Here is a 72,089-nt window from a genome sequence, read left to right as displayed (position 1 = left end):
GGGACACCTGGCTGGCAGAAGGGAAGTGCATCGGGAATTCCGTGTAGTCGCCAATCGATTGAGTTGGCGTTCTCCGATCTCTAGTGTGTGTAAACCGGCGGTCACTAGAGTTGCGCCATAGTTGCCATACATGAGTACTAGGAGATCAGGTGGTTAGAGACCGCCGAAAGGGGCCCATCGCCGAAAGATCAGGAAGGCTTGCTTAAAGCTTTCAAGAGGTAGAAGTACGAAGGACGAGGTTATCAGATGATCATTCTCTAGCCAGAGGTCGGAGCAAGGGAACAGTTTCCCCGAACATGCATGATGTGCAAGTGAAGCAGATCGTGATAGCCGCAGGCGAGACCACAGAGAAGGTGTGCATGGTGACACCCCGTACTCGTCACATAAAGGATCGCGCTCCATGGAAAGCTGTGCACCAAGTTACTCCTTTTATGGGTAACTTAGTCGAATAGCTTGAAGAGTAGAAGTGACGCTCAAGTGGAGGGAGCTCCAGATGGCGACACGTGTACAGTTGGATGCGAGCCACGTGTCCAGAGGTATAACCGTCAGGAGAGAGAAAGTGCTCAGGTATATAAGGAACTCTTAACAGACTTTGAGGTACGCTTTTCAGAACACTTCAGTACGCTTTGAGAATACTCTCTAGGACACTGAGATTCACTGCGCACGGTTCCTTGAGTTTAGATATTCTCTCTGAGTTTTTGGTGATTCTGTCACTGACTTGAGCGTCGGAGCGCGATCGGCCGCAGCGGCGCCACTCTGTTTTCTTCAGGTTCTTGCGAGGAATTGAGGCGTGAAGGACAGAGGCTAACGTGGTGCGAAGCCAATCCAGAAGGAGAAACCTTTGACGTGGCAAGACTCTTGCACTCAGGTCAACCGGCAGAATCATCAGGCGTCCACCGTGGGGCTGTGTAAAATGTGTTTCCCATCCACAGCGTGAGTTTCTTGAAGTTTCTGCGGTTCTTGTGTGGTTGTGTGCTGGTGCAACCATTTTCGGCGTTTTTCACCGTTTGTTTGAGTTTTCGATTGGTGAATTGAAGTTTCTTACCGTTTGTGCGAGTTTCAATCGGTAAATCGAAGTTTTTATCATTCGTTCGAGTTTTCGATCGGTGAATCGGGAGTTTTGGTGGAGAAGCGGTAGGTTCGTGTTGAGATCGGTGAATCCCGTGCTGTTGTGGTTGCGTTCTTGGAAGTTCTTTGGAGTTTAAGAGGTTTTGACCGATGGATTGCTGGATCGATCGTTCCACTGGTGAAGGTTTTGGTCGCTGAAGCTTGATGTGTTGATATTTCATGAGAAAGATGAGAAGTACGCGTTCAAGTCCCGTTGTGCCAACTGCTGGAGAAGGCGCTATGACCATGGCGCAAATGATGGAGATCATGCGTGCGTTGCAAGCAAATGTGGAGGCATCGCGCGTAGAGCAAGCGAAGATGCACGAAGACCTAGTCGCCTCTCAGGCCAGAAATGAGGAGCTCAGCAAGGTCACTGAGGAATTGCGTCAACTCTTCACGAGCAGAGAGGATGCGCAGCTGTTGAGGAAGTTGCACCGTCGTCGCCACCACGCGTCTTTCGGATGCCGTTTGCTCAGGCGATCACGGACAGGCGATCCCTGCGAGCGTAGTGGTCGTAAAAGCTTCTTTCACCGGCGTGGAGGATCCTGAAGCACATCTCACTGCGTTCCACACGCAGATGATGCTGTTAGGAGGCTCGGATGCAGGTTATTGCAAGATGTTTATGAGCACGCTCCAAGGGACGGCGCTGGAATGGTTTGTTAGCCTGCCTACAGGTCACATAACCAATTTCCAGCAGTTCTCAAAGCTTTTCGTCGACCAGTACATTGTGAACAAGGCGCCACCTAGGGTGTCTTACGACTTGTTCGACGTGAGGCAGTATCAGGGAGAGTCCCTCAAGGACTATCTGAATCGTTTTGGAGCACAGATGGTCCGCTCGCCTGCCAAAGGCGAGGAGATGTTGGTATACGCCTTCAAAAAGGGTGTACTGCCTGGACCTTTCTGCGAGGCGCTAATTAGGGACCACCCCGCCACGTTTGCTGAAGTTCGGCGACTTGTTGTGGCCCACATCGCCGACGAGAGTGAGGTCGCAGAAAAGAGAGGGAGCGTGGCTCCTGCTAAGCCACGGGCCCAGACTAGAATTCAGCCGCAGAGGGTGTTGGAGACGGCGGCGGCTAAGAAGGATCAAAGGACTCGCCATCCTTACGACCCAAAGAAAAACAAGGGAAGGGGCCTAGGGCGCCCTAGGGAGTTCAATCGCCCACCCAGGTACAAGTTCGTCATGGGGTTGGCGGACCTGATTGCCATTCCCAACATAGCTGTCAGGCTTAAGGCGCCTGAGAAGGTCTCAGACAAGGTGTTAGGACCAAAACCGAATGCATGGTGTGAATTCCACCAAAGTTTTGGTCACTCCCTTGATTCGTGTTTGGCCCTGGGTTACCAGCTCGACGATTTGGTCAAGAGCGGCTTCTTGAATGACTACCTGCTGGACAAGAGGACGGGGCAAGCGTCGAGCTCTCAGCCGACGAGCAGTGAAGACCAGCAGCACGAGATGCCCACTCACGGCGAGATCCACACCATCGTTCGAGGTTTCTCAGGTGGTGGATGTACTGCATCACAGAGGAAGAAATATGCAAGGTCCGTGATGGCAGTAGATGTGTTCGAAGATCACTCGCCAGATGTGGACATTACGTTCACAAAGGAGGATGTCAAGGACGATGTACCTCATGACAACGATCCCATAGTTGTCTCGCTAGTCACGGCGGGAAGGAAGGTCCACCGAGTACTGGTGGATCAAGGAAGCTCGACAGATGTCATGTTCTGGCCGACTTTCACCAAGCTGCAATTACCCCTTGACCAGTTAAGGCCCTACGGAGGATGCTTGTATGGGTTCGCTGGCGACCAGGTGGAGGTCAGGGGGTACATTGAGTTGAGAACTACGTTCATAGACGAGGCGGCCTCGAGGACAGAGAAGATCAGGTACCTCATCGTTAATTCCCCCTCGGCGTATAACATTCTGTTGGGAAGGCCGACCCTCAACAGAATAGGAGCTGTGCCCTCAACTAGGCACACGAAGGTTAAGTTGCCATCAATGGAGGGGGTGGTGATCACCATAAGATCTGACCAAAAGGAGACAAAGAAGTGCTACGAAAATAGCCTCAAGAATAAGAGGTCGGTGAGCTACATCACCACGACGCCGCCTCCCGGTGTGGAGCCCAGGCCAACAGAAGGGCGAGTTGTTGATGCGGCGATGGAGGTGACCGCCGGAGGCGATGTCGTCATGGTGGACGCCGAAGCAAGGGGAGAAAATGCCGGTCGGGAGGAAGAAGCAAGAAACCGCCCAGAAGAGGGTAGGGAGTCGGGAATCGCCAGGGCGGTGATCGCCAGTGAAACAAGGCCCAAACCCGTCGAGGAGTGGCTTGAAAGGGAGATCGGGGGCAAGGTCTTCAAGTTGGGAAGATCTTTGAAAGGTCAGCTACAAGACCAGATCGCCAAGGTGATAGAAAGGCATCTGGATGCTTTTGCATGGTCTGCGTCAGACATGCCGGGAATCGACTCCGATTTCTTGTGTCACCACCTGACAATTGACACACAGGTCAGACCAGTGCGACAGAGGAGAAGAAAGTTCAATGAGGAGAGGAGACAGACAATTAGGGATGAAACGTAAAAGCTCCTCGCCGCAGGCCATATCAGGGAGGTCCAGTACCCTGAGTGGTTAGCTAATGTCGTGCTGGTAAAGAAGAGCAACGGGAAGTGGCGCATGTGCGTCGACTTCACGGACCTAAACAAGGCTTGTCCAAAGGATTCATACCCTTTGCCAAGTATAGATGCCCTGGTCGACAGTGCAGCAGGGTGCAAGTTGCTGAGCTTTCTGGACGCCTTCTCAGGGTACAATCAGATAAAGATGCATCCCATGGATGAAGAGAAGACCGCCTTCATGACTGAGAGATCGTGCTACTGCTACAAGGTGATGCCCTTCGGGCTGAAGAATGCGGGGGCCACGTACCAAAGGTTGATGGATAAGGTACTTGCACCGATGCTGGGAAGGAATGTGCAAGCGTACGTAGATGATATGGTCGTGACTTCATTAGAAAAAAGCAAGCACATCTCAGATCTGGAGGAGCTGTTTACCACGATCGCCAGGTTCAAATTAAAGCTAAACCCCGAGAAGTGCATTTTTGGCGTAGAGGCCGGGAAGTTCTTGGGTTTCCTCTTGACTGAAAGGAGAATTGAAGCAAATCCTGATAAGTGTGCTGCCATCTTAGCGATGAGGAGCCCGGCTACCGTGAAGGAAGTGCAGCAGCTTACAGGTCGGATGGCCGCCCTATCTCGTTTCGTGTCAGCTAGTGGAGAGAAAGGTCATCCGTATTTCCAATGCTTAAGGCGAAACAATAAGTTTGTCTGGTCGAAGGAATGCGAAGAAGCTTTCGTGAAGCTTAAAGAGTACATGGCGAGCCCGCCGGTTTTGTGCAAACCTTTGGTAGGAACCCCTCTCAGTTTTGTGCAAACCTTTGCCTCGTTTGAGGTGGTGCATGTACCCAGAGAGGAAAATGCCCGAGCTGACTTGCTAGCCAAGCTCTCCAGTTCAAGCAAGGGGGGTAGCCAATAAGTTTGTCTGGTCGAAGGAATGCGAAGAAGCTTTCGTGAAGCTTAAAGAGTACATGGCGAGCCCGCCGGTTTTGTGCAAACCTTTGGTAGGAACCCCTCTCAGTTTTGTGCAAACCTTTGCCTCGTTTGAGGTGGTGCATGTACCCAGAGAGCAAAATGCCCGAGCTGACTTGCTAGCCAAGCTCGCCAGTTCAAGCAAGGGGGATAGGCAGAGGACAGTTATTCAAGAAACTCTGAAGACGCCCAGGGCGTTTGTGGCAGACCACCAGGTTCTTCAGATAAGTAAGTCGACGGAGAAGGCGGCGAGGAGTCACAAGTCCTTGACCCAGGAGACCTTGAGATCGCCGAGAATAAGAGCATGCCGAGGGGAGAGGGTGAACATGGCGCAGGTCTGCGCTACATATAAGCCAGACACATGGATAACGCAATACCAGCGCTGCCTGGCAGATGGCGTTCTCCCGCTGGATCCGACGAAGGCTAGGAAGATAAAGAAGAACTCTAGCAAGTTCACCTTGATCGACGGCGAGCTGTACAGGTTTGGGTTTACACACCCACTCCTAGAATGTGTGCACGGAGAAAAATGTACAAGAATTACGGCCGAGCTCCATGAAGGTATATGTGGGAGTCACATCGGGGGTCGAGCTCTGGCTGCAAGAGCTCTCCATGCAGGTTATTACTGGCCAACGATGAGGGAGGACTGCAAGAAGTATGCTCAATGTTGCAAGCAATGTCAGCAGCACGCCGATTGGCACAAGGCACCCCCAGAAGAGTTGAAGTCAATTTACAGCCCTTGGCCGTTTCACACTTGGGGAATTGACATTCTGGGACCCTTCCCATTGGCGGTCAGGCAGATGAAGTACTTGGTGGTGGCGATTGAATATTTCACCAAGTGGATCGAAGCGGAGCCAGTAGCCCAGATCACCGCAAATAAGATCGAAGGCTTTGTATGGAAGAATCTCGTGTGCCGGTTTGGTGTGCCTAAACGCCTGGTGTCGGACAATGGGACTCAGTTTGCAAGTCACCTGTTGAAGAAGCTGTGCGAAGAGGTGGGAATACAACAGGTGTTTGCATCCATCGAGCACCCATAGACAAATGGCCAAGTAGAGTCTGCCAATCGAGTATTGCTGAGAGGTTTAAAGAGAAGGCTCGAGAAAGCTAAGGGATCGTGGGCTGAAGAGGTACCCTGCATAGTTTGGGCGTACCATACCATTGAACATTCAGGAACCCACGAGACCCCATTTAGCTTGGTTTATGGATGTGATGCGATGATTCCAGTTGAAATCCAGGAAAGCTCGCCGAGATTCCAGAACTTTGTGGCGGAAGACTCGAACAAAGAAAGAAGATTGAATCTGGATTTACTGGATGAGGTCAGGGAGGAGGCAAGAGTAAAGGCCGAGGCAGTAAAAAGGAGGATTGAGCGAAGGTATAACTCTAAGGTAATGCCAAGGCAGTTTAGAGGGGGCGACCTGGTGATGAGGAAGGCCCATCAGTACGAGATGGAGAACAAGTTATCGCCTAAGTGGACAGAACCGTTCAGAATAACTGAGGTGCTCGGGAACGTCGCCTACTGCTTAAAGACGTTAGAAGGAGGGGCGATTCCTCGCACCTGGAACGCCACACATCTCAAATTATATTACAGTTAAAGCTTTGTAAGTAAAAACGAACATGAAGAAATTTACATGCTTTCTGTTAAAACAGTTTCAAGGGGCACTCTTTTTTCCTTGAGGAGGGTTTTTAATGAGGTCACCCAATAAAGAAGAGTTTTCAAGCTTAAGTTTATGAGATTGCATGCTTGTTGTTTTGAAAGTTTTTAGAAAAAAGACCTTATCACTCGTACGTGATCTAAGGCAACGACAAAATTACATTGCATGCTTTCAGTTAAAAGTTTTAAAAGTCCCCATCGTTTTTCGGCGATTGGCGGCATCAGTTGAAAGTTTTAAAGTCCCCATCGCTTTTCGGCGATTGGCGGCAGTAGTTAAGGTTTTAAAGTCCTCATCGTCTTTCGGCGATCGGAGGCACCGGTGATGACTAAAGACCTCAACGCTCTCGTGCGTCTTGAGGCAAGAAGAGAAAAAGTCCTCCTCGCCTTTAAGCGAGTGCAGGCGAGAAAGAGAAAAGTCCTCCTCGCCTTTGAGCGAGTGCAGGCAAAAAGAGAAAAAGTCCTCCTTGCCTTTGAGCGAGTGCAGGCGAGAACAGAAGAAGTCCTCCTCGCCTTTGAGCGAGTGCAGGCAAGAAGAGAAAAATCCTCCTCGCCTTTGAGCGAGTGCAGGCGAGAACAGAAGAAGTCCTCCTCGCCTTTGAGCGAGTGCAGGCAAGAGAAGATCGAAAGACCTCTCTGCACAAGCAGATAGAGGCAAGATTGAAAGTCCTCAGCGCGTCCAGGGGGGAGGAGATGTACACCCTGGGCAAGCAGAGGCACCAGAAAAAGTCCTTCTCACCTCAGAGTGAGTTCAGGCAAGATGAATTGAAAGGTCAGGGGTGTTCGTGACCTTAAACGGTGGGAAGGGAAGGAAAACGCCTTTCCCCCTTTAAGTGAAACATCAATATTGACCCAGTAAGACCAGATAAAACTTCCACTCTTGCAGGCGGTGTGAAGATAGATAAAATCCTTCTCGTCTTGAATGAGTTCAGGTATGGCGTGAAGGGTGAAAGAAGTTAAAAAGATAACTAAAGTAGGTTCAAAGAGAACACCTCACTATCCAGCTCATTGTTCTGAAACTCAGGGAGGTAGAGAAGGATCCAAAAGGCGCCTCTACCCCCAGATGAGGGAACAATGGTCAAGTTATGAAGGTAAGAAAGGTCACATCGCCAGAACCCTACGGCAATCAGAAGAGTTCCAGGTGATGACAGGAATAAGGGCTCACTTTGCTGGGCAGATCGGGTAAACTGTATTTTGATACTAGTTTGAGTTAAAACCTGTTGCCTAATAAGTAACTTATGTTAAGGTTTGTTGCCTTGAGTTCACAAGTTGTATTAAATGTCATCGCTAAAGAGTTAATAGTTGCTCAAGTTTACTTTGAGTTAACAGTTTGATAAGTTGTTATAAGATTAACAGTTTATTCAAGATCGAAGCAGTGTGTGAAAGGTGAGGCTCGAATATTGCTGAGTTAATTCGTTTGAGTAAGTTTCACCAGTTATGTTGGTAAACCACACAACAAATAAAGGTAAAAGCGTGCAAAGTAAATAGAAAGACGATATAGGGAAATGAAAATCATATAAGTAGCGACTGTTCGAGTTTGCATACAGATGTATACAGTTACATAAGCAGTAAGATTACAGATAAAGTTTTTACAAAGAAAAGGTGATGCAGGAAGGCAGCTAGTCTTCAGAGGGTACAATCTTCCCATCCACCACCTCGTTGCTGATCGACACCATGGAAAGGTCGAGCTCAGGGTATTGACATGCTACTTGCTCCAGAGCGGCGTCAAACCCGGCGGTGAGGACTTGGGCAGCGCTCTGCTCGAGCTCGTGTGTTTGCTTCTTCACCTCTTCCGTTTCCTCACGAGCTCGAGCGAGTTCTTCAGCAGCTTTTTTGCCTTCGTCCCGAGCATGGGCCAGCTCTGCAGCAATCTTTTTGGCCTCCTCGCGAGCTTCGACGAGCTCAGCGAGAGCATTGTCCCTTTCCTTCTCGACCTTCCCAAGGAGAATCTCCCGATCTGCCGATCTCTTCTCGAGGTTCTCCACCCTGGACGCTTCCGCCTTTTTTGCAGCCTCCAGATCTGCCACCTTGAGCCTATATAGGACCAGCTTGCTCTCCAAGTCAATCTTCTCTTGGAGTTGGAGGTGCAGTTTCTGGCACAGATCGGAGGCTTCCTTGCGCGTGCTTCTTAGCTCCGCGTCCATTGCATCCTCAAGCCTTGAGTGTTCCAGCTCAGTCATCAGCAAGTTGTACGTGAGCTTTTCAGCCTCAGCCCTTATCATCAGGTTTGACTCCTTGAGCGCGGAGTTTTCCTCTTGAAGCTTCTTGAGTGAGCCCTTCACAGCTCTTGATACGAGCAAAGGGAGATCTTCCGCCATAGTCTTTAGTTGGGCTGTGAAGGGTCCCAAGGTCTCTTCGAAGGAAGTTGGGAGGCTTGAGTTTGCTGCGGGAGGTGGTGGAGGAGTTTGGTGCTGACTTTCACCACCACCATCTTGAGTTTGTAGGGCGAGGGGGGCTTCTAGGCGTGGTGGTGAGGTCGGGGATTCTGTTATCAATATTGGCGAGACTTGAGCGCCCTCATCGTCTCCTAACGCGGCCCCAGCAATGGATGTGGTGGAAGGAGGACCCTCTCCAACAGATACGAACGGTGTTGAGGCGCTTGGAGGGTCCTCTGCATAGTTAGGGCCGCTGCTTTCAACCACTGGGGGTGCGGCGGCCAGGGGCGTTGCTTGGACTGGTTGTAGTGGAGCTGGAGGTGAGGGCGGTGTTGGTGTTGGGAGTGTAGGTGGTGTAGAGGTGGCCACCCTTGTCCTCTTGGTGATGAGGCCATCCTCAGTCTCTTCATCATCCTCTTTTTCCTCTTGCACCACTTGAGGAGCCTTCCTCTTAGGTTTCCTCAAAACTAGCTTCTTCCTTTCTGGGGCGGGCAGTACCCCAGAAGAAGTCGGACCTCGGGGAGGGGTCTTGCCTTGGGCAGCGGCGATCTCCACCACCGGGTTGGGCGCAGCTTGGGAGCCCGCCGCGAGCTTGTGGGATCGGGCGATCACCCTCAATTCTGCCAGTTTCCCTTGTCCCCACATGTTATCTGCACAAGGTAAAGGATAGGTGAGCAACCAAAACATAAGCAGAAAATACAAGTATATTTATGCAGGGATAACACAAGCAGCACGTGGAGTAGTGATCAAGGCCTATACAGAAGGATAAAGATGCTAAGTCAGTTTTAACACGAAGCAAGAATCTTGGTACTGGAGTAGGGACTAACCTATGTGTATTTCGAGTTTGCTCTCGAAGAACTCATAGGGAATAATTGAGGCAGTGGGGAAGGTGATGTTGACGGCAGCCACGCTCTTCCAGAAGAGACAAAGATCTTTGTCTAACTCCCCCATGTTGTCAGGACTTCTTGGTCTCCTGAAGTTGTCCTTGGAGTCCTTGGTCCCCTTGTTTACCCAATACAAGGGGAAGCCGTCAAGCAGTGAGGGGTCTTGCTCATTCTGGCACACCTTCACGAACTTCCCTTTCCAGTCTTTATAAGATTGCTGGAAGATTGAGAAGATTGATCTCCAAGCAATCCCGTTCAAGCTGACCCAGAGGCGATCTCCGAGATTCTTTGCCTCAAACAGGAAGAGGAAGACGTCGACTGAGGCCGGCAGCAACAAGTGCACACAAAGAATTTGGAACGCCCTTACAAACGCCCAGCTGTTGGGATGAAGCTGGGCAGGGGCGATGTTGAGCTCGGTCAGCAACTCTCTCTCAAAACGAGTAAAAGGAAGCCTAAGCTTCACTTTCTTGAACAAGGTAGTGTAGATGAAGCAGAACAACTCGTCGTTGTTCCCCTTATCGTCTGCACAGATCGGTTCACCCGGGAGGCAGGGCAGCACGGCTACTTTGCTATCATGCTCCTTGTGGAAGGAAAGGTCGGGTTGATCTCCTTTCCTCAATCGGTGCACACCCAACTCAGTGTTTATCGAGGAGGTCTCTTTTAGCAGAGTTGGGGTGGCCCAAGGATAGAGCTCCTTATAGTCTTACAGAGGAAGGGAGGCTCCTCCGGCGAGTGGTGGAGTTGCCTGGGTAGGGTTGGCGTGAAAAGAGGTAGGCCTCTCAGCCTGAGTAGAGGGAGCACCAGAGGCTTGTGATGGGTTGCGTGTCGATGGAGGATTTGCCCTAGGGGCAACCCTACGAGTTTTGGGTGGAGGGTTTCGCGATGAAGAAGAAGGGTTAGCGGTGGACTTCGTGTGAGCCATCGCAGAAACTGCAAAGGAAAGAGAAAAGGATGAAATGAAGCTAGCAGAGAATGACTCGATTGGGGACGAAGAAGATAGAACGAACGACTGAGGGTTCGCTGGGATGGACGTTATCAGGGACGAAACCTTAGGTTACGAGAAAAAAGAGATACAGCCCACAACGTATGCTTCAGACAGTTAATGGATGATGCAAATCGATTAAAATGCAGTAAATATCAATAGGAGGAGTAAAAGGGTTACCTTTCTATGATCAGATGAGCGCTGAAGAAAGTTGAAGATTGAGAGAGACGAGGAGTTTCGAGGTTCGCAGAGAAAGCGTTTGGAATGCTTGAGAATGAAGAAAGATGATGGAACAGTGAATAGCGCGAAGGGTTTAAGGATTTCGAACGTTGTAGGAAGCGCAAACGGCAATTGAAAATGACCGTTGATGAAGCCACGTGTCGTTTGATTAAAGAGGGGGTTGGTGGAGCGCCAGAAAGGCAAAGGGTACGAACGTACGAAGATCCGTACAAGCGCCACGTAGATCGATGATGATTTGACTTCTTAGTCTTTTCGCTGGTCAAGTCTCAGCTTAAGACTGGAGGGCTTGTGTACCGATCAGGTAATCGGAAGTGATGATGTGGCAGCAAGCGATAATATAGGCGTGTCGAACGGGACACCTGGCTGGCAGAAGGGAAGTGCATCGGGAATTCCGTGTAGTCGCCAATCGATTGAGTTGGCGTTCTCCGATCTCTAGTGTGTGTAAACCGGCGGTCACTAGAGTTGCGCCATAGTTGCCATACATGAGTACTAGGAGATCAGGTGGTTAGAGACCGCCGAAAGGGGCACATCGCCGAAAGATCAGGAAGGCTTGCTTAAAGCTTTCAAGAGGTAGAAGTACGGAGGACGAGGTTATCAGATGATCATTCTCTAGCCAGAGGTCGGAGCAAGGGAACAGTTTCCCCGAACATGCATGATGTGCAAGTGAAGCAGATCGTGATAGCGGCAGGCGAGACCACAGAGAAGGTGTGCATGGTGACACCCCGTACTCGTCACTTAAAGGATCGCGCTCCATGGAAAGCTGTGGACCAAGTTACTCCTTTTATGGGTAACTTAGTCGAATAGCTTGAAGAGTAGAAGTGACGCTCAAGTGGAGGGAGCTCCAGATGGCGACACGTGTACAGCTGGATGCGAGCCACGTGTCCAGAGGTATAACCGTCAGGAGATAGAAAGTGCTCAGGTATATAAGGAACTCTTAACAGACTTTGAGGTACGCTTTTCAGAACACTTCAGTACGCTTTGAGAATACTCTCTAGGACACTTAGATTCACTGCGCACGGTTCCTTGAGTTTAGATTTTCTCTCTGAGTTTTTGGTGATTCCGTCACTAACTTGAGCGTCGGAGCGCGATCGGCCGCAGCGGCGCCACTCTATTTTCTTCAGGTTCTTGCGAGGAATTGAGGCGTGAAGGACAGAGGCTAACGTGGTGCGAAGCCGATCCAGAAGGAGAAACCTTTGACGTGGCAAGACTCTTGCACTCAGGTCAACCGGCAGGATCAGCTGTGTTTTTGGAAAGGCTGGTTTAGGTTTCAATCCACAGAACCAACAAGATAAGTTTTAAAAAAAAAATTCAAGAAAGCTTTTATATGCTGTGTTTGATTTCAGTTTTTATGTTTTTCTGCAAAACAGTTTGCTATATGTTGAATGTTGTTTATCTTGATATTATGCTCTGAATTTCTGTATTTGTTTATGTTCTAACCAAATATCAGAAGTTTTATGCTTTTCTTAAAACTATATCTTGCAGGAACTGCTTCAGATTCAATCAGGTACAACACAAGCATTAGGGATTTGTCTTCATCAAATAGGGGGAGATTGTTGAACCAAGTGGTGTTCAAACTTTGAAGAATCCAAACCCTTTGAAGGATGTTGAAGCCTTGGCTATGCTTGTTGTTGCTGTGCTGTTTTAGTTAGGATCTGGGGTATATTGTGTATGTAATCCACTCCTTGATTGAATCCAAAGCATAGGCATTCTCAATCTTTTTGAAAGAAAAATGTTTTTCAAACTAAGTTAAAAACAACCGATTGTTTTGTCGAAACACCCGATTGTTTATACTTAGATGTTTTTAGAAAAGATTGAAAACTGTTTTTCAAATGGTTGAGCTGTTAAAACCAAAACAACCGATTGATTCGAGGAAACAACCGATTGTTTGTTTTGGTACCATAACAGAAAAACTGTTTTATCTTTGACTGACCATTAAATGTTTTTAACTGCTTACGCTCCAGTCTTTAAATGTTTTAACCAATCTTTAAATGCAATTAAAGAGTTTGTTAAGATTTGATAACAAACAACATCTTTGAATAAATTCCGAAAAACATATTTGAGTAACAAGTTTTTGAATACAGATTTTGAGTTTTTTAAAGAGTTGAGATTGCTTAGAGTTTGTGATTGATCAAAGTGTGTGGAATAGGATTATGCTTGTATTGATTTCAGATTATCTTCTGTAACAAGTGTAATCCTTGTACTCTGTTGAACAAGTTTTGTTTATGTGTTTGCTGAGATTTGCTGTGTGTTCTTGAGGGGATCAAGATCAACAATCTTAGTGTTGGTGTGTTGGCCAAGAGAAGTGTGTGTCTTGAGGGGATTAAGGTCACTTTCTTGGTTGTGGTGTAAGTGATCAAGGTGTGATTGCTTAGTGGATTTCTTCAGTGGTTTCTGAGAAGACTGGATGCAGCTCTGGGTTTAGAGTGAACCAGTATAAACATCTGTGTGTAATCTCTCTATCCTTAATCTCTTTAAATTCAGTTTTGATATTTGTTTGCTGGTATAAACAACCGATTGTTTCGGCGAAACAACCGATTGTTTTTCTGGTACTGCTGTTTTTGCTTGCTGTTTTGACAAACTGGATTGCTTATCAATTGTTTCTTGAGATAATTTCATTATTGGTTTAAAAGTTTGCGAAAACCCTCTTTAAACAATTCACCTCCCCTGTAGTTTAAAGTCATCCATTCTAACAAAAGTTGTAAAGTGTCTAATAACCAAAATAGACTAATATGTATCATTATAGAATGTTAAAAAATTGCATACTCAGAGTTCAATGAGAAAAAAAATAGAAACATAAACGAAATCAAATCTTTACAAAGTCCGATGCCACAATAAAAGGTGAAACCAAAATCCAAATCGTAAAATATCAAGATATATTAAGACTAACGATTAAATTTTAATATATCACAACATTTTGCAATTTGAATGTCAGATTCCACTTTAAGTTGTAGCACCAGAGTCTAAAGATTTTGAGATTTTTTCAAATCACAAATTTAGATAAATAATTTGAAACAACACACAATATCCAATATAAAAAATATTAACAAAAATCGATAAATTTATTCCAAAAAACCACATTCTAATTGAATACTTTTTTTTTTCATCCACTTTAATTTGTAAAGTGGCGCAACCTAATATTTGATTGTTAATATATCACTATCCAAAGAAAAGTACCCGTGTAGTGTTATGTGATGTTGAAATTCGTGGTCTATTTTTCTTTCAGCAAGAATTATTGGCAGATCTCTTGGGAAAGGTAAAGGTGTGGATGCAAGAATGGTGCAAAAACACAAGATGAACATGACAAACTTTAATTCCTTTTTCAGATTTGTGTCTTTCGAAGTTGCACACAAGTAGAAAAGCAAAATCATATAACATCTCACAAATAGCTTATCTCCTCTATATCCGCAACTTGCATAAAAATCTCTCTTATTCTCTGTTCAATCTCTCTTCTTTCTTTGTCTTGAGTTTAAAAAGAAAACAGTAGAAAGAAAGTAAATCATCCACCTCAACTCTAACGAGCCCCACCTCTGCCGACTCCAACACAGCAAGACGTTCAAGCGTTGTTGTCGTCAACTGTCTCAGGCTATCGCTCCGGTCTTTTCCATGGTCCCGAGTCACAGGAACCTGCTCTCCTCGCCTTGCTCAATCTCGTCGTAAATGACGAAAGGTCCGCGCTAATCTTTGTATAGAGCGGTTTCCTCACATATAATATAAATAATTTTATATGGTTTAAAAAAAATTGGTTCAAATTTTAAAATTTCAGCAAATTTTCATTTCAAATTTTAAATTCCAAATTTTCATTTCAAATTTTAATTTCAAGTTTAGCGGTAGCGATGAAAGTGAAATAATTTATGCTCCTTCCAACTACCATTCCATACCTCACTGTGATTTTGACAGAAAACAAAAATCCAAAACTCTATTTACAAAATCACTAAACTCTCTACTATTTATACATCATTAGATTTTAAAAATTATTTAATATGAGAACATTATGTAATATGAGAAAATAAATATATAAAAACTAAGTTAGTTATTTTTTTGTACATATTTAAATTTATAATAAGAGGTTACCTTTATCTTATCTGCCAACTTATTAATATTTTATCATTAATTAGTAAAACAAAAACTACTTTAATGTTCAAACAATCGGTTGTTTCACAGAAACAATCGGTTGTTTCACAGAAACAATCGGTTGTTTCACAGAAACAATCGGTTGTTTCACAGAAACAATCGGTTGTTTATACTAGTTGAAAAATATACAAACTGAAATTAAAGAGTTTAAGGGAGAGAGAGATTGAACAAACAGTTTATACTGGTTCACTCTTAAACCAAGAGCTACATCCAGTTTCCCAAAATACACTGGGGAATCCACTAAGTAACCAAACCTAGATTACTTACACACACCACCAAAGAAGTGACCTTGATCCCCTTAAGACACACACTTCCTTTGGCTCAGCACATACACCACGAAGAATGTTGATCTTGACAACCTCAAGAGTACACAACACTTCTTGGCCTACCACACCAAAGTTTACACAAAGTACAGAAGGATTACACTTGTTACCTTATGAACTGAAATCAATACAAATGAAATCATATTCCACTCTCTCTTGATCAAAGCAAGCTCAAAGCAATCTTTAACTCTTGAAAAGCAAAATCAGTGAAAAAATCAAATCTGTTTTTCTATGATTAAATCTCAGTTGTTGTTTGTTACAAAAGATAAACAAAATTTTTATTTCTTTCAAAGAATGGTCAAAGCATTTAAAATAGGAGCGCATTCAGTTACAAAATCATTTAAAGCTCAGTCAAACACATAAAACAATTTTCTGTTATGATTTGAGAACAAACAACCGGTTGAATGTGCGAATCAATCGGTTGTTTTGGTTTGACAGCAAGTCAACCACCAAAAACAATTTTCAACCTTTTTTCAAAACACCTAAGAGTAAAACAATCGGTTGTTTCGAGAAAACAACAGGTTGTTTTTCACTTAGTTTGAAAAACACTTTCAATCCAAAAGGTTTGAAAATACTTTAGCTTTAAGATTCAATCAAGAGTGGATTTACACAATATAATCTACCTAGATCCTATTCTAAAGCACCTCAGCAACAACAAGCACATTCAGCCTTCCATCAAACTCAAAGGATTTGGATTCTTCAAAGCTTGAATACACTTGATTCAACAATCTCCCCCTATTTGATGAAGACAAATCTTTGGTTGCTTGTGTTGGACTTGTTTGAATCTGAAGCAGAACTTGCATACAAAACATAAACAATGTACTGTATCTTACAGCAGCAGGTTAGTGTAATTTGAATTTTTCTGCATAAGCACTAAAGCATAAAAACAACCAAAACAGTATATACAAGTATCAGATAAACAATCGATTGTTTTCACGAATCAATCGGTTGTTTCTGTCAGCAAAAACACAGAGTTTCAGCAGTTTAAACTGATTTCCAGAATTTCCAGAAAAAGACACACAAGAACCAATCAATTCTCCCCCTATTTATCTTCACAAATAGTCTGAAACAGTTAGTAAACAATTTAGGAAAGATTTTGAGAGTCAAGGATGCCTAACTCATTTCTCAAGAAGAAAAACCTTTCTTTTGGTAAAGGTTTTGTGAATATGTCTACCAGTTGCAGTTTTGTCTAAATGAACTTCACTTCACAGTCACCATTGCTCACATGATCCCTTATGAAATGATGGCGAATCTCAATGTGTTTAGTTCTTGAGTGCGGAATCTGATTTTTGGTATGATTGATGGCACTTGTGTCTGCACACATCAAGGGAACTTTGCTCATCTTCAATCCAAAATCTGCAAGTTGTTGTTTAAGCTAGAGGATTTGTGCACAACAGCTTCCAGCAGCAATGTACTCAGCCTCTACTGTAGAGAGAGCCACACAAGCTTGCTTCTTACTATGCCATGAGATGAGACTTGAGCCAAGAAGATGGCAAGTGCCACTTGTGCTTTTCCTGTCCAGCTTGCATCCTGTAAAATCTGAATCTGAATAGCCAATTAAATGTATGGGAGAGTTAGAAGGATACCATAACCCAACATTTGTTGTTCCTTTGAGATATTTCAGAATTCTCTTTGCAGCTTTGAAGTGGGATTCCTTTGTTGTCCGGTCTACTTGTTGTGAGATAGAGCAAAGAGCCAATCAAACCTCTATATTTTGTTTGATTTACCCCTTTTCCAACCACATTTGCATCCATATAGCAGCTTGAGGGCATAGGTGTGCTTGCTTCCTTGCAACTCTCCATTTCAAATTTCTTGAGAATTTATTTACAATACTTTGATTGACATAGAAAAATTCCATCCTTTGTTTGTTTGACCTGCAATCCAAGAAAGAAAGAAAGTTCTCCTATCATAGACATTTCAAACTCACCTTTCATAGCAGCCACAAAATCTTCACACAAACTATCTTGTGTAGCACCAAAGATGATGTCATCAACATAGATTTCCGCAAGGATAATTTCAGAATTTGACCTTTTGATGAAGAGTGTCTTGTCAATCATCCCTCTTTCATAGCCATGTGACAAAAGGAAGTTGCTAAGCCTTTCACACCACTACATTGGAGCTTGCTTCAACCCATACAAAGCCTTTTTCAGCTTGAAGACATGATTAGGGTGTTGATGATCTTCAAAGCCCGGTGGTTGATCCACATACACTTCCTCATTGATGTAGCCATTGAGAAAAGCACTCTTGACATCCATTTGAAAGAGTTTAAATCCACTCATACATGAAAAAGCTAGCAACAACCTCACAGCTTCCAATCTTGCAACAGGAGCAAAGGTTTCCCCATAGTCAATGCCCTCCTCTTGATTGTAGCCTTTGGCAACAAGCCTTGCTTTTTTCCTTGTGATCATACCATCCTCATCCAATTTGTTTATGAAGAACCACTTCGAACCAATGATGTTCATCTCAGCTGTGTTAGGGACAAGAAACCATACCTCATTCCTTGCAAACTGATTCAGCTCTTCATGCATAGCTTCAATCCACTTTTCATCCTTGAGAGCTTCCTCAATTGACTTTGGTTCAATTTGAGAAACAAAAGTAGTGTGCCTGCAGAAGTTTGAGATAGAGCTACGTGTAGAAACACCCTCCTTTATCTACCCAATGATGTTCTCCACTGACAGATCTTTAGGAATCCTCCATTCTTTAGGCAACTCACTTTGCTGCTGAATTTCAATCGGTTGTTTCGAGCAATCAACCGGTTGTTTTTCTGCACAAATGTCCACCTTTTCCAAACTAATGTTCTGCTCATCCTCTTCAGTACTGTTCTTTAAGATTTGAATGCTCTTGCGATCCACTTCATAAAAGACCACGTGAACAGACTCTTTTACAGTCATTAGCCTCTTGTTGTAGATCCTATATGCATGACTATTTAGGGAATAGCCAATGAAGATACCATGATCATCTTTTTCATCAAATTTCCCTAGGTTTTCATTTTCATTGTTTAGAACAAAGCAACTGCAACCGAAAACTCTGAGGTGATTGATGTTTGGTTTCCTTCCATTGAAGAGTTCATAGGGAGTCTTCTTCAAGATTGACCTTATTAGCACTCTATTCATCACATAACAAGAGGTACTTGGGAAGAGAAGATTCACTTAGCATTTTTCTAGCTAATTCTTCAAGGGATCTGTTCTTCCTTTCCACTACACCATTTTGTTGTGGAGTTCTTGGAGTTGAGAAATTGTGCAGAATTCCCATCTTTTCACAGAATTTGATGAACTTTTCATTTTGGAATTTCCCTCCATGATCACTTCTTATTGAGCCTATGTTGTTGTTCTTTGTGTTTTGCAATCTTCTAGCAAGCTTCTTGAATGTAGAAAAGGCATCACTTTTTGATTCCAAGAAGAGAGTCCAAGTGAACCTAGAAAATCATCCACAATAACAAGAGCATAATAGTTGCCACCGAGGCTCATGGTTCTTGAAGGTCCAAAAAGATCCATGTGAAGTAGCTCAAAAGGTTTTAAAGAAGAAACAACATTTTTTTTAAAAGAGTTTTTCACTTGTTTCCCCTTTTAGCAAGCTTCACAAATATGGTCCTTCTCAAACTTGAGCTTGGGCAGCCCAATCACAAGATCTTTAGATATTAATTTGTTTAAGTGATTCATGTGAATGTGAGCAATTCTTCTATGCCATAGTCAAGACTCATCATGCTTAGAAAGAAGGCAACCAATTGAACAAGGAGAAGAGATATCCAAGAGATAAACATTATTGATTCTATTACCCATCAACATTACCTATTTTGTGTTGGGAAGATAGATTTCACAGGAGTTTGTTTTGAAGATAACTTGATATCCTTTGTCACATAATTGATTAATGCTTAGCAGATTGTGCTTTAAACCTTCTACATAAAGAACATCATGGATGATCAAGATATCTTTGTCTCCTATGGAACATCTTCTGTACCGCCCTGGTAGTCGGAAGTGATGACGTGGCATCCAGCTACAGTATAGGCGTGTTGACAAGACGCCAGGTTGGCAGAAGGGAAGGAAGTCGGGGGACTCGTGTAGTCGCCGGTTATTAAGTTGGCGTGCTCAAATCTCCAGCATACCAGAACCGGTGATCACCGGGTTAAAGATGAAGTCGCCAGATGTAAACTCAGGCGACCAAGTGATTGGAGATCGCCAGAGCAAGCACATCACCAAAGATGAGGGTGGTGCAGATTATGAAGGCGGCCGGCGAGACCACAGGGAAGGTGTACGAGGGCACCCTAACTCGCCAGTTCTAGTAGAGATCGCGCTCCCAAGATTGCTATGCACTGGGCAGCACCATGCATAAGTAACTTAGCCAAAGGAGAGTCAGAAGCAGCGCCCAAGTTAAGGAGGCTCCAGATGATGGCACGTGTACGACTGGATGCGTGCCACGTGTCCAGCTGCGTAACTGCCAGGAGAGAGAAAGTGACCAGGTATTTAAGGGTTTCCCAACGAACTTTCGAGGTACGCACGTTCAGATTGTATTCTTTACGCTTGCGAGTTCTTGAGCATACTGTGAGAGAGAACATTGCACGGTTCCTTGAGAGTTCTTGAGTGTTTGCTCTTGAAGTATTTGGTGGTTCAGTCACTGACTTGGGCGTTGGAGTGCGATCGGCCGCAGCGGCGCCGCTCTGTTCTTTTGCAGGTTCTTGAAGTGGATCGTGACGAAGGACGGAGGTAGAAGCGGTGCACACGTCGATCCATTGACGAGGCAAGTTCCAACGTTCTGGTCAACAGGCAGGATCATCAGGCGCCCACCGTGGGGCCGTGTAAAAACCTGTTCCCTTCTGCAGCGTGAGTTCTTGGAGGTTTTCGTAGTTTTCCGCGTGGTTGTGTGCTGGAGCAACCATTGTTCGCTGTTCGTTTAAGATTTGTTCGGTGATTTCGCGTTTTCCACCTATCGTTTGGGTTTTTGTTCGGTGAAGTGAAGTTTTCTGCTGTTTACGCGAGATTCGTTCGGTGAGATTTGAGTTCTTTGGTTCGTTTGGTTTTTCGTGGGAGAAGTGGTGGTTTCTGGTGGAGTTGCAGGTTTCTTTGGAGGTTCGCGGTGTTCTTGAGTTTTCTTGCGGAGTTTCGCGCAGTTTGACCGATTGATCGCTGAATCGTTCGTCGCTGAAGGAGGTGTTATTCATTACTCTCTGTAATTTGCTAAGTTTTCATGAGAAAAATGAGAAGCAACCGTTCAAGTCCAGTTGCGCCCGTTGCTGCTGAAGGCGCCGCCGCCATGACCATGGCGCAGATGGTAGAGATTATGCGCTCGTTGCAGGCCACGCGCATAGAACAGGCGAGAATGCATGAGGACCTGGCCGCCTCTCGGGCCAGGAATGATGAGCTTAGCAAGGTGACTGAAGAATTGCGTCAAGCTCTTCAGGAGCAGCAGGGGCGTCCTATTGCTGAGGAGGTCGCGCCGTCATCGCCACCTCGTGTTTTTCCTATGCCTTTCGCTCAGGCGATTACTGACACGCCTATTCCTACGAGTGTGGTTCCTGTCAAGGCTGTTTTTACCGGCGTGGAGGATCCTGAGGCTCATCTCACCACGTTTCATACGCAGATGATGCTGTCAGGAGGGTCAGATGCCGTATACTGCAAGATGTTCGTGAGCACACTCCAGGGAACGGCGTTGGAGTGGTTTGTGAGCCTGCCTAACGGTCACATAACCAATTTCCAACAGTTCTCGAAGATTTTCGTCGAGCAGTACATCGTGAATAAGGCACCGCCCAGGGTGTCTTATGATTTGTTTGATATAAGGCAGTATCAGGGAGAGTCCCTCAGGGACTACCTGAATCGCTTTGGGGCGCAGATGGTCAGATCGCCGGCCAAAGATGAGGAAATGCTGGTATATGCATTTAAGAAGGGTGTGCTGCCAGGACCATTCTGCGAGGCACTGATCAGGGCTCACCCCGCCACGTTTGCTGAGGTTAGGCGACTTGCGGTGGCCCACATCGCCGATGAGAGCGAATTCGCCGAGAAGAGAGGAAGCGTGGCTCCCGCCAGGCCACGCGCCCAGACCAGAATCCAGCCACAGAGGGTGCTGGAGACAGCGGCGGCCAGAAGGGATCAGAGGACTCGCCATCCTTACGATCCAAGGAAGATCCAAGGTCGCCAGCAACCAGCACGCCAGGAATACAATCGCCCGCCTAAGCACAAGTTTGTCATGGGATTGGCGGACCTGATCGCCATTCCCAACATATCCGCTAGGTTGAAAGCGCCAGAGAAGGTGGGCGACAAGGTGCTGGGACCAAAGCCAGATGCCTGGTGTGAGTTTCACCAAGGTTTTGGCCACACCGTGGATTCGTGTTTGGCTTTAGGATACCAGCTCGACGATCTGGTTAAGAGCGGGTTCCTAAATGATTATTTGCTGGACAGAAGGACGGGGGGCGCGTCGAGCTCCCAACCAGCCGGTGGAGAAGCCCAGCAGCACGAGATGCCTACGCACAGGGAAATCCACACCATTGCGGGAGGTTTCTCAGGTGGTGGATGCACCGCATCACAGAGGAAGAGGTACGCGAGGTCTGTGATGATGGTGGATATGTTTGAAGACCACTCGCCGGAAGTGGACATTACCTTCACCAAGCAGGATCTTCGAGACGTTGTGGCTCATGACAACGATCCCATAGTAATCTCGTTGATCACAGCAGGAAGAAAGGTCCACAGGGTGCTGGTGGACCAAGGAAGCTCGGCAGACGTAATGTTCTAGCCGACTTTCACGCAGCTGGAGCTGCCCCTTGACCAGCTGAGGCCCTATGGAGGGTGTTTGTATGGTTTCGTTGGTGACCAAGTGGAGGTCAGGGGGTACATAGAGTTAAGGACTACGTTTACAGATGAGGCGGGCTCGAGAACGGAGAAAATCAAATACCTTGTTGTGAACGCTCCTTCAGCATACAACATCCTGCTGGGAAGACCCACGCTCAACAGGATAGGCGCTATACCGTCAACTCGGCACATGAAGGTGAAGCTACCGTCTATGGAGGGGGTGGTGATCACCATCAAATCCGATCAGAAAGAAGCGAAGAAGTGTTATGAGAATAGCCTGAAAAACAAAAGATCGGTGAGTTATGTTACAACCACCCCGCCTCCTGGTGTGAAGCCCAGATCGACGGTAGTAGAAGAGATCGCCGGAAGAGATGTGGAGATGGTGGATGCTGATCTGGGGGAGGGGAACGCTAGTCTGGAGGAAGAAGAGGCAAGGAATCGCCCTGAGGAAGCGAGAGAGCTGGGAATCGCCAGGGCGGTGATCGCCAGAGAAACCAGACCAAAACCCATCGAGCAGTGGCTCGAAAGAGAGATCAGGGGAAAGATCTTCAAGCTGGGAAGATCTCTGGAGGTCGAACTCCAGGACCAGATTGCCAAGGTGATAGAACGGCATCTGGATGCTTTTGAATGGTCCGCTTCGGACATGCCCGGGATCGACCCCGACTTCTTGTGCCATCATCTGGCGATGGACAACTTGGTGAGACCAGTACGACAAAGAAGAAGAAAATTCAACGAAGAGAGGAGGCAGACGATTAGGGACGAAACACAGAAACTCCTCGCTGCAGGCCACATCAGGGAAGTTCAGTACCCTGAATGGCTGGCCAATGTCGTACAGGTGAAGAAGAGTAATGGGAAATGGCGCATGTGCGTCGATTTCACTGATCTGAACAAGGCTTGCCCAAAGGATTCATATCCTTTACCAAGCATAAACGCCCTGGTGGATAGTGCTGCAGGGTGTAAGTTGTTGAGCTTCCTGGATGCCTTCTCGGGGTATAATCAGATCAAGATGCATCCCATGGATGAAGAGAAGACTGCATTCATGACTGAGAGATCGTGCTATTGCTACAAGGTGATGCCGTTTGGGCTGAAGAACGCGGGGGCCACGTACCAGAGGTTGATGGATTGAGTACTTGCACCGATGCTGGGAAGGAACGTGCAAGCGTACGTCGATGACATGGTCGTGACCTCGCCAGAGAAAAGCAAGCACGTTGCAGACTTGGAGGAATTGTTCACGACGATCGCCAAGTTCAGGCTGAAGCTGAATCCAGAGAAATGTATCTTTGGCGCGGAGGCTGGAAAATTCCTGGGATTCCTCTTGACTGAAAGAGGAATAGAGGCCAACCCGGACAAGTGTGCCGCCATCTTGGCGATGAGAAGCCCGGCCACTGTGAAGGAAGTGCAACAGTTAATAGGTCGGATGGCAGCTCTGTCTCGCTTCGTGTCAGCTAGCGGAGAAAAGGGACATCCCTACTTCCAGTGCTTAAGGCGCAATAACAAGTTTGCTTGGACGAAGGAGTGCGAGGAAGCCTTCGTCAAGCTGAAGGAATATCTGGCGAGCCCACCGGTTTTGTGCAAACCACTGGTGGGAACCCCTCTCAGGTTGTATTTTGCTGTAACTGAGAGGGCGGTGAGTGCGGTGCTCGTCCAGGATCAAGATCAGGCTTAAAAGCCTATTTATTTTGTTAGTAAGGTGTTGCAGGGCCCAGAAACGAGATATCAGGCCCTGGAGAAGGCTGCGCTGGCTGTGGTGTTTTCGGCAAGGAGGTTGCGCCACTATTTCCATAGCTTCACAATTTTGGTGATGACCGACTTGCCCATCCAGAAGGTCTTGAAGAAGCCCGACGTTGCGGGAAGGATGGTGAAGTGGGCAGTAGAGCTATCAGAGTTTGATATTAAGTATGAGCCCCGAGGCCCGATGAAGGGGCAAATCTTTGCAGATTTCGTGGTCGAGCTCTCATCTGAGGCGACACGAGTTGAAGGGGATGATTTCCGCTGGGTGCTCTCGGTGGACGGATCATCGAACCAGCAGGGCAGCGGTGCTGGAGTCATTTTGGAAGGACCCAACGGCGTGCTGATCGAACAATCTTTGAGGTTTGCCTTCAAGGCCAGCAACAACCAAGCAGAATACGAGGCGCTGATCGCCGGGATTTTGCTGGCCAAAGAGATGGGAGCTAGGGTGTTGATGGCTAAGAGTGACTCGCTGCTAGTCACAGGGCAAGTAACAAGCGAGTTCCAGGCTAAAGATCCACAAATGGCGGCTTACTTGGAGTATGTGCGGAATTGAAGAGTTCCTTTGCCTCCTTTGAAGTGGTGCATGTGCCCAGAGAGCAGAATGCCCGAGCTGACTTGCTAGCCAAGCTCGCCAGTTCAAGCAAGGGGGGTAGGCAGAGGACGGTGATTCAAGAAACTCTGAAGACGCCGAGGGCATTTGTAGCAGATCACCTGGTTCTTCAGATAAGCAGGTCGACGGAAAAAGCGGCAAGAAGTCATAGGTCTTTGACGCAAGAAACGTTGAGATCGCCGAGAATTAGAGCGTGTCGGGGAGAGAGGGTGAACATGACGCAGGTCTGCGCTACCCATGAGCCAGACACCTGGATAACACAGTACAAGCGGTGCCTGGCAGATGGCCTTCTCCCGCTGGATCCGACAGAGGCTAGGAAGGTAAAGAAAAATTCTAGCAAGTACACATTGATTGATGGCGATTTGTACAGGTTTGGGTTCACTCACCCACTCCTGGAATGCGTACATGGCGAGAAGTGCACAAGAATCATGGCAGAGCTCCACGAAGGAATATGCGGAAGCCACGTCGGGGGTCGAGCTCTGGCCGCAAGGACTCTCCGTGCAGGTTACTACTGGCCAACGATGAGAGAAGACTGCAAGAGGTATGCACAGTGTTGCAAGCAATGCCAACAGCACGCCGATTGGCACAAGGCGCCTCCCGAGGAGTTGAAATCGATTTACAGCCCTTGGCCGTTTCATACTTGGGGAATCGACATTCTGGGACCATTCCCGCTGGCGATCAGGCAGATGAAGTACTTGGTGGTGGCGATTGAGTATTTCACCAAGTGGATCGAAGCAGAACCAGTGGCCCAGATCACCGCACACAAGATCGAAGGTTTCGTGTGGAAGAACATTGTGTGCCGGTTTGGTGTGCCCAAGCACCTGGTGTCGGACAATGGGACTCAGTTTGCAAGCCACCTGTTGAAGAAGCTGTGCGAAGGGGTGGGAATTCAACAAGTGTTTGCATCCGTCGAGCACCCTCAGACAAATGGCCAAGTAGAGTCAGCTAATCGGGTGTTGCTGAGAGGGTTGAAGAGAAGGCTAGAGAAAGCCAGAGGAAGCTGGGTTGAGGTGGTACCCCGCATTGTCTGGGCGTACCACACCACTGAGCAGTCAGGAACCCATGAGACCCCGTTCAGCTTGGTCTATGGATGCGACGCAATGATTCCAGTGGAGATCCAAGAGAGCTCGCCGAGATTCCAGAACTTCGTAGAGGAAGACTCGAATGAGGAGAGAATGCTGAACCTGGATCTGCTGGATGAAGTCAGGGAAGAGGCGAGGTTGAAGGCTGAAACGGTGAAGAGAAGGGTTGAATGAAGATATAACTCGAAGGTGATGCCGAGACAGTTCAGAGAAGGCGACCTGGTGATGAGGAAAGCCCACCAGTACGAGATGGAGAATAAGCTGTCACCCAAGTGGACGGGACCGTTCAGAATAACCGAGGCGCTCGGGAACGGCGCCTACCGCTTAGAGACATTGGAAGGAGGGGCGATTCCTCGTACTTGGAACGCCACGCACCTCAAGTTGTATTACAGTTAAGAAGCTTTGTAAGTAAAGACAAACACGAAATTATATTGCAATGTCTCTGTTAAAACAGTTTGAAGGGGGCGCTCTTTTTTCCCTAAGGAGGGTTTTTAACGAGGCCACCCAATAAAGAAGAGTTTTCGTAGCTCAAAGTTGTTTTAGATTGCATGATTGTTGTTTTCAGAAAGTTTTGAAGAAAGACCTTGTCACTTATATGTGATTTAAGGCAAGTAAAGATATATCGCATGCTTTCTAAAAAGTTTTTAAGTCCTCATCGTCTTTCGGCGATCGGAGGCACCAGTTGAAGTTTAAGTCTTCATCGTCTTTCGGCGATCGGAGGCACCAGTTAAAAGTTAAAGTCCTCATCGTCTTTCGGCGATCGGAGGCACCAGTTAAAAGACCTCAACGCCCACGTGCGTTCTGAGGCGAGATAAAGACCTCCTCGCCGTTGAGCGAGTGCAGGCGAGGAAGAGCAAAAAGTCCTCAGTGTTTCTGGGGGCGAGAAGATGTAACCCCTGGGGCAATGTAGAGGCACCAGTGAAAAGTCCTCAGTGTTTCTGGGGGCGAGAAGATGTAACCCCCGGGGCAATGTAGAGGCAAGTTAAAGACCTTCTCGCCTATGAGCGAGTTCAGGCGAGTTAAAGACCTTCTCACCTATGAGCGAGTTCAGGCGAGTTAAAGACCTTCTCGCCTATGAGCGAGTTCAGGCAAGATATAATCCTTCTCGTCTCGAACGAGTTCAGGTATGGTGTAGAGGGCGGAAGAAGTTTGGAAGGTGGCTAAGGTAGGTTCGAAGAGAACGCCTAGCCACCCGGTCTCTTGTTCTGAAGCTCAAGGAGGTAGAGAAGGATCCGAAAGGCGCCTCTACCCCCAGATGAAGGAACAATGGCCAAGTTGTGAAGCCAGAAAGAAGCTGATATCGCCAAGAGTCTTTGGCGACCAAGAAAAGTTCAAACAGCGGCGAGAAAGTTAAAGACCCGTCTTGATAAAGCAGATCGGGTAAAGCAATGTATTAAACCATTAGTTGATTTAAAGTTCGTTGTTTGAAAAATGATTTTACGCTAAGGTTCGATATCTTAAGATTACAAGTTGTTGGAGTGATTGTTATTCGAAATCGAAGTGGTTCGAAGCAGTTAAGTATAAGATCGTGCCTACGAAATCGCTAAGTTAATTTCTTGAAGCAAACTGCGCAAGGAAAGTTAAAGCAGCTAAAGAAGTCACAAGAAGAAATGCAAAGGTCTTGACATTAAGTAAATATCAGTTCGGGCACATAAACAGAAAAAGGAAAAAGTTCATTACAAAATACAAAGAGAAAGCATAAAGGTAGTGGATGGAGGAAATTGATCAGTCTTCAGCGGGAACCACCTTCCCATCCACCACCTCGTTGTTCAGGGACACCATGCTAAGATCCAGATCGGGGAACAAGCAGGCGAACTGTTCCCGTGCAGCCTCGAATCCTGCAGCCAGAATTTGGGCAGAACTTAGATTAAGTTCTTCAATCTGCTTCTTGAGTTCTTCAGTTTGTTCCTTCAGCCCCTTGTTCTGTTGCTCCAGCTCTTCAGCTTGCTTCTTGAGTTTTTCAATGGTTTCTTGAGCTTGAAGAAGGTCTTCAGCAACCTTCTTGGATTCTGCCTGCACCTGGCCCAATTCAGCAGCGATTTTCCCCTTCTCTGTGTTGGCTTCGGCAAGCTTCGCCATGGTGTCGTCCCTTTCTTTCTCCACCGTCCCCAGGAAAACCTCCCGATCGGCTGACCTTTGCTCTAGTTTCTTCACCTTGGCGGCGTCAGTTTTTATCAAGGCCTCCAGGTCAGCTACTTTCACGCGATAAGGCACCAGCTTGCTCTCTAGCTCGATTTTCTCTTGAGCCAAGAGCTGTACCTTATGGCGGAGATCGGTGGCCTCCTTGCGCGCCACCCTGAGCTCGGTGCTCATTGCATCTTCTACTCGGGAGTGTTCAATCTCCGCGAGCGTCAGATTGAAGGATAACTTCTCCACCTCAACCCTCATAGTGCTATTTTCAGTTCGAGGGGTGAAGAGGTCATCCTGGAGCTTCCTGGTGGAGCTCTCCACAGCTCTAGAGATAATGGTGGGGAACTCCTCTGCCATCATCTTCAGTTTGGCCGAGAAAGGCTCCCACATCCTTGTGACCTCGAGAGAGAGGCTTGCTGGTGGAGGCACCGGGTGGGTTTGTTGTTGGCTCTCGCCGCCACCTTCTTTAGTTGGTTGCTCAGCAGGTGCTTCTTGGCGTGGTGGCGACGTCGGGGATTTAGTAATCAGAATTGGAAAGTTACGGGCAACCTCCTCCCCGATTGGAGCAACGTCTGCGGCTGAGGCATTTGAAGGAGGACCCCCTCCAGCTGTTGCATAAGGCGTGGAGGCGCTCGGGGGGTCCTCCATGAAGTCTGGCTCGGGGGCCTCAACCGCAGGTGGCGCAAACGCCAATGGAATTGCTTGGACTGGTGAGGCAGGAGCTGGTGGGGGTGGCAATGTTGGAGGCGGAGCAGGTGTAGATGGCGGTGTTGATGTTGGAAGAGGGGGTGGAGCAGGTGGTGAGGAAGGTGCCACCCTCTTCCTCTTCGTGACAAGACCATCTTCAGTAGCCTCGTCGTCTTCCTCTTCCTCCTCGTGGACTACTTGGGGGGCTTTCCTCTTGGGTTTCCTGAGGACAAGCTTTGGGCGTTGGTTTGCGGGTTGGACATCGGGAGGAGTTGGGCCTTTGGGTGGCGATCTGCCCTGAGCAGCGGTGATCTCCACCACAGAATTTGGCATGGTTTGGGAACCCGATGCCAACCCGTGGGTTCGAGCGAGCTTCCTCAGTTCAGTGAGCTTGCCCTGGCCCAACATATTATCTGCATAGAGCAAAAATGCATGGTTTAGCTCAGAGGGAAAATAAATACATAAGGCAGTATGCAGCAAAGCAGATAAATGGTACAGAAAAATAAAACCAAAGTCTTGCGCACAGCGCACAAGACGCCCAGAAATAGTTAACAGAGATAATGTCAAGGGAATAACTTAGACGTTCTGACCTATGCGAATTTCGAGTTGGTCCTCGAAGAATTCGAAGCAGATGAGCGTGGTGGTGAGGAAGGTGATGTTGGCATCTGCCACGCTCTTCCAGAAAAAGCAGAGGTCTTTGTCCAAGGCACCCATGCTATCAGGACTTCTTGGCCTCCTGAAGCTACTCTTGTTTACCCAATACAAGGGGAAACCATCGAGCAGAGAGGCGTCCTTCTCGTTGGGGCGCACCTGGACGAATTTACCTTTCCAGTCTTTGTAGGATTGCTGGAAGATAGAGAGGATCGACCTCCCAGCAATCCCGTTCAAGCTTACCCACAGGCGATCTCCTGGGTGCTTGGCTTCGAAGAGAAATAAGAAAACATCTACTGATGCTGGCAACCCAGATGGTCGCACATGACCTGGAACGCCCGCACGAACGCCCAGCTGTTGGGATGGAGCTGGGCGGCGGCAATGTTGAGCTCGGTAAGAAGCTCCCTCTCAAAGCGAGTGAAGGGAAACCTAAGTTTCACCTTCTTGAACAGGGTTGTGTAAACGAAGCAGAAGGGTCCACCGTTGTTCCCCTTGTCGTCGGCGCAAACGGGCAGGTCGGGGGGCAAGGCAGCACTGTCATCTTTTCGTCGTGCTGCTTATGGAATGATTGGTGAGGCTCATCCCCTTTCTTTAGTCGCAGAACTGCCCCCGCAGAATTTACAGAAGACGTTTCCCTCAACAAAGTCGAGGTGGCCCAGGGGTACAGTTTTTTGAAGTCTGGGGAGGGAATAGAGGCTCCTCCGGCAACAGGTGGAGTGGCCTGAGCCAAGTTGGGGCGAGAGGGTGCAGGCCTCTCAGCCTGAGAAGACGAAGCGCCACGTACTCGCGGTGGGTCGTGTGCTTGTGAAGAGGGGTTTCGTGATGAAGGAGGAGGATTTGGGGTGATCTTTGAGCGAGTCATTGCGTAAGCTGCAGAGGAAAAAGAAAAGGAAAAACGATCAGGGTTCGCAGAGGCTGACTCGATCATGAGAAAAGGCTGAAAAACGAACGAACGTAGGTTCGTTGTGACGCTGACGGAGCCCTAAGTTACGAGAAAGGAGAAATGGAGAAAACAACCCACAACGTATGCACCAGACAGTTAAAGGATGATGCGAATCGGTCAAAATGCAGGAAAAACCAGCAGAAGAAGGAAAGGAAGTACCTTTTTATGATCGGAAGAGTGATGAAGTAAGTTGGTGATTCGGGAAGTTGAAGAACGTTGAGAGTTTTTTTGCAGAAGAGAGTTGGAGCGTCTGAGAATACGAAGAAAGTGATGGAACAGTGGAGCGAAATGGGTTTAAGGGTTTTTCGAAATGGGTTCGAGGAGAGCAAACGTTAACTGAAGGTAACCGTTGATGAAGACACGTGTCGAACGATGGGGAAATGTTTGGTGGAGCGTCAGAGGAGCAGAAAGTACAACCGCTTGGAATTCTGCGCCAGTGCCACGTAGATGACGTGACTCCTTTAGTCTTTTCGCTGGACAAGTCTTCGCTTAAGACTGGGGGGCTTGTGTACCGCCCTGGTAGTCGGAAGTGATGACGTGGCATCCAGCTACAGTATAGGAGTGTTGACAAGACGCCAGGTTGGCAGAAGGGAAGGAAGTCGGGGGACTCGTGTAGTCGCCAGTTATTAAGTTGGCGTGCTCCGATCTCCAGCATACCAGAACCGGTGATCACCGGGTTAAAGATGAAGTCGCCAGATGTAAACTCAGGCGACCAAGTGATTGGAGATCGCCGGAGCAAGCACATCGCCAAAGATGAGGGTGGTGCAGATTATGAAGGCGGCCGGCGAGACCACAGGGAAGGTGTACGAGGGCACCCTAACTCGCCAGTTCTGGTAGAGATCGCGCTCCCAAGATTGCTATGCACTGGGCAGCACCATGCATAAGTAACTTAGCCAAAGGAGAGTCAGAAGCAGTGCCCAAGTTAAGGAGGCTCCAGATGATGGCACGTGTACGACTGGATGCGTGCCACGTGTCCAGCTGCGTAACTGCCAGGAGAGAGAAAGTGACCAGGTATTTAAGGGTTTCCCAACGAACTTTCGAGGTACGCACGTTCAGATTGTATTCTTTACGCTTGCGAGTTCTTGAGCATACTGTGAGAGAGAACATTGCACGGTTCCTTGAGAGTTCTTGAGTGTTTGCTCTTGAAGTATTTGGTGGTTCAGTCACTGACTTGGGCGTTGGAGTGCGATCGGCCGCAGCGGCGCCGCTCTGTTCTTTTGCAGGTTCTTGAAGTGGATCGTGACGAAGGACGGAGGTAGAAGCGGTGCACATGTCGATCCATTGACGAGGCAAGTTCCAACGTTCTGGTCAACAGGAAGGATTATCTTCCAAGAATCCTTCCCTTGTTGTTGTCAACATTGGTTACGTGCCCTTCTTGCTTAAAGGAGATGCTTAGAAACTTTGATTTATCCCCAGTCATGTGCTTTGAGCACCCACTGTCCAGATACCATTGCTGCATGCTTTCCTTCAAGGTTTCCTACAAAGTAGATTTTCAAGTACAAAGATTTGGTCCCCTTATGAATGTGGGTCCATTGGGTTTACAACATTTAAGAATCCACTTCATAAAACCTCTAGGAACTGCATATTTTATGATTTTACAGAATCTGGCAGAATGGCCTATTTGCATGCAATAAAAGCATGTAACAACTGGTTGTTTCGATAGATCAATCGGTTGTTTTTCTGGCAGTTTCGAAACTGACTTTGAAAATTTATCTTGCTTGTTCTGTGGATTAAAACCTAATCCTGCTTTTCCAAAAAGACAATTTTGAGATGCCAAGACATTCTCAAAGTTGGATTTTTCCTTTTGAAAGCTTATCCACAGTTTTAACAAGATAATGAACTTTTTTTTCAAGATTTTCACAATTTTCACAAATAAGAGTATCACACTTGCAAGAAGAGTTTTTGTAAATGATTTCAAGGTTTTCAAAATCTGTTTTTGTAAATGATTTCAAGCCAACTATTCATTCCCTTTAACCGGTTGTTCAAGAGGGCCAATCGGTTAGCTTCTTCATGTGTTTCTTGAAAAGCTTGAAGCAATTGACTGTAATTTTCAGAATTTGAAGAGATAGAGGAACTTACACTACTTGCATCATCTTCCTGTTTAGTCATGAAGCAGAGGTTGAGGCCTTTTCGATTCTACCTCTTTTTTCTTCTTGCTTGACTTCTTGTCTTTGCTTCCTTTGGCTTAGTGATGTTTCCATGATTTGCTTTTAGTGTGTCCCACATTTCTTTAGCAGATTTGCAATCAGATATCCTCAAAAATTCATTAGAGTCTAATGCAGAAGCTATTATGTTTTGGGCAACACAGTCAAGCTTAGCCATCTTACATTCTTCATTGGTCCATTGAGACCAAGGCCTTGCAATAGCGGTTTCGCTATTTTCAGTTTTAGGAATGTAAGGGCCATTCTCAATTGTATCCCAAATTCCTTGATCAATGGATTCAATAAAGATTTTCATTCTAGCTTCCCAGTATTTGTAATTCAAACCACAAAACAGAGGTGGTCTATTTATTGAAGCACCCTCCTCAAAAGGTATTTTTCGTAGAAAAAACAATTTTAGGATCACACTTGAATAATTTTCAAGGACCAAGCTCTTGATGCCAATTGTTAGAATGTATGGCTTTAAATGATAGGGGGTGAATTGTTTAAAAGGGTTTTTGCAAACTTTTTAGTCTAGAATGAAATTCCTTTGAGAAAACTTGATTCAGAATCCAGCTAGCCAAAAACACAAAGCAATTTAATACAGCACCAAAAAAACAATCGGTTGTTTATACCGGTTGAAAAATATACAAACTGAAATTAAAGAGTTTAAGGGAGAGAGAAATTGAACAAACAGTTTATACTGGTTCACTCGTAAACCAAGAGCTACATCCAGTTTCCCAAAAACCACTGGGGAATCCACTAAGTAACCAAACCTAGATTACTTACACACACCACCAAAGAAGTGGCCTTGATCCCCTCAAGACACACACTTCCTTTGGCTCAGCACATACACCACCAAGAATGTTGATCTTGACAACCTCAAGAGCACACAACACTTCTTGGCCTACCACACCAGAGTTTTCACAAAGTACAGAAGGATTACACTTGTTACAGAACGAACTGAAATCAATACAAATGAAATCCTATTCCACTCTCTCTTGATCAAAGCAAGCTCAAAGCAATCTTTAACTCTTGAAAAGCAAAATCAGTGAAAAACTCAAATATGTTTTTCTCTGATTAAATCTCAGTTGTTGTTTGTTATAAAAGATAAACAAACTTTTTATTGCTTTCAGAGAATGGTCAAAGCATTTAAAACAGGAGCGCATTCAGTTACAAAATCATTTAAAGCTCAGTCAAACACACAAAACAGTTTTCTGTTATGATTTGAAAACAAACAACCGGTTGAATGTGCGAATCAATCGGTTGTTTTGGTTTGACAGCAAGTCAACCACCAAAAACAGTTTTCAACCTTTTTTAAAACACCTAAGATTAAAACAATCGGTTGTTTCGACAAAACAACAGGTTGTTTTTCACTTAGTATGAAAAACACTTTGAATTCAAAAGGTTTGAAAATACTTTAGCTTTAAGATTCAATCAAGAGTGAATTTACACAACATAAACTACCCTAGATCCTATTCTAAAGCACCTCAACAACAACAAGCACATTCAGCCTTCCATCAAACTCAAAGGATTTGGATTCTTCAAAGCTTGAATACACTTGATTCAACACCATCATCTCTCTAAAAACTCTTTTTCCTTTCATCTGCCTTCTCTCTAAAGTTTCGACCTTCTCGCTCATCAGATCAACGATCGAAGTCCTCCATTGGACTCTTGACAGTGAACTCTACAAGATTGACTGGTCAAAATCTTAGATAGAGTAAGTTCTTTCTTGGCTCCTTTTTCTTTGAGTTAGTTTTGATCTGGTTAGGTTGCCTTTTAGTTTATGTTTGCATGTGAGGTTTTTATCTTTAGAATTAGTCTCTGTTAGCTCAGGGTTCTAGTGATATAGTTAGATTTGTGATCAGGACTCTGTGATCCAGGTTAGGGTATCCTTAAGCTTTTGGTGGGTTTGGAGCTCTTAGTCAGCATCTGCTAAAGTCCAGGTAAGGGAAGCTAGTTTAAAATTTTCAATAGAACCCTAGGTTAGAAGATTTAAATGTGAGTGTGATGTGGTCACCAATTCCAAATTTTGTTGCAAGATTTCTTGTTTTGAGTAGATTATAGTTTGATTGAAATTGAAAGTGTTGTGATTGAAAATTGGTTGTTTGATTTAAATGGTTTTGGAATTAGAAATCATATATATATATATATATATATATGGACATAATAGCTCAATGATTCAATGAGAGTGATTGTATCATGCTGAACAAAAACTTAATGTGTAGATTTATAATTTATGAATTGAATGAGATATTGATTTATAATCTAATAGTTATATTAAGTTATGCAGAATTTTTCTGCATATTTCGCTCAAGCTAGCAAGTTCTAGCTTAAGCTAAAAATTATGGGTGCTCTCTAGAGGATTTTAGCTCAAACTAGCGAATTCTAGCTCAAGCTAAAATTTGGGGTGCTCTTTGGAGGATTTTAGCTCAAGCTAGTGAATTCTAGCTCAAGCTAAAACTTTGGGTTCTATCTGGAGGATTTTAGCTCAAGCTAGCGAATTCTAGCTCAAGCTAAAATTTTGGGTGCTCTCTAGAGGATTTTAGCCCAAGCTAGCGAATTTTAGCTCAAACTAAAATTTTGGGTGCTCTCTAGTGAATTTTAGCTCAAGCTAGCGAATTCTAGCTCAAGCTAAATTTCTGGTTGCTCTCTGGCGAATTTCTAGCTCAAGCTAGAGACTAAAAACAAATAAATAATAATAAATAAATAAAAATAAAAGTATTAAACTAATTTTTATTTTCTTTTAAAAGATTGATTTATTTATTTCCATATAGTTTTTCTTATAAAGTATGTAAACTTTTATTTCATGTATAGTTAATTGAAAATCTCTTTTATTAGACATTTGTATGATTAGTCAATGAATTGTTGTGTATTTTGGAAATTTAAACATTGGTATGATTTGATTGTTTGATTTTCGATATTATGAGGTTCAAAATATGAATTCTAATCAAGACATAGTATTTTCAGGAAAGAAAATATTGTGTTAAAATTGTTTAGAATGTGCATTGACTAGGGATTCATCTAGAAGGAGATATCCTGACTCTCCTGAGATAATGGAATCATATAGATCAAGTTATTCAGGTGGAGAGAGTCAAAGGAGGTTCATATGAATGGGTAAGTTGTTTGAAAGATAATTAACTTGACCTATTATATGAATTAACCCTGTCATACTAGGAGAGAGATGATATTGAGATTATTCATGTGCATAATTGTGTGGATTTCACAGTGATGTAGTATGACAAGTGCAGATCTCTGAGTCTAAGTCAACGCACGAGTCTTCCGGAAGTAGAGTCAAGTGTTTATGTGTTATGAGTCAGTAGAAGTCTGACATGATTGAAATTGTTGATAGACACATGATGGTTATGTGAAATGCATGAGAAATGATGGATTTATGTGGATGTTTAAAGTTATATTTATGTTATAAATTTTAAAAATACCTAGCTTACCATTTGCTTTGTTTTGTGGTTGTTTTTCTTTGATCTGTGATGATCGTGTATTTTACACGGAAGCAGATGATGTTATAGGTGATAAAGTTTCTTGGTGAGAAGATGGATGATGGAAAAATGTTTTTTTTTCTTTTGAAATTTTGTTTTTTATTTTCTGTAAGTATTTCAAGTCTTCTGAAGAGAGAGATAATTTGAAATATTATAATAATGATATTGTAGATATATTTGTATTATGTTTATATATTTTTTTTAAAAATTTCATACAAATTATGGTTATTTGATATGGGAAAATATAGGGATGTCACAAAATAGAGATAAAATACTTTGAAGGTTATGTAATTTAGTTTATTTAATATAAAATAAGAAGAGAGAGAAATGAATATAAATAAATGAGATAATTGTTTTTTAGAATTATATTTTTATTTTCTTTTTTCATGAAATATGTAATATTTTATTTCTACATCTTTACTTTATAAAATAATGATCAAAATGTTCAGTTATATGATAGTATGAATCAACTTGAATTGAACACTAAAAATTAACTTAGAAAATAAATCAATTCTATTTAACTCATTTTAATTTTTTATAATCCAACTTTAATAGATTATTAATCTAAATTCACTAAATTTTAAAATTATAAAAATATTTAAATAATTTAAGATTGGAGATGCTAATTTTAAACCGTTTATAAGAATATATTCAATGGTAAGTCATGATCATGATTTCAAGTTTAATATATGAATTATGAAAAAAAATATTACAAAAGTTATATTTACAAGTACAAAAAAAAAAGTATGGAACTACAAAAATGTTGTAATCGAAAAAAACTTACAAGAAAAAATTGTGAATGGAATAATCAAAATCATCCACTTCTTTTTTTAATTGAAGTTCATCGTTTCATTTCATATTCATTCTCATCAGCTATTTATTGTGTATTAAAATTTTTATTGTGAATAATTTATCAAAATATAACATCAGTTTTATTTCATTCCACTTTTATATTGGAGTTCATGGATTCAGTGTCATCAAAAGGTCCATCAAAGTCATAAACAACAACATCCATCACAAAAGGATGATCATCCATCACATCCTGCAAAGATAGTCAATTTTCTTAATGAAAAAGAAAATATATATAACGTATCCGTGTGAAAACTAGAGTTACATATTACACTACTACATCAATGGATTCAAATATTTGATAAGGTAATTACTCACCACTCCATATAGGATTAGATTTTTGGAACTTGATTGAACTAGTTCTTGTTTTCCCATTGCAAGTAAACACTACATATGGATCAGACAACCCACTAGAATCAACAAAAGCTAAATTGCTTCCTTCAATTAAGGAAACAGTTAGGAACCACCCATCTCCTTGTGTTTTTATTCCATGGTCAGTACCTAATATTTCAAGAAAAGTCAATATAACCACACACACATGGGCATTAAATGAAGCAAATAGGCAATAAACAGTTAAAAGACATGAGTGAAAAACTCATGGTCACTTAATTAAAGAGCCACACTAACTAAGTGAAAAAGAAGAAAACCAAATTGATGAAATGTGGAGTATCTTAACACTGAGATTACCCTTTTGAGCTCTGGCCTTTATGAAGCGTGAGATTGTACCCAACATGCGTTCACCTTGAAGAACGAAGACAACATAGAAAACAAATTAACCAATTTAATCTGGCAAGTCTAGCCCACTAAACTCTAGCCCTTGAATGGTGTTGGGTGTAGCCAAATGTGAACAAGAACATAGAACCCCATGAAAATTGTGGTGAATATTGTGAAATTAGCAAAATACTGCACTGCAAGCTTCCAATCAGATTCAAGTTTTGCGGCATGTAATAACACCTATTACCGACCCCAGTTTCTATCATTCCTTTTCATCATGGTGTTCGGTAAAAAAGTCATTGGTCATGATACAATAACATTGTTCTCTCGTACATTATTATTTGTACCTCTCGTCCGGTGTGATTATTATTTGTACCTCCCGTACATAACATTAGGAGTGCTGACACTGTCTAGAACATCAAAGTTCTTGCTTTCATATGTGTGTTTCAATCTTTCAAGATTTAAGTCTTCTGGTGCAATAACATTAAAGAATTTCATTGCCTGCCTTGATTTTTAGATGTTGTACTTTTTTCATAGTTTCTTCAAATGTGACATTAGAGACTGATCTTCATCATTCTTCATCTCATTAATTTCAAAATTTCAGATTTGACCAAGTAGATGATTATGTGGTTGAATACATATCAGGGTTCTGAATAAAAATTTGAGCAATTCTAAGTATTAATTGTTTTTATTTTTATCATATTTTTCATCTTAGCAAATGTAATTTCTTCACTACTAGAACGAGAAGACGAATTTGAATGATATGGGGATGATGTTGAAGGTGATTCTTTTGTTTTAGAATGTGATAATAGATCGTCACATTCAAGAATAAAAGAATCACCTTCAAGATCATCCCCAGACCATTTAAACTCGTATTCTCGTTCCAGCAGTGAAGAATTTACATATGTTAAGATGAAAACTCCTAATACTTTTTATGTTTATCTTCAACGGTGGATGGATAAGCTTTGGCACGAAAGGGTTTTAAATTTTATTCGTTTGAGAGTAAAAGGTGAATATAGTACTAGGTTATCGAAGGATTAAAAACAATATTGTTTGAAAAGAGAAAGTGAAATAGGTTAAAACACTTATTATGTGAGTAGAAATAAAAAATGGCATAGTAAAAATTTATTATAATGGTTCTGTCCTGAATAAACATAGTAAATATTTACTATGTTAGTTTTAATTTTAACCGTCATAATAAACTTCACAATTATTACAAATATGTCATCGTACTACTTTTTATGAGGGGTACATTACACACATCGTAATAAGTCATCATTGTTTCTTCTTTTTCCACTAGTGATGGCAAAACAGAAGATGACAACGAAAGCCTCATGGAAACATGCAACCTTACTAGTTGAACTACAAATGGTATTAACCGACTTGAAAAAACAAAATGTTGAGGAGATCCAAGCCTTATAGTAAGAAAAAAACTCACGGTCAGACATAACGATAACTCATGCATGATGGCATTAGAAGTATAGAATTATTCTAGAATGGGATCTCAATATAACACATTGAGTCATAACTCATTAACAATTAGCGAAACTCGTTGCCACTCCTTTGTAAACGAAATCATGGAGGTCGTGTTGTCCCTACTTGGTAGAGTCTTTCAATCGACCAATAATATGATAGAACAACGACTCAAATGAGCATGTAGATGTATGTGTTACATAGGTCAATCTCTACACCACCGAGGACATCGTCTTTTGCCAATTGTTCTCTATATTCATAGAACAACTTTAACATGATTTATACAACCTGCGTCATACACTAATAACAAAGTTTAACACATAATTTAGAACAAATATACTGCATAACCTCACACTCATTGTTCTAGTCAGTATTTGAAAGAAAAATACTCAACCTCTGAAAGAAGAGTAATAAAAGACATTTAAATGATAAAAGGCTCTCAATAACTTTTTCTGGCAATATAAATACTCTATAAAAAATAAAATAAATGTGTGTATTTAAAAAATGTTAAATTACATAAACAATTAATTTTCAGTATATTAACCATAAATTCAACAGTAAAATAAAATTCACAACTTCTTTTCTTTTAAAAGATATTAAAAAAAAGAGTTATAGTCGAGAAAGATAATTAAGCTTTTATTCTATATAAAATATAATTACGAGTTTTGATATTAATTAAATGACATCTTAATAAATCAAAAACTAATAATTTAAGTTTATTATGATTAATGGATAATTGATTATACTTATTGTAAACTATAATCTACATTATTCATTATCCATGACTCATAATTAATCATACCGTTCATAAAAATAATTAATGTATCAGTCAGCATGAGACAAGTCATGTTATTTGATTTTGGTGACCGAACGATAGATCTAAGACATATTTAAAGTCATTACAATAAAGAGCACTTAAGGCAGCAAGAACTCTTTAAAAAACGAGAAATCAGGCTAACATCCCGAGCACCAACAATTAAAGAATCAAACTTGAAGTGAGGACCAAGAGAGTGACGAACGACCAACACGTGAGCAATTTTACAACTAGTTCCAGGTACTATCTAGGTCCACCTTGTTTATACAAATACAATTGGCGCCCACCGTGGAGTCGAGATAAAATACAACAAAAAACAATGGTTTCAACAAGGCAACATCTAGTGAACAATGCTCGAATGCATGAAGACTAGATCATTATGCTCCAAATACTTCAAAAGCAAATGGAAGAGATGCGTCAGAAAGGAATTGAAGATCGACAAAAGAACGAGGAAGAGGCGCGTCTCCTCAAGGAGCAAAATGAGGAATTAAAATGACAAGTTGTCGAATATGAGCATAGAGAGCAATCTCGTTCAAAAGAGCCTACCCAAAGTTAACAAAAAACCACAATCGTTCAGACTCATAGCTATCAAGCATCCAGACAACATACCGAACTGGCACAAATTATTGAGAAGGATGTTGACCCAAAATGACATCCTTTTACTGATGAAATCATGGAGGATAAACTCCCCCCCTCCCCCCCCCCCAAATAGAAGTGGCTTCACATCAAGCTCTATGATGGTTCCACAAATCCAGACGAGCATATGAATGTCTACAAGACATAATTGAATCTTTACACTACAAATAAGGCAATATGGTGAAAAAATTTCCCACCTCTCTCAGAGAAGGGGCGCTCAACTGGTTTACTCAACTTCCACCCAACTCGGTGGATAACTTCAAGGCTTTAGCAGTAAAATTCATTACTCAATGCGCTACTAGCCGACCACACCACATGTCATCTTTAGCTCTTCTTAATTTTAGACAAGGGAAGGGGAACCTTTGCAGGCGTTCATGGAAAGATTTAACAAGCTATCTCTAAGCATAAGAAATCTCATGCCAGAAATAGCCATGCATCATTTGATTTCGGCCCCTAGACCCAAAAAATTCACTGATAATCTGATAAAGAAGCCAACAAAGAATCTAGATGAATTAAGAAATCGAGAGCCAAATTGATGCAAATTGAGGATCTGTGTGACTTTCACAAAAATGCTTGAGCTGACAATGGAGGAGATAAGGGAAAGGAGAAAAACTGAGGTATCCGACATATACTCGGTCGGTCCGACAAATTCAATGATAGTCGACGTCCTCGGTTCCATACTTATACCCCATTAAATGTTGATAGGGGTAAACTAATGGATGAAACTTTACATGTCGACCTGATCCCGACAGTGAAAAAACTGCAAAGTTCGAGAGATGCAGATATGTCAAAACAATGTTAGTATCATCGCAACTTCAAACACATGACCGAAGAATGTCAAGTTTTGAAGGATAAAATAGAAGAACGTCCAAGTTGGTCACTTACGCAAGTTTTTTCAAACAATGAATAAAAGCTTGTACAGATCTCCACAAAGAGTAAGGTACCATTCCAGAGAAGAACGAAGAGAACCATACCCTCGGCATAGTCGAGAAAGATCACGACGTCCTAAGGACGACCGAAGCCCTGTGAAACAACAAAGAAGGAGCGAGAGCCCCAGACGAGGTGATCGTTTAAGAAGAAGTGAGAGTCATCGGCATGACAATCGTTCAAGACACGGTGTTTGCGAGGTCATAAACACGATCGCTAGAGGATTTGCACTTGGTGGTCGTATCTGAAAGGAAGTGCGATCACTCCACTGTGGTAGATGTCCTTCACCAAGAAGCAAAAGTCTCAGATGTCGTTCGGAACGTGTTGGTGGAGAAATAAATACAATTGTGGGAGGATTTGCATGCGAAGGAAGTTCTAGTTCAGTCCGCAAGAAGCACCTATGATGATAAAATAGTAGGATTTCAGGAGAATGAGTTGACACTAGAGGTTACATTGATTTGTATACCACGTTCGGCGAAGGCAGATACCTTTGTAAAATAATCAAAATCAGGTATCTTTTGGTTAATGCAAATACTTCGTATAATGTCTTACTTGGGCAGTCGTCCATCAACCGCCTTAGGGAAATAGTGTCTACTCCACACTATGCTATGAAGTTCCCCTCAGCTTTAGGTGACATAGTCATCGTATATGTTGATCAAAAGGTAGCCCGAGAGTACTATGTAGCAAGTTTGAAAGTCGAGCCTACCAATCGACTACGTTACAAAGAATCACCACGTGGTCAATCAAAAGAACACAACAAAAGGCGTTACCAAGGTCCAAAGGGTTGTTTAAAGATCGGTCTCATGAAATTAAATCTCCTAGAAAAGAGCATATGGTTGTATTGGTCAACCTTGAGCCTTGCTTGAATGAGGCTCGCATTGAACCGGGCGAAGATCTTCGTTCGTTACCCCTACGAGATGAAGAACATGCATCACATATAAGGACTTATTTAAAGTCAACCGACGATAAATTGGTAAGTCAAACATTAATTGACAATGCTGATTTATTTCCTTGGACAGCCTCAGACATGCCCGGAGTGAGTCCGAACATCATTACACATTGTGTACTGATTACATCGATCTCAACAAAGCTTGTCCGAAGGAATCTCATCCTTTATTAAGCATCAATCATCTAGTTGACAAAGTGGTCGATCATCACATTTTAAGTTTTCTGGATGCATACTCTAGATATAATCAAATCCAAATGTACCCAAGAGATAAATAAAAAACAACATTCATGACCGATGGCAACAACTTCTATTATGAAGTCATGTCGTTTGGCATAAAAAACATTGGTCCAACTTATCAACGATTGATGGATTACATTTTCAGAGGGATGCTTGACCGGTGTTGAAGTTTATGTAGACGAAATCATGGTCAAATATGACTCATGCTTGCAACATATCCAAGATCCTTAAAGCTCTTCGAGACCATGGTATGCGACTTAACCCCGAAGTGTGTGTTCGGGGTAGAAGGAGGAAAATTTTTGGGTTTCATGCTCACCTATCGTGGCATTGAAGCAAATCTAGAAAAATGCAGGACCATCACTAAAATTTGAAGTCTTGAAAATATAAAAGAAATCCAGAAGATGATCAGTCGACTTGCAACTCTCTCCAGATTTGTTCTGAAGTTAGCAGAAAAAACCAAACCCATGTCCAACTTCTGCAAAAGGCATTTAAATTCAACTGGACGGACGAGTTATTTCTTCATTTAAAAGCCTTCTTGGTAGCTCCCCTGGTCATCCAAAAATCGGACACTCAGAGGCCAATTATAATATACCTTGCAGTTCGGATGAGACAGTCAATGCAACTCTAGTACAAGAGATTGAAAAAGAGAAACGATCGGTTTATTTTATTAGCTGAGTACTACACGATGCAGAGGTTCACTATCAAATGATAGAAAAGGTAGCTCTAGAACTATTAGTCACCGTACGAACAATGCAGATATATTTTCAAAATCATCGCATAGTCAAGACCGACTACCCAATTATGAAGATTCTAGCTAAGCCTGATTTGGCCGGATGAATGATTGGATGGGTAGTCGAGTTATCTGAGTTTCAGATTCAATATCAACCAAGGGGGCAATTAAATCTTAAGCCTAAGTTGATTTTACCGTTGAACTCAGCCCTCGTCACCGACCGAAGTTGATGATCTCCAATGGACTTTGCATGTTGATGGTTCATTCAATAACTAGTCATGCAGGCAGGAATAATTCTCGATGGCTCGGACGATATTCTCCTCAAGCAAGCATTGAAGTTTGATTTTAAAACATCAACAAATGAAGTTGAATATGAGGCCATTCTAGCCGACCTCAATTTACCATATGACATGGAAGCTCAATAGCGTATTTGTAGAAGCGACTTTCAACTTGTTGTCGGCTAACTTAAAGGGGAGTTTCAAGTGAAAGAATCTCTATTGCGAAAATATTACAACCTCATTCAGAATTTGATGTCTAAATATTACCACCTCATTCCGAATATTAAAGCCGACATGCTTTCGCGATTGGCTACAGTTAAAAAGAAAGGGCTCCACCGATCGGTCCTCTACATAAATATCAGGAATCCCAGTGTCAGCACAGACGAATGCATGGCAATTGATGAAAAAGCAAACTGGATGACACCTATCAAACAATTTATAAAAAATGGCGAATGCGGTGTACAAGAGGAAAGGACAAAGAGGCAACAGATCACTCAATTTATCCTCATTGGCTCTAATCTCTAACATCGAGGATACACTCGACTATTGTTGAAATGTATATCACAAGATCAAGCTAACTATGTCATGTGTGTAATACATGAAGGCGTATGTGGAAATCCTTTAGAAGCAAGAAAAATGGTTGCTAAAGTATTAGAGGCGGGTACTACTAGCTGATCGTGCAGGGCGACTGCAAAAAATTTGTTTGAAAATGCCTAAAGTGTCAAGAATATGACACTTTATCTCACCAGAAACTCGAGAATCTGCATTATATTATCTCTCCATGCCCATTTACAAAGTGGGAATGGACATCATTGGGCTCTTTAGTCCAGGCAAAGGACAATGTAAGTTTCTCTTAGTTGGAATTGATTATTTCACTAAGGGAATAGAGGTCGAGCCATTAACAACCATTACAACGCAAAATGTTCAAAATTTTGTATGGAAGAATATCATATTCGGCAATTCATCAACCAGAGACTCAATAAGTTTTACGAAAAACTTAACATCAAACACATCGCTAGTTCAGTGGAACATCCTGATGACTTTTTACGGCAAGTGCACCGCGTTGTCAGAAGTAATAATTGTCCCTAAGGACGAATATCGATCCCACAAGGAACAATGAATTATCGAGTACAATAATCGCTAACTATAACAACAGAACAATAAAAAGAGTTTTGAATTGGTGATGTTGGCACTGATCAATAAGAAAACAAACAAAGAATTAGTTTCTTCAATTGGAAAAATAGGGATTAGGTTTCATCCCTCTCACTCCTATGTATTTTGATTAGCATGTCAATATTAAGTTCTTTGATTGAAATTGATACCCGTAGAAAATTCAGTTATATCGATCCCTCGCATATAAAATTCTTAAGAATGTTTCCTAAATACTGATCTCTCGCATATTTATAAAAACAACTTAGAATCATACTAAGAAGTTAATGGCAATGAACATTTCAAGTCCATCCCTAACACTCAAATATGTTATTTATTGTTGTTTAAGCCCAAACACTAAAAATACCTGTCGGTCAGATTTAAGATTCTCAATTTGTCACAGAAAGTTAAAAGTAAAACAAAAATACCAATAATCAATCAAGAATTGAATATTAATATACAAGATATCACCTCAATACATAAGAGTTTGAGCAAATTACTCCCAATCCCAAAAAGGTAGAATTAGCCACACATACTTCTAGCACCTTCCATTCTCCCAATTGGGTTACAATTCACTCAATGATGTTTTCCTCTCAATCTGACACACTAGGGTTGAGCCTCTAGTGCCCTATTTATCCTAGTTTTCTACGGTTAGGTCGCTTCCTGTGTCGCGCTAATAGGCTAAGTGATAAAACATAAAAAAGGCCAAATCCTTTCTCTGCATCTTTTTCCATTTTGGGACCTTCCAGTTTTATCTTTTTAGCTCTAATTATTCTCCTTTACTCCAAATCTTCAATCCTCCCTAAAAATCTGCAATTAACACCAAATATGGGAATAAACTGCTCTTATTCAAATAAAGCTCATAAAAAATGTAAAAAGGTATAAATTCATAAATTATGGATTATTTTATATGTAAATTAGCAATAAATCCTCAAAAGTGCATAAGTGCCTATATTACTACCAACAAAATAATTCTTAACGAATTAAAAAAGAGACTCGGCCCAGCTAATGGCAAGTAGACCGAAGAGCTTTTTGAAGTCTTATGGGCATACAAATGTACACCACAAATCACCACTCAAGAAACTCCACACAACTTAACCTATGGTACAGAGGCCACGATCCCAGTTGAAATCAGAGAACCCTCTCTACGACATCCATTATTTGATACAAACATCAATAAGGATAACCTATCAATTAGACTCGACCTCATCAACGAATTCTTTGACAAGAGCAGAATAAGGGAGAAAGTTTGCAAAGTTTGGGAGGCAAGAAGGTATAATTCAAAGGTGACACCTCATAACTTTAAAAAAGGGACTTGGATTGAAGAATTTAGAGTGATGCTAGGAAGAATGAAGGCAAATTCTCAAGTAATTGGGAAGGACCTTTCTGCATTAAAGACACAGTGGCCGGCGGGGCTAAGTGTTTAGAGTTTCTATCAAGCAAATTTGTGTCGAGAACCTGGAATGCTACACATCTGAATTTTTATTATAGTTAAATTACAATAAATAGTGTACTTTTTCTTTGCTCGTTCATTTTATCCCTAAGGAGGGTTTTCAATCCAAGAATGTTTTAATGAGGCACTTTAAATTTCACATTTGCTATTGATCCTGCCTGCTGACCAAGACGTAAGAGCCTTGCCTCGTCAGATCTGGATCGACTTTGCGTCGTGTTAGCTTCCGTCCTTCGCTTTGATTCACCTCAAGAACCTGCAAAAAGACAGAATGGCGCCGCTGCGGCCGATCACGCTCCGACGCCCAAGTCAGCGACTGAACCACCAAATACTAAGAGAAAACTTAAGAACTCTCTGGAACCGTGCAAAATTCTCTCTCAGCGTACTCAAGTTCTCACAAGCGTAAAAGAAGTATTCTAAAACGCGCGTACCTCAGAAGTTCGTTAGAATCTCTTATATACCTGCGCACTTCCTCTCTCCTGACAGTTACACATCTGGACACGTGGCTCGCATCCAGCTGTACACGTGTCACCATCTGGAGCATCCTTGACTTGGGCGTCACTTCTTACTCTTCAGGCTTATTCGACTAAGTTATCCATGCAAGGGGTAACTCCTCTGCTTCTAAAGCCTGGAACAAGCTTCCTTGATCCTTCGGCGATGTCCTTCTTTCGGCGATCTCTAATCACCTGGTCGCCTAGGTTCGCATCCGGCGACTTCATCTCAAACCCGGTGACCGCCGGTTTAGGTATGCTAAAGATCGGAGCACGCCAACTTAATAACTGGCGACTACACGAGCCCCCCGACCTCCTTCCCTTCTGCCAGCCAGGTGTCCCGTTCAACACGCCTATATAATAGCTTGCTGCCACGTCATCACTTCCGATCACTTGGGCGGTACACAAGCCCCCCAGTCTTAAGCGAAGACTTGTCCAGCGAAAAGACTAAGAGGTCACGTCACTGCCGATCTGCGTGGCGCTGACACAGAATTCCAAACGCTCGTACCCTCTGCTTTTCTGACGCGCCACCAAACACCTTTTTCCAATCGCTCGACACGTGGCTTTATCAACGGTCATCTATAGTTGTCGTTTGCGCTTCCAAAAGCGTTTGAAAAACCCTTAAACCCTTTCATTTTTACTGTTTCATCATCTCTTTGCCTTCTCAAAAACGCTCTGAGTTTCCTCTGCAAACCCACGACGCTCTTCAACTCTCTCAATCCCTAACTCCCTTCAACTTTCATCTGATCATCGAAAGGTACCTCCTTTACTCATTCTGTTGATACCTGCTGCATTTTAACCGATTCGCATCATCCATTATCTGTCTGGTGCATACGCTGTGGGTTGTTTTTTCCTTTTCTTCTTCCTTCTCGCAACTTAGGGCTCCGTCTTCCATTACTTTCATCACAATGAACTCTCGTTCGTTCGTTTTTCATCCTTCGTCCACAATCGAGTCTATCTCTACAACCTTCGTTCATCTTTCTTTTTTTCTTTTTCCTTTGCAGTTCCTGCGATGGCTCGTACAAAGACCACCGCGAATCCTCCTCCTTCATCACGAAACCCTCCATCCCAAGCGCATAACCTACCGCGAGCATCTGGTGCTCCCTCTTCCCAGGCTGAGAGGCCTGCAACCTCTCGTCCCAACCTTGCTCAGGCAACCCCACCAGTCGCCGGAGGAGCCTCCATTCCCACTCCAGACTATAAAAAACTTTACCCATGGGCCACCCCAAATTTGCTGAAGGAGACTTCTTCAGTAAACTCTGCTTTGGCGGTGCTACGGTTGAAGAAAGGGGACGAACCCAACCTCTCGTTCCACAAGGAGCACGACGACAAACTGATGGTGCTGCCTTGCCCTCCTGACGTGCCAATCTGCGTGGATGACAAGGGGAACAACGGCGAGTTGTTCTGCTTCATTTATACCACTCTCTTCAAGAAGGTGAAACTCAGGCTTCCCTTCACCCGTTTTGAACGGGAACTATTGACCGAGCTCAACATCGCCGCTGCCCAGCTCCATCCCAACAGCTGGGCATTCGTGCGGGCATTTCAAATTATGTGCGCGCACTTGGGACTACCGGCCTCGGTAGACGTCTTCCTTTTCCTGTTCGAGGCCAAGAATCCTGGAGACCGCCTCTGGGTGAGCTTAAACGGAATTGCTGGGAGATCAATCCTCTCTATCTTCCAGCAATCTTACAAAGATTGGAAGGGAAAGTTCGTCCAAGTGCGCCAAAATGATCAAGACCCTTCGCTGCTCGATGGCTTTCCCTTGTACTGGGTAAACAAGGGAAGTAAGGACTCCAAGGAAAGCTTCAGAAGGCCAAGAAGTCCTGACAACATGGGCGAGTTGGACAAGGATCTATGCCTCTTCTGGAAAGGCGTAGCAGCCGCTAACATCACCTTCCCCACCTCCGCAATAATCACCTTCGAGTTCCTCGAGGGCCAACTCGAAGCTCACATAGGTTAGCGCTTACCTCGACTTTTAGGTTTTCGTCTTGTGCTTCATCTCTGTTATCTATTATTGGGCGTCCTGCTTGTGGCGCATTAGACTTGGTTTTTATTTCCTGCACCATTCGTTTGCATCATTTGCACCCGTACTTGTATATTTTACTTTTGCCTTCGCGCTTACTTGTATATTCTTGCACTGTGCAGATCTCATGTTGGGCAAAGGCAAATTGGCTGAACTGAGGGCGCTCGCCCGAACCCACAGATTGGCGTCGGGCTCTCAAACCGTGCCAAACTCGGTGGTGGAGATCGCCGCTGCCCAGGGCAGATCGCCCCCTCAAGGCCCAGCTCCTCCAGAGGCACTGCCCGCCCCTCAACGAAAGAAGCTCGTCTTAAAGAAACCAAAGAGGAAAACTCCTCAAGTGGTTCAAGAAGACGAAGATGAAGATGATGAGGCAACTGAGGACGGCCTCATAACCAAAAGGAGAAGGGCGGCACCTTCTTCACCACCTGCCCTACCAACACCAACACCGCCTTCTCCCCCAGCTCCAACACCGCCAGTCCAAGCGGTACCCTTGGCAGCTGCACTTCCTGCGGTTGAAGGCAATGAGCCTAACTTCATGGAGAACCCTCCGAGCGCCTCCACACCATTCGTATCTGCTGGAGAGGGTCCAAGAACTGTTGCAGAGCTGGCCCAAGTGCGGGAGGAAAGCAAAAAGGTTGCTGAAGACCTCGTTCAAGCTCGTGAGAGAACTGAAGAAACGAGCTGACGAGCTAGAACAGCAAACCGAGGGGCTCAAAAAGCAAAACGAAGAGCTCGAACTGAGCTCCGCCCAAGTCCTCGCCGCTGGGTTCGACACCGCCCTGAAGCAAGTCGCCTGCCAGTACCCCGAGCTCGACCTCTCCATGGTATCACTATATAATGAAGTGGTGGATGGGAAGATCGTGCCTTCTGAAGATTAGTCATCTCCGTCCACCGCTTATTCCCTGATATCTTTTTGCACAATCTTTAGGCCTTGCTTGTAATATTTTTCCTCTCTTCTTATGTACTTGAACCTTTATTATAAATTTTTCTGCTTCTACATATGGTCTCTCTGCCTGCTCTGCTTCTCCTTGTAAAAACCGCTTAAACAAAGTAACTTAGCGATTCTACCGTTTACTTACTGCTTCAAACTCGATCAAACTATCACCTTTCGAACGATGGCATTTTAATAACTTGTGAACTTTAAGACAACGAACTTCAGCGCGAAACTACTTACTAAACAGCAAGTTTCAATCCAACTGATAGTTTAAGATGTAGTTCACCTGATCTGCTCCATCAAAATGGGCCCTTACTCTTGCCATCGCCTGAATTTCTTCTGATCGCCAGAGGATCCCGGTGATGTAAGCCCCCTTTTGCCTTCTGAACTTGGCTATTGTTCCCTCATCTGGGGGGTAGAGGCGCCTTTCGGATCCTTCTCTACCTTCCTGAGTTCCAGAACAATAAGTCGGACAGCTAGGCGTTTTCTTCGAACCTACCTTAGCCATCCTGCAAACTTCTTCCACCCTATACACCGTACCTGAACTCGTTCGAGACGAGAAGGATTTTATCTTGCCTGAACTCGCTCGACGGTGAGAAGGTCTTTACCTCGTGCCTCTACATTGCCCCAGGGGCTACATCTTCTCTCCCCTGGAGGCACTGAGGACTTTTTACTGGTGCCTCTACATTGCCCCAGGGGCTACATCTTCTCTCCCCTGGAGGCACTGAGGACTTTTTACTGGTGCCTCTACATTGCCCTAGGGGCTACATCTTCTCTCCCACGGAGGCACTGAGGACTTTTTTTACTGGTGCCTCTACATTGCCCCAGGGGCTACATCTTCTCTCCCCCGGAGGCACTGGGGACTTTTCACTTTTCGCCTGCACTCGCTCGACGGCGAGGAGGTCTTTTAATCTCTTTCTCGCCTCAGGACGCGCGAGGGCGTTGAGGTCTTTTAAACGTTGCTGGTGCCTCCGATCGCCGAAAGACGATGAGGACTTTTAACTTTAACTGATGTCGCCAATCGCCGAAAAGCGATGGGGACTTTTAACTTTAACTGATGCCGCCGATCGCCGAAAAGCGATGGGGACTTAAAAACTTTTTAGAAAGCATGCAGCATAACTTCAAACTTGCCTTAAATCACATACGAGTGACAAGGTCTTTTTTCTAAAACTTTCGTAACAATAAGCGTGCAATCTAAAACACTTTAAACTTCGAAAACTCTTCTTTATTGGGTGGCCTCATTAAAAACCCTCCTTAGGGAAAAAAGAGTGCCCCCTTCAAACTTGTTTTAACAGAAAGCTTGCAAAACTCTTCGTGTTTGTTTTTACTTACAAAGCTTCAACTGTAATATAACTTGAGGTGCGTGGCGTTCCAAGTGCGAGGAATCGCCCCTCCTTCCAATGTTTCTAAGCGGTAAGTGCGGTTCCCGAGCGCCTCGATTATTCTGAACGGTCCCGTCCACTTAGGCGACAACTTGTTCTCCATCTCGTACTGGTGGGCCTTCCTCATCACCAGGTCGCCTTCTTTAAACTGCCTTGGCATCACCTTCGAGTTATACCTTCGTTCAATCCTTCTTTTTACTGTCTCGGCTTTTACTCTCGCCTCCTCCCTGACTTTATCCAGCAAATCCAGATTCAACCTTCTTTCCTCATTCGAGCCTTCCGATACAAAGTTCTGGAATCTCGGCGAGCTCTCCTGGATCTCTACTGGAATCATTGCGTCGCACCCATAGACCAAGCTAAACGGGGTCTCATGGGTTCCTGACTGCTCGATGGTGTGGTACACCCAAACTATGCGGGGTACCTCCTCAGCCCACGATCCCTTGGCCTTCTCTAGCCTTCTCTTCAAGCCTCTTAGCAATACCCGATTGGCGGACTCTACTTGGCCATTTTTCTGGGGATGCTCGACGGATGCAAACACTTGTTGAATTCCCACCTCTTCGCACAGCTTCTTCAACAGGTGACTTGCAAATTGAGTCCCGTTGTCCGACACCAGGCGCTTAGGCACACCAAACCGGCACACGATGTTCTTCCACACAAAGCTCTCGATCTTGTGCACGGTGATCTGGGCCACTGGTTCTGCTTCGATCCACTTGGTGAAATATTCAATCGCCACCACCAAGTACTTCATCTGCCTGATCGCCAATGGGAAAGGTCCCATAATGTCGACCCCCCACGTATGAAACGACCAAGGGCTGTAAATCGACTTCAACTCTTCGGGAGGCGCTTTGTGCCAATCGGCGTGCTGTTGACATTGCTTGCAGCACTGTGCATACTTCTTGCAATCCTCCCTCATTGTTGGCCAGTAGTAACCTGCACGGAGGGTTCTCGCGGCCAGAGCTCGACCCCCGACGTGACTTCCGCATATCCCTTCATGGAGCTCGGCCATAATTCTTGCACATTTCTCTCCGTGCACACATTCCAGGAGTGGGTGTGTGAACCCAAACCTATACAACTCGCCATCAATCATCGTGAACTTGCTGGAGTTCTTCTTTATCTTCCTGGCCTCCGTCGGATCCAATGGGAGAAGGCCATCTGCCAGGCATCGCTTGTACTGTGTTATCCAGGTGTCTGGCTCATGGGTAGAGCAGACTTGCGCCACGTTCACCTTCTCCCCCCGACATGCTCTTATTCTCGGCGATCTGAAGGTCTCCTGAGTTAAAGACCTGTGACTCCTCGCCGTGTTCTCCGTCGACTTGCTTATTTGAAGAACCAGGTGGTCTGCCACAAATGCTCTAGGCGTCTTCAGAGTTTCTTGGATCACCGTTCTCTGTCTACCCCCCTTGCCCGAACTGGCGAGCTTAGCTAGCAAGTCAGCTCGGGCATTCTGCTCTCTGGGCACATGCACCACTTCAAAGGAAACAAAGGAACTCTTCAACTCCCGCACATACTCCAGGTAAGCCGCCATTTGTGGATCCTTGGCCTGGAACTCGCCTGTTACTTGTCCTGTGACCAACAACGAGTCACTCTTAGCCATCAGCACCCTAGCTCCCATCTCCTTGGCCAGCAAGATTCCAGCGATCAGCGCCTCATATTCTGCTTGATTGTTGCTGGCTTTGAAAGCAAACCTCAGGGACTGCTCAATCAGCACACCGTTGGGCCCTTCCAGGATGACTCCAGCACCGCTACCCTGCTGGTTCGACGATCCGTCCACCGAGAGCACCCAACGGAAATCATCCCCCTCAACCCGCGCTGCTTCTGACGAGAGCCCGACCACAAAATCAGCGAAAATCTGCTCCTTGATCGGTCCTCGGGGCTCGTACTTGATATCGAACTCCGACAGCTCCACCGCCCACTTCACCATCCTACCAGCTACATCAGGCTTCTTCAAGACTTTCTGGATGGGCAAGTCGGTCATCACCAGTATGGTAAAACTGTGAAAATAATGGTGCAACCTCCTCGCCGAAAATACAACAGCCAGTGCAGCTTTCTCCAAGGCCTGATATCTCACCTCCGGGCCCTGCAGCACCTTGCTGACGAAGTAAATAGGCTTCTGAGCCTGATCTTGGTCTTGGGCGAGCACCGCACTCACCGCCCTCTCAGTCACAGCAAAGTACAACCTGAGAGGGGTTCCCACCAACGGTTTGCACAAAACCGGCGGGCTCGCCAGGTACTCTTTAAGCTTGACGAAGGCCTCTTCACACTCCTTCGTCCAAGCAAACTTGTTGTTCCGCCTTAAACACTGAAAGTACGGATGACCCTTCTCTCCGCTAACTGATACGAAACGAGACAGGGCGGCCATCCGACCTGTAAGTTGCTGCACCTCCTTCACGGTAGTCGGGCTCCTCATCGCCAAGATGGCAGCACACTTATCAGGATTGGCTTCTATTCCTCTTTCAGTTAAGAGGAATCCCAAGAACTTTCCCGCCTCCACGCCAAAAATGCACTTCTCGGGGTTCAGCTTTAACCTGAACTTGGCGATTGTGGTGAACAACTCCTCCAAGTCCGCAACGTGCTTGCTCTTCTCTGGCGAGGTCACGACCATATCATCCACGTACGCTTGCACATTCCTCCCCAGCATTGGTGCAAGTACCCTATCCATCAACCTTTGGTACGTGGCCCCTGCGTTCTTCAGCCCAAAGGGCATCACCTTGTAGCAGTAGCACGATCTCTCGGTCATGAAGGCGGTCTTCTCTTCATCCATGGGATGCATCTTTATCTGGTTGTACCCCGAGAAGGCGTCCAGGAAGCTCAGCAACTTGCACCCTGCAGCACTGTCGACCAGGGTGTCTATGCTTGGCAAAGGATACGAATCCTTTGGGCAGGCCTTGTTCAGGTCAGTGAAATCGACGCACATGCGCCACTTCCCATTGCTTTTCTTCACCAGTACGACATTGGCCAACCACTCAGGGTACTGGACTTCCCTGATGTGGCCTGCGACGAGGAGTTTCTGTGTTTCATCCCTGATCGCCTGTCTTCTCTCCTCGTTGAACTTCCTTCTTCTTTGTCGCACCGGCCTGACCTAGTTGTCCATTGCTAGATGGTGGCACAAGAAATCGGGGTTGATTCCCGGCATGTCTGAAGCAGACCATGCAAAAGCATCCAGATGCCGCTCTATCACCTTGGCGATCTGGTCTTGGAGCTCAGCCTCCAAGGATCTTCCCAGCTTGAAGACCTTTCCCCCGATCTCCCTTTCGAGCCACTCCTCGACGGGTTTGGGTCTAGCTTCCCTGGCGATTACCGCCCTGGTGATTCCCAGTTCCCTCGCTTCCTCTGGGTGGTTCCTCGCCTCTTCTTCCCGATCGGCGTTCTCTCCCTCAACCTCAGCATCCAGCATGGTGACGTCACCTCCGGCGGCCACCTCCATCGCCGCATCAACAACTCGCCATTCTGCTGGCTTGGGCTTCACACCGGGAGGCGGCGTCGTTGTGATGTAACTTACTGACCTCTTGTTTTTCAGGCTATTCTCATAGCATTTCTTCGCCTCCTTCTGGTCAGATTTGATGGTGATCACCACCCCTTCCATCGATGGCAACTTCACCTTCATGTGCCTGGTGGAAGGCACAGCTCCTATTCTGTTGAGTGTTGGTCTTCCCAACAGAATGTTATAAGCTGAGGGAGCATTCACGACGAGGTACTTGATTTTCTCCGTCCTTGAGCCCACCTCATCCGTGAATGTAGTTCTTAACTCTATGTACCCCCTGACGTCCACCTGATCGCCAGCAAAGCCATACAAGCACCCTCCATAGGGCCTCAGCTGGTCAAGGGGCAACTGCAGCTGTGTGAAAGTCGGCCAGAACATCACATCTGCCGAGCTTCCTTGGTCCACCAGAACCCTGTGGACCTTCCTTCCCGCCGTAACAAGCGAGATGACTATTGGATCGTTGTCATGAGGCCCAACGTCCCTGAGATCTTCCCTTGTGAACGTGATGCCCACGTCTAGCGAGTGGTCCTCGAACATGTCCACCGTCATCACAGACCTCGCATACTTCTTCCTCTATGACGCAGTGCACCCACCACCCGAGAAACCTCCTGCGATGGTGTGGATCTCTCCATGAGTGGGCATCTCGTGCTGTTGGGCCTCACCACCTGCCGGCTGGGAGCTCGACGCTCCCCCCGCCCTCCTGTCCAGCAAGTAATCATTTAGGAACCCGCTCTTGACCAGGTCGTCGAGCTGGTATCCCAATGCCAAACATGAATCCACAGTGTGACCAAAACCCTTGTGGAATTCGCACCAGGCGTCGGGCTTTGGTCCTAACACCTTGTCGCCCACTTTCTCAGGCGCCTTGAGCCTGGCTGCTATATTGGGAATGGCGATCAGGTCTGCCAACCCCATGACAAACTTATGTTTTGGCGGGCGATTGTACTCCCTGGGACGCCCTGGGCCCCTGCCCTTATTTTTCCTTGGGTCATAAGGATGGCGGGTCCTTTGATCCCTCTTAGCCGCCGCTGTCTCCAGCACCCTCTGCGGCTGGATCCGGGTCTGGGCACGTGGCCTAGCGGGGGCCACGCTCCCCCTCTTCTCGGCGACCTCACTCTCATCGGCGATGTGGGCCACCGCAAGTCTCCTAACCTCAGCAAACGTGGCGGGGTGAGCCCTGATCAACGCCTCGCAGAAAGGTCCTGGCAGCACGCCTTTCTTGAAGGCGTAGACCAACATCTCTTCGTGCTTGGCCGGCGAGCGGACCATCTGCGCCCCAAAACGATTCAAGTAGTCCCTGAGGGACTCTCCCTGGTACTACCTTATGTCGAACAGATCATAAGACACCCTAGGCGGCGCCTTGTTCACTATGTACTGCTCGACGAAAAGCTTTGAAAACTGCTGGAAATTGGTTATGTGACCTGTAGGCAGGCTCACAAACCATTCCAGCGCTGTTCCCTGGAGCGTGCTCACAAACATCTTGCAATACACAACATCCAAGCCTCCTGACAGCATCATCTGCGTGTGGAACGTGGTGAGATGTGCCTCAGGATCCTCCACGCCGGTAAAAGTAGCCTTCACGGGTACCACACTCGCAGGGATAGGCGTGTCCGTGATCGCCTGAGCGAATGGCATGGGGAAAACGCGAGGTGGCGACGATGATACGACTTCTTCAGCGACTGGGCGCCCTCTCTGCTCCTGAAGAGCTTGGCGCAACTCCTCAGTCACTCTGCTGAGCTCTTCATTCCTGGCCTGAGAGGCGACTAGGTCCTCATGCATCTTTGCCTGCTCTATGCGCGAGGCCTCCACATTCGCCTGCAGTGCACGCATGATCTCCACCATCTGTGCCATAGTCATGGCGCCTTCAGCAGCAACTGGCGCAACTGGACTTGAACGGTTGCTTCTCATCTTTCTCATGAAAACTTAATAGACCACAACGAGCGACGAACAAAACCTCCTTCAGCAACGATCGATCCAGCAATCAACCGGTCAGAACTTCAAGAACACAATCTCAACAGCAAAGACCTTCGCAGAAACTTGTAATCTCGACACGAACCTACCACTCCTCCACCAAAACCTCTGATTCACCGGTCGAAAATCCAAACGAACGGTGAAGCTTCGATCTCACCGATTGAAACTCGCGTGAACGGCGAAAAACTTCACCTCACCGAATAAGAACGAAAGAAACTTCAAACGAACGGTGGAAACGCGAATCTACCGAACAAAACTTCAACGAACAGCGGAAAATGGTTGCACTAGCACACAACCACACAGAAACTGCAGAAACTCCAAGAACTCACGCTGCGGATGGGAACAAGTTTTACACGGCCCCACGGTGGGCGCCTGATGATCCTGCCTGCTGACCAAGACGTAAGAGCCTTGCCTCGTCAGATCTGGATCGACTTTGCGCCGTGTTAGCTTCCGTCCTTCGCTTTGATTCACCTCAAGAACCTGCAAAAAGACAGAACGGCGCCGCTGCGGCCGATCACGCTCCGACGCCCAAGTCAGCGACTGAACCACCAAATACTAAGAGAAAACTTAAGAACTCTCTGGAACCGTGCAAAATTCTCTCTCAGCGTACTCAAGTTCTCACAAGCGTAAAAGAAGTATTCTAAAACGCGCGTACCTCAGAAGTTCGTTAGAATCTCTTATATACCTGCGCACTTCCTCTCTCCTGACAGTTACACATCTGGAAACGTGGCTCGCATCCAGCTGTACACGTGTCACCATCTGGAGCATCCTTGACTTGGGCGTCACTTCTTACTCTTCAGGCTTATTCGACTAAGTTATCCATGCAAGGGGTAACTCGGTGTATAGTTGCCTTGGAGCGCGATCTCTTCTGCGTGGCGAGTACGGGTGTCTTCATACACACCTTCCCTGTGGTCTCGCCGGCCACCATCATGATCTACTTTACTTGCCTCATCGTGCATGCTCGGGTAAGCTGTTCCTCGACCTCAACCTCTGGCTAGCTAGGGAATGACTATCTGACGACTTCATCCTCTGCTTCTAAAGCCTGGAACAAGCTTCCCTGATCCTTCGGCGATGTCCTTCTTTCGGCGATCTCTAATCACCTGGTCGCCTAGGTTCGCATCCGGCGACTTCATCTCAAACCCGGTGACCGTCGGTTTAGGTATGCTAAAGATCGGAGCACGCCAACTTAATAACTGGCGACTACACGAGCCCCCCGACCTCCTTCCCTTCTGCCAGCCAGGTGTCCCGTTCAACACGCCTATATAATAGCTTGCTGCCACGTCATCACTTCCGATCACCTGGGCGGTACAGCTATTATTTCAGTTAAACACACACCATATTAATTCAGTTGCCAAACACGAAGACTCGGTCGGTTAAGGGAGTTAGCTTAACAATTAGCAGCCATTACCGATCGCACGACTACTCGGATAAGGCAGTTAACTTAACAACTAAACAACCCTTACTAATCGCACGACTACTAGTATAAGGCAGTTCGTTTAACAATTAGAAACCATTGTCGACCGCCATGTCGAGAGACCTTTCCTTGAAAATGGCTATAGACTAAGGGAAACTGCTTAACAATTAGTGGCCCTTAACGATTACATGCGTAAAAGCATAAAATATACTAAAAAATTTGCCCCCGAAATGAATATTGACTAAGGTAGTTACTTAACAATTATTAACAATAGCCGAACGACTACGCAACATAACTCAAATGCAGACTTCTCATCATGCTCTGCCGAAACATTTTTGTTCAAAACCAACTCTTAACTAAACATTTGTTACTTTCCAATGCTCTCAACTACTTCAAAAATAATTTTTAGTTTAAATATTTTTAAAAGATGTTTTTTTAAGATTAAGTTATTAATTTTGATAGTGAAATTGATAGCACAACGGTTCAATATAAAGCTAAAAGTGTTGAATGGTTCTAATTCAAGTTTTTGCTTTTTTTTGTATTATTATTTTTTATTGTGCAATTATTTTTGTTTATGAAACTTTTTTCTCTCATTTTTTTTATATTGAGGCAATATGAATATTTATCTTTGTCGAATCATGATCCAAAACAAATAGATACTTTACAGATCGAATAAAAAATATATCAAATGAACAAACAAAATTTTATCTTACTATATAATTTATTAAGATACTTTACACTCATTGTTGTAAATTGCTTCCTTCAATTAAGGCAACAGTTAGCAACCACCCATCTCCTTGTGCTTTTATTCCATGGTCACCGCCTAATATTGCAGTATCAAGAAAAGTCAATATAACCACACACACATAGGCATTAAGTGAAGCAAATAGGCAGTAAACAGTTAAAAGACATGAGTGACAAACTCATCGTCACTTGAGTAAAGAGCCACACTAAGTCAGTGAAAAACAAAATTGATGAAATGTGGAGTATCTTACCGAAAAAAAATATTCTTTCTTTTTTATCAGTATCTTACCCAACATGTGTTCACCTTGAAGAACGAAGACAACACATAAAAAAAATTCACCAATTGTTGTATTGGTTTTGTGGGTAAAGTTAGACTGATAAAATGGTGTAAATTGCATTATGTCTATTTTGAGACTATGGAATATGGATCATACTTCTTGAAAGATTATCCACCTAAAGACCATCTGGAAAATACTCTGCTCACTAACTCCGAACATGAATATATGAAACATTGTTGTTTACCTTGAACTTAAATTTCGGCTTCTTTTTACCTTTTTTTGACAAGTGAGATACGTTTCAGCATATATTTTTCACAAAATAATGCATCCATGGAGTCAAATGGTAGTAGTGATGATCTATTATCACATCCAACAACAAAAAAATCACCTTCAAGATCATCCCCAGGCCATTCAAACTCGTATTCTCGTTCTAGCAGTGAAGAAATTATATACGTTAAGATGAAAACTCTAGTAAAAATAAAAACAATTAACAGTTATAATTGCTCAAATTTTTAATAAGACTTCTGATTTGTATTCAACCCACAGAAGCATCTACTTGGACCAACCTGAAATTTTAAAGTTAATGACATGAAGAATGATGAAGATGATGAGTCTTTAATGTGACATTTAAATAAACTACGAAAATAATACAGTATGTTAAGATCAAGGCACGCAATGAAATTATCTAATGCTAATGCACCAGAAGACTTAAATCTTAGAAGTTTGAAACACACATTTGATGGCCAGAACTTTGATATTCTAGACTGTGTCAGCACTACTATTGTTATGTATGGGAGGTACAAATAGTAATCACATTGGACTAGAGTTGCGTACAGGAGAGAACAATGTTATTGTATCATGGCCAATGATTTTTTTACAGAACACCATGATGAAAGGAATGATAGAAATTGGGGTCGACAAGGTGTTATTACATGCAACAGAACCTTAATCTAATTGGAAGCTTACAGTGCAATATTTTGCTAATTTCATTGTATTCACATAGTTTTCAAGTATTAGTGCCGAATGTGTCTAATTATATTGACTTTTCTTGATTCTCCAATATTAAGTACTAACCATGGTATAAAAGCACAAGGAGATGTATGTAGGTCTAGTTTACCTTAGACATGTTTTATATGATTTCTTTTTCATTAATAACATTGTCTATCTTTGCAGAAATATTTGAGTTTGATTCTAAGGATGATCCTCTTGCTTTGTCACATTAAAGGTGGCAATGTTGCAAAGGAATATTTAAGTAAAATGGAGAAAGAAGTGGAAAGGAATATGTCAAACACTTTGTCTTTGATGTATTTGCCGTCTCCTAAAACAAATTCAGCATTTCAGAAACTCTTTGGCTGAGAAAATTCTCATCAACAATTTCACCTGTCATTTGAAAAGAAAAACAAATATATTTCCTTAACAACCAAAGAAAAAAAATGTGTCACTATACCACAACCATAGAAATCCTCATACTCACAGTGAATTGAAAAAATAGATACACGACAAATTCAAATGCCACAACCAAAAATGAAATTCATCATCCAAATCGTAAATGCTAAAATCCAAACATCCCAAATGGTGGGAAAATCTAAATACCCATGTCAAAAATATTAGAAAAATCGATGAAATTTTTCCACAACAAAATCCCACATTCAAATTAAATATTTTTTTTATCACGTCAATGTTGTAAAGTGTCTAATAACCAAAAAGACTAAAATGTAAACCAAAATCCAAATCGTAAAATATCAAGATATATTAAAACTAACGATAAAATGTTAATATATCACAACATTTTACAATTTGAATGTCAGATTCTGCTTTAAGTTGTAGCACCAGAGTTTAAAGATTTTGAGATTTTTTCAAATTACAAATTTAGATAAATAATTTGAAACAACACACAATATCCAATATAAAAAATATTAACAAAAATCGATAAATTTTTTCCAAAAACACACATTCTAATTGAATACTTTTTTTTTTCATCCACTTTAATTTGTAAAGTGACGCAACCTAATATTTGATTGTTAATATATCACGATGCAAAAAAAATACCCGTGCAGTGTTATGTGATGTTGAAATTCGTGGTTTATGTTTCTTTCAACAAGAATTATTGGCAAATCTCTTGGGAAGGGTAAAGGTGTGGATGCAAGGCATGGTGCCAAAATACAAGATGAACATGGCAAACTTTAATTCCTTTTTCAGATTTGTGTCTTTCGAAGTTGCACAGGTAGAAAAGCAGAATCATATAACATCTCACAAATAACTTATCTCCTCTATATCCACAACTTGCATGAAAATCTCTCTTATTCTCTGTTCAGTCTCTCTTCTTTCTTTGTCCTGAATTTAAAAAGAAAACAGCAGAAAGAAAGTAAATCATCCACCTCAACTCTGACGAACCCCACCTCTACCGGCTCCGACTCAACAAGACGTTCAAGCGTTGTTGTCGTCAACTGTGTCAGGCTGTCGCTCCGATCGTTTCCATGGTCCCGAATCACAGGAACTGCTCTCCTTGCTTTACTCAATCTCGTCGTCAATGACGTATAGAGCGGTTTCCTCACATATAATATAAATAGTTAAATATAGTTTAAAAAAATTATTCGAATTTTCAAATTTTAAAATTTCAACAAATTTTCATTTCAAATTTTAAATTCCAAGTTTAGAGCGTAGAGATGAAAGTGAAATAATTTATGCTCCTTCCAACTACCATTCCATACCGAACTGTGATTTTGATAGAAAACAAAAATCCAAAACTCTATTTACAAAATCACTAAACTCACTACTATTTATACATCATCAGATTTCAAAAATTATTTAATATGAGAACATTATGTGATATGAGAAAAAAATATATAAAAACTAAGTTAGTTATTTTTTTGGTACATATTTAAATTTATAGTAGGAGGTTACCTTTATCTGCCAAATTATTAATATTTTATCACTAATTAGTAAAACAAAAACTACTTTAATGTTCAAATTAATTTTGAAACATTAGTTGAGTATTAATTTGAAATATTTTGTATTCTCACAGTTTACGATTTTCTTTTTCTTGCATTTGTTTCATTTCTATTTCTTGTGGATATGTCTCAAGTTAATAGACTAAAAGTGTGATAGAAAATAGGTTAAAGGAAGAATTTTTTTCATATGAATGGCTAAATTAAAATAAATACATGTTCATTTCACCTGTAAAAAATAATAATAAAATTTGTAAACATAGTTTATAATATTAAGAATAAATAAAACGTATTTAATATTAATGTAGTGAATCATATACAAAATTATAATATCACATTGAACCTAAAACTGTAACACAATATATGTTTATGAATTTTTTTATTATATGTTGATTTGAAATTGAATTTTGTGTAATTAAATTTAAATTTTAAAAGGTATGAAATATGATACCCACCGTAACTTTTGTACTATATTTGTACTTCTGGTGTGACAGCACTGTATAAATATTTTTTTTATATTGAAAAAACAAAAATATTTATTTTAGAAATTTACTCGTAATAATAATTATGTTTATCTTTTATATTTTTATTTTAGCATTTTAAATTTAGATTATATTTTTATTATTATTATAAGAATGTTATATTTCTGATAATATAAATATTAGTATAATTGTTATGTTTTGATTTCTATGCCATACAATATATTTTTTATTCATTATTAATATTTTCATTTTCATTACATTTATTTAATATAACATAGTTACGGAGGACAAATATTTGAAGATTTTAATCTTAATATAAATAAAAGGTTTATATGATAGATATTAATCATCATTTTTATCATATATAGCATATATTAAATATTTGTTGGAACATTATTTGCACCGTAATTATTTTCCTATTTTAGATAATTTAAAATTCAAAATTATTTAATGTTATTTTAAACTTAGTTTTAAAGTTTTCAAGAATTCATTTACTTGTTGTGGACACTGATAAGGTATTGAAACGGACATGAAAATATGAATAATTTTTAAAATTAGGACACAGAGACACAAATATTATATAATTATGAATTATATAAATTGACAATAAAGATTTATGCGTACAAGTATGTTTCAAATTTTTTTTTAAGAAAAATATATTTTTCATTGCTAATTCAAAAGGCTTTGTTCTTATTTTTATAATCATAATAAAAATTTATATAATAGATTTGGGTTTTTAGAAAATTAATGTATTTCTTCTTTTTAAAATTGTATTAGAATTGTGTTAGAATTGTCATAAATCCAACAAATATTTTTTTAATTGGACCATTCACCGATACAAGTCCTACGAGTATCATACGAGGGTCGGTGTCAGATACGTGTGTCCAACACGGACACAACATTTAAGACGGGTGTCTGAGCCACATAGGTCGTGGGTCATGTTTGGTTACGAATGAGAGAAATTCAGAACAAATATGTTGAAAAATAAATAAGAAATAAATTAAATATTAAATTATTATTTATAGAGATAAAATAGAGATAAAATGTTTTGAAGGTTATGTATTTTAATTTATTTAATATAAAATAAGAAAAGAGAGAAATGAATATAAATAAATGAGATTAATTGTTTTTTAGAATTATATTTTTATTTTCTTTTTTCATGAAATTTGTAATATTTTTTTTTCTACACCTTTACTTTATAAAATAAGGATCAAAATGTTCAGCTATATGTTAGTGTGAATCAACTTGAATTGAACACTATATAAGAAAATGATAAAAAATGGTAAGAAGAATAAATATTTCTTATTCTCTTATGTGTATTGTTATTACTCATATATAGGAAATATATAGGGAGTTTCTCTCTCCAAATTACAATCTAATTAGGTAGGGATACTAATAATGAGATTCTATAATTATTAAATTAATTGCATATAATTGGGTACAATATCGTACAATACTGCATACAATAATTGCATATAATTTGATAATTATTATTTCCTTAATACTCCCCCTCAAGTTGGTAGGTGAAGATCATGAACCCCCAACTTGTGTCGTAGCGTCAAAAACCGTTTCTTGCCCAATGCCTTTGTAAAAATATCTGCGAGTTGATACTGTGTCGGTACATATGAAGGACTGATTATCCCAGCTTGTAATTTTTCTCGCACAATGTGACAGTGTATCTCAATGTGTTTTGTGCGTTCATGAAATACTAGGTTTGCTGCTATATGTAATGTCGCTTGATTGTCACAGAAAAGTTGAGCTGACAAGTTACATGGCACCTTTAAATCCTGCAACAGATATCGCAACCAAACTATCTCCCAACAAGTATTGGCCATCGCGCAGTATTCTGCTTCTGCTGATGATCTTGATACGTTTGTCTGTTTTTTTGACTTCCATGAGATAATAGAAGAACCAAGAAAAATGCAATACCCAGATACTGATCTCCGAGTTGTCTGACAACCTCCTCAGTCTGAGTCGCAATAAGCTGTCAATGTCAGATTATTTTCGGATGGCAATAGTAATCCTTGTCCTGGTGACCCTTTGATGTACTTTAGGACTCGAATTGCGGCATCCCAATGAGATTTCCGTGGATCCTGTATATATTGACTTAGGGTCCGAACCGAAAATGCTATGTCAGGCCGAGTAACCGTGAGGTATATTAGTCGTCCCACGAGTCGCCTGTATTTGTCTGGATCCTTTAATAACTCTCCATCATCTGGTGTGAGTTTTAGGTATTGTTCCATTGGAAATTTGTCTGGACGAGCACCTGTGAGTCCTGTATCCTGCAAAATATCAAGTGCATATTTTCTTTGGGACATGTAAATACCATTTTTGGAACGGGAAAATTCAATCCCTAGAAAATATTTTAGGTCTCCAAGATCTTTAATGCGAAATTGTTGTAATAGACAATCTTTAACACGCTGAATTTCTGTCAAATCATTTCCTGTCAAAAGAATATCATCCACATAAATCAGAAGGGTAGTAAATGATTAGTTATTCTGTCTTGTGAATAGAGAGTAATCTATCTTGGACTGTTGAAATCCTACAAATTTAATCACATGAGAAAATGTTGAAAACCATGTTCGAGATGCTTGTTTGAGACCATAAAGGGATTTGTTGAGTCGACATACAATGTTCTCCCCTGTCGATGATGCCCGGGTGGCAAGTCCATGTAAATAATTTCATGCAATGTGCCATGTAAGAAGGCATTTTGCACATCTAGCTGGTGAGTAAACCAATTTCTGGCTGCTGCAATGGTGAGGAGACACCTCAAAGTTGTTAATTTTGTTGTTGGTGAAAAAGTTTCAGAATAGTCGACACCTTCAATCTGAGTGTACCCCTTTGCGACAAGGCGCGCCTTATATCTTTTGACGCTACCATCTGAGTTGTACTTTATTTTATAGACCCATTTGCATCTGATGGGTTTCTGCCCAGCGGGTAACGGTGTCAAGGTCCACGTTTGATTTAGCTGCAAGGCGGAAAGCTCTTCGTCCATTGCTTTTAGCCAATTTGGATCAAGGATAACTTGAGCATAAATGTGAGGTTCTCTGGTGGTTGTGATGTTAGCAAGATATGCACTATGTGTAGAAGAAAATCATGAATTAGAAAGAAAATGATGCATATGATACCTGGTTCCATTCGGCCGGTCTTGGGTAGTGGTCGAATGATTGGCTTGGGATCCCGTTACGTAGTCTTGAAGCCAGGAAGGTGGGGTTGATGTGCGACTGGATCGTCAAACAGGAAGGTCGGTTGGAGAAGGTTTGGTAATGGGTGCTAGACTTCTTGGCATGGGAGAAGAAGGTTGGTTTGATGGAGGTTCAGGTGTATTGTGACGAGTAGGAGAAGAAGGTTGGTTTGATGGAGGTTCAGGTGCATTGTGATGAGTAAGAGAAGAAGCTTGATGGAGTGAATGTTGGACAGGAGTGGGTAAGTCAAAGTCAATAGTAGGCAAAATACCTTGTAATGGAGGTGAGGATTGTATCTGTGACTGTTGGTAAAATGGGAAAACACTTTCATGGAAGATGACATCTCGACTTGTAAAAAAAGTGTTTGCATCTATATCAAATAATTTGTATACTGTGAGGATAACCAACGAAGATGCATTGTCGGGCGCGCGGATCAAATTTTTGCTTAGGTGAAACAACAGTTGCGTAACAGAGGCAACCAAAAGTTTTTAGGTGAGAAAGTGAAGGTGGTTGATTATATAGTAGCTCAAAAGGTGATTTATTTTTTAGTAAAGGTGATGACAAACGATTAATGATATATGTGGTGGTTAAAACACATTCTCCCCAAAATTCTAATGGTAAATTGGACTGAAATAGGAGGGCTCGTGTTGTGTTTAAAACATGTCTATGTTTGCGTTCTACTACTCCATTTTGTTGAGGAGTGTAGACGCAAGTGCGTTGACATTCAATACCTTTTTTGAGAAAAAAAATCATACATTGAAATAAATTCCAGTCCGTTGTCAACGCGGATGGTTTTAATAGATGCCTGAAATTGATTTTGTGCAAATGTAATGAATGACTCTAAGAGATGTTGGGTTTCAGATTTGTGATTCATAAGAAATAACCAAATACATCTAGTATAGTCATCGACTATAGTGAGAAAAAAACGTTTTCCAGAATGAGTTGGGGTTTTATGAGGACCCCAAATGTCACAATGCAATAGATTAAATGGAGAATGAGATTTTATTGTGCTTAAAGGAAAGGGTAGCCTTGTCTGTTTAGATTTGGGACAAATACTACAATTATTATGAATGAGAATGAGATTTTTACTGATAGGGATAGGTAGCAAGGAAGATACAAGTTGTAGACACGCCCGAGAAGGATGTCTGAGGCGTTTGTGCCATAAATCAGAATCGGTCGATATTTGAGATGCGTGGGCTTGGTTTGGAAAAGGGTGTTGGGTTTAATAGTGCCAAAGTTCAAGAAGGGGGGTGAATTGACCTTTTAAAACTTTCTCGCAGAAACAGTGTTTAACACAGTTTTACAGAAAATAAATCGATTTATGTGAAAATGAACAGATTTATTTCAGCACTGTTTTTGTTTGAAAAGCTTTTAATTCAGCAAGGTTAATCACAAGATTATGCAGATAGAATTTCCAGATGCACACACACAGATATCATATTGAAAAACAGTGTAACACAAAAACCAGCAAACCTTAATTCCAATTCGTGTGTTTTAGGTTCAGTTAAGGGCTTGACAATTAGTGAGACAATCTATTACACACAACCTGTTTTATTAGCCTTTAACAGATTATCAGTGTTCTTATTGAAACCAGACAGTTTTCCAGAAATTAAGAACAATGAATCACAGAACAGCAAGCTTCAACTTTAAGCAATTGTTTAAGGTCCAATTAATAGCTTTAACAATTTCTTGAGCAACCTATCACAGCCAATCTGTTCCAGTGGCTTTTAGCAGATTTTATATGTTCTTATCAGATTCAAACACCTTTTTCAGAAATTAAGAACAGTATGCACAGTGCCCAGAAAGAACAGATTTATTTTCAATTGAACAGATTTATTTCTTTGCTGTTTTATCAATTATGCAGAAACGAAATTGCAGAGAGTGAGAGAGAATGAACACAAGCAGTTATACTGGTTCAATCAACTGAGCTACATCCAGTCTTCACCAAAACCAGGTGGAAATCACTAAAACACAGTACAACCAAGTACAATTCCCACTGTTCTTGAAACCTACAAGAACTTAGGTACTCTTGCTGAAAAAACCTATTTCAGCTCACACACACACACTCTCCAAGAAAACCTATCAAGAAGAGTGTTCAACCAAACTATTACAAGAAATGAGAAGTGAAACGACTACACCTGATTGAGGATACAAAGATCTGCCTTAAACCAGTAGGCAAGATTGCTATCAAGAACAGTAGCAGCACCTCACACCAAGCTTTTGGAACCAAACCAAGAACAAGCACTTTGTGATTTTTGAAATCTTTGAAGAACAAATGCTAATCCTTTGTAAACACTTAATTCTCTGCTGTCAAAACTTGTTTTTGCAAATGTATGAACGATTGTTTAAACTCAGAAAACAAGTTTTCATTTTATAGAAAACCAACTTATAACAGAATTTTGAAAAACAGTTAAAGCTGTTATAAAATGAACAGATTGAAAATAAAATGAACAGATTTATTTTCAAAAAGCAGTTAGAGAATTTGTTAAGTGAGGAGACTTAGTCAACCATTCTGGTGCTGAGATAAAACTGAAAATCGTTTAAGCTTGACATGGCACCAGAGACAAAAAGAATCTATTCATTTACAGATGAACAGATTTATTTTTCAAAACGAAAACAAAGAAAGTTTAACTATTTAAAACTCAGTCGTTTTGAAAGATAGAAGACTTAGTCAAAATACATGATGCACAAAATCTAATTTTTACAAGACTTAGCCAAGGCATCAGTGTAAAAATGAATCTGTTTATTTAGAAAAGAACAAATTTATTTTTATGCAGTAAACGTGTTTTTTGTAAAACATGTGAAAAACAGTTTAAGAAAACTTATGCTTGTTCTTATCACATGGCCAGTGGTTATGAGGTGAGATACTCAGCAAAAAGCCCACTCTTAGACAACCTCTAAGCACTACCTAAGACATACTTAAAGCAAAGCAAAATACAAATGAAATGTACATAGAAGTCTTCATCAAACACAATCTTAAAGGGGCAGCAACCATCTTCAACAATCTCCCCCTGTTTGATGGAGACAAATCCCCATAGCTAACCTCATAGCTTTGTTGCTTTAAGCACCTGCATTGCACCAGATTTTAAACCAGAAAAAAAACAGCAGTATTTGCATAGCATAAGACATGGTTTTAAGGTGCAGAACATAGCATAAGACATGGTTTTAAGGTGTACAATTAACTCCCTGTTTCAGCTAGCTTCACCTAACATGGTGAGCTATTTTTCAGCTATTTTTCTCCCCCTTTGGATTCATCAAACAGCATATAAGCATAGGAAAAAAAAACAAATATGAAACAGAAACCATAACCATAATAGTTCAGAAAATAATCCATATTCTTCAGCATTACAGACATTTGAAAGATGATAAAAACAACATTAAAAACAGAAGACTACTGATCCTTGTAGTAAAGCTCTGCAAGTTGTGCCTGAATCCCTTCAATCTGATCATCAAGGTGTTGAAACCTTGCATGAGTAGTCTCAAAGTATGCCCTTTGTTCTGCAGACATGACATCAAGACGATACAGCACTTGCCTTTCAAACATAGACATTGGTTCTCCTCGGTATTCTGGACCTTGATAGGCAACTATGGCATTTGCAGCAACTTCCTCATGTTCAGATTGGGTAGCAGGTGAGTCATCATCCATAGGAACAGCTTCATCCTCATCCTCATGTTCTGCTTGAGGGTCCTTCTCCTTGAGAACCACCCACTTGTCTTCAATTTTGTGAAAACCCATTTTGGTGAGAGTTGAAGTATCAATCTCACTTACAGCTTTGATAGGGTCATTTCTCTCATTTGTAACATCAACACCAAAGTAATCAATTAATTTGGAAACAAGAATAGCATAGGGAAAACGGTAATCGGCCAACCTCTTTGACTTGAGCATGTGTTCATTGACAATGAACACCCAGTTTACCTTGATCTGGTTCATGATGCAATATAGGAGAATGGGATCCTCTTCATGTAAGACAGCATGGTTTGTCCCTCTTGGAATCAGTTGCCATGCTATGATGTATGCAACTAGACGTGGAGTGAGGTTCAAATGCCCTGCATGGAACCTGTTTATACTCTCTGTAGGATTCCTCATGCAACTCTTATAATATTGCAGCTTGTTGAATTCTTGGATTCCACTGGTGTTTCCCATTCCTACTTTCAATCCAGCATATTTTATTCCAGCCACAGAATTCCACACCTCACTTGTGATCTTCATCTTGGTCCCTTTCACATAAGAGACAACATTCTTTCCATCCAATGTGAGGTTAGTGTAAAACACCTTAACCAAGTCAGGATAAACATTACCCGTTAATTCCAACATCTTTTTCAGTTTCTGGTGCTTTAACACAACCCTTGTTTCTACCAATTTTTCAGATTTCAGCCAGTTGAAATCCAGCACTTTGGGTATGTTGATCTGCTTCCTGCTTGTCTCATGAATGTAGGCATTGATGCCTTCTTCATTTCCAGCGAACCATCCTTCTAACACACCTTGAAAGGTGGTTTGCTTCCCCTTATTTTTCTGTTTCTTGGAAGAAGAAGCCATGGTTGAACCTGAATTCTTTTCTTGGTTTCAAATGGTGAGAACAGAAAGAGAATGGCCAATGTGGGTAGCAAGTATTCACACAGATTTATAGCAGAATAAATGGATTGATATGGCAGTTATGAGTGGATATGCATGAAGATTTTATGCTCTGAATTTGTGCAGAGAATCTTTGAAAATATGCACCAAATATTTAGGGTCACGATGCATACACTCAAACTCTTATTGAGCACCCAAACCATCAAATCGGTTACATAACCATGACCAAAACCGTCAAAGGTACAGAGGTTAATGCCCACTAAGTCAGTCAAGCAGTCAAAGATCAGAAATTCTCTTTCCTAGTCATCAATGCATATCAGTGCAGAAAATAAACACATTCAATTACGAATAAACAGATTTAATTTTTTACTGCTAGGCACAATTGACATTTATAATACCCAATTCATTAAGCAGAAAATTAAACCTATCTTTGGCTAATGGTTTTGTGAACAAATCAGCAAGTTGTAAATCAGTACCAATGAACTTAATATCACATGTTCCATTAGATATGTGTTCCCTTAGAAAATGATGCCTAATTTCAATGTGTTTGGTTCTTGAATGCATGACAGGATTTTTGGTTAAGTTGATTGCACTTGTATTATCACACAGCAGAGGTATATGGTTAAGTAAGATACCAAAATCATTCAATTGTTGTCTTAGCCATATAGTTTGAGCACAGCAACTCCCTGCTGCAATGTATTATGCTTCAGCAGTGGAAAGAGCTACACAAGCCTGCTTTTTGCATTGCCATGAGATCAAGCTTGATCCAAGCAAATGACAGGTTCCACTTATGCTCTTCCTATCAATTTTGCAACCTGCAAAATCTGAATCAGAATATCCAGTTAAGCTTAATGAAATATTACATGGATACCACAAGCCAACTTCTTTAGTTCCTTGTAAATACTTCACAATCCTTTTGACAGCATTGTAGTGTGATTCTTTAGGAGCAGATTGAAATCTTGCACACATGCACACTGCAAACATTATATCTGGCCTGCTGGCAGTGAGATACAGTAGTGATCCTATGAGTCCTCTGTATTTGGTTTCATCAACAGAAATTCCAGCTTCATCATGATCCAAATGACAGCTTGTTGAGAAGGGTGTGCTGATTGGTTTACACTTGTCCATTTCAAATTTCTTCAGCAAATCCTTGCAATACTTAGCTTGACTTAAGAAAATTCCATCCTTGAGTTGTTTGACCTGCAAGCCTAGAAAATAGTTCAACTCACCAATCATTGACATTTCAAACTCACTCTTCATGACTTTCACGAAAGCTTCACACAATTCTCCATTGTTTGATCCAAAAATGATGTCATCCACATATACTTGGACTATAATTGAGTCATCTCCTTTCTTCTTAATGAACAAGGTCTTATCTGATGTGCCTCTGTCATAGCCTTGTGAGGTGAGAAAATCACTTAGCCTCTCATACCATTGCCTAGGAGCTTGCTTGAGTCCATAGAGAGCCTTTTGGAGTTTGAACACATATTCTGGATGTTGATGGTCTTCAAAACCTGGTGGTTGTGAGACAAATACCTCTTCATTTGTATAGCCATTTAGAAAGGCACTTTTCACATCCATTTGAAATAGCTTGAACCCTTTGATGCAGGAGAAGGCAAGCAGCAGTCTAACAGCTTCTAACCGAGCCACTGGTGCATATGTCTCATCATAGTCTATTCCTTCTTCTTGATTGTACCCTTTAGCTACAAGCCTAGCCTTGTTTCTGGTGATCACTCCATGCTCATCCATCTTGTTTCTAAATACCCATTTTGTTCCACTTACATTCATCTCAGGTATTCTAGGAACAAGAGTCCAGACCTCATTAAGAGCAAATTGATTCAGTTCCTCTTGCATAGCTAAAATCCAGTTGCTGTCCTTGAGAGCTTCATTCAAATTCTTGGGTTCAACTTGAGACACAAAGGCCATTGCTTCACAGAAATTGTTCAAGGATTTTCTAGTTGACACTCCTTTCTCAATGTTCCCAATGACATTATCAAGAGTTAAATCTCTTGGGGTTTTCCACTCTTTTGGCAAACCTGCAGCTGCAGTAGATTCTTGTATAGCATGTGTACCAGCAGTATCAAAATGAATCGATTCATTTTGATTTAAAACAGATTTAAATTCATTACTGTCAGGGTCATCAGCAGCAGTTTTAGATATGCTATGATCAGTTTCATAAAAAACAACATGCATTGATTCTTCTACTATAAGCAACCTTTTATTGAAGACTCTATATGCATGACCATTCAAAGCATAACCAATGTGCACACCTTCATCAGATTTAGCATCAAACTTACCAAGATTTTCTTTGCCATTATTCAATACAAAGCATTTACACCCAAATACTCTAAGGTGGCTCACACTAGGTTTTCTGCCCTTATACAATTCATATGGGGTTTTCTTAAGAATTGATTTTATGCAGCAACCATTTTCATTTTGCAGAATTTTTGCTAATCTCTTAAAGGCAGTGTAAGCATCATGTTTATG

The 72,089-nt window shown here is 42.6% G+C and overlaps 1 long non-coding RNA gene across 1 annotated transcript; it reads right to left on the bottom strand.

The window, feature by feature from the left end:
- Window positions 1–58,074: 58,074 nt before the first annotated feature.
- On the bottom strand, window positions 58,075–60,959 carry LOC137829825 (uncharacterized). Its single transcript, XR_011084090.2, has 2 exons — window positions 60,793–60,959; window positions 58,075–59,794 (listed from the first exon to the last, which is right to left on the bottom strand). It is a non-coding gene; the product is annotated as an uncharacterized LOC137829825 (long non-coding RNA).
- Window positions 60,960–72,089: the final 11,130 nt, after the last annotated feature.

This window comes from Phaseolus vulgaris, chromosome 7 (assembly GCF_051622355.1).
Source record: "Phaseolus vulgaris cultivar YP4 chromosome 7, ASM5162235v1, whole genome shotgun sequence".
NCBI classification, from domain to species: Eukaryota; Viridiplantae; Streptophyta; class Magnoliopsida; order Fabales; family Fabaceae; genus Phaseolus; species Phaseolus vulgaris.
Note: the sequence above shows the minus strand (reverse complement) of the source record. Positions and strands in the feature narration are given on the sequence as shown.